General features: G+C 38.9%; 1 protein-coding gene across 13 annotated transcripts; it reads right to left on the reverse strand.

The window, feature by feature from the left end:
- Positions 1 to 3103: 3103 nt before the first annotated feature.
- On the reverse strand, positions 3104 to 47889 carry TENT2 (terminal nucleotidyltransferase 2). 13 transcript variants are annotated; one of them, XM_054809573.1, is made up of 16 exons: positions 47681 to 47885; positions 47363 to 47458; positions 44918 to 45109; positions 44178 to 44303; positions 41783 to 42032; positions 40546 to 40660; positions 40338 to 40429; positions 39494 to 39560; positions 34862 to 34931; positions 31044 to 31120; positions 27609 to 27737; positions 23544 to 23587; positions 16552 to 16688; positions 10306 to 10397; positions 6095 to 6174; positions 3104 to 4250 (listed from the first exon to the last, which is right to left on the reverse strand). In XM_054809573.1, the coding sequence occupies exons 3-16, from the start codon at positions 45070 to 45072 to the stop codon at positions 4176 to 4178; spliced, it is 1509 nt and encodes a 502-aa protein (XP_054665548.1). In that variant the 5' UTR covers positions 45073 to 45109; positions 47363 to 47458; positions 47681 to 47885; the 3' UTR covers positions 3104 to 4175. The 13 variants fall into 13 exon arrangements, with proteins under 13 accessions (XP_054665548.1, XP_054665546.1, XP_054665553.1 ...); XM_054809571.1 differs by having other exon boundaries at positions 47741 to 47883; XM_054809578.1 differs by having other exon boundaries at positions 45012 to 45109; positions 47681 to 47883.
- Between the last annotated feature and the right edge of the window lie 24200 nt (positions 47890 to 72089).

Genomic DNA, 72089 nt, shown 5'->3' on the forward strand with positions numbered 1-72089 from the left:
CTCCTCTCTCCACAGGCCACAGGTCCTGCCAGGAGCCTGCTCCAGCACAGGCTTCCTACAGGGTCACAGCCTCCTTTGAGTACCTCCACCTGCTCTGGCATGGGGTCCTCCATGGGCTACAGGTGGACATCTGCTCCACCTTGGTCCTCTCCATGGGCTGCAGGGGAATCTCTGCTCTGGTGCCTGGAGCACCTCCTGCCCCTCCTTCTTCACTGACCTTGGTGTCTGCAGAGTTGTTCCTCTCACATCTTCTCACTCTTCTCTCTGGGTACAACTGCTCTTGGTGGGTTTTTTTGTTGTTTGTATTGTTGTTTTTTTGTTTTCCTTTCTTAACTATGTTACCCCAGAGGCACTACCGCTGTGGCTGATGGGCTCAGCCTTGGCCAGCAGCAGGTCAGTCTTGGAGCCGGCTGGCATTGGCTGTCTTGGATGTCAGGGAAGCCTCTGGAAGCCACCCCTTTGGCCCCCCTCCAGCTACCAAAAGCTTGTCATGCAAAGCCAGTACAACTTCTCATAACTTAATTTGACCTGTAAGTTGACCAAAATAGCATATTCTTTCCTGCTCTTCCTACAAGCATCATACTCCGTAAAATCGAGGGGAAAATTTATATCAAAACACGTAAGGATTAGAGAAAACAAGACAAACATAACAAACACTACAAAAAACCATGAGATAACCTAGAGCAAGTAGAGCCCAGACATTCTCTGATGGACTTAAATTTAACACTAAATATACTGTGAATTGAGTCCAGTGACCCAAGTTCAAGTAAAGCATTGGTTTCAAATAAGCATTTGGGATGGTATTCACAAACACTAACTTCAGGTTATCTACAGAACATCTTACATCCTTTTATCATGGCATCTCCCAAATAACCATGTGACCCTGCAAGTCTTAAAATTGGTTTATATTGAATTTTTTGTAAGGAATTTCTTAAAAATAACCTCTCGTACTGTCAGAACACCTTAAAGTACATAGAGTACACTTACACAATCACATTTGAGGAGAATCGAAAGCAAGACAGCTGGAAGAGAAACTTCCAAGTTTTACAGTACACAGCCTATGCCAGTTCTGGCACTACTAACAGGAAGCTCTCGCTAACGTTTGGTCCTCCCCTACACCTCTGAGCCTGCTAGTTAAAAGCACTGAGAGAGGACTAGAGTTCCTAAAATCCTAGACAAGACACTAATAGTTTCTGACATATAAAGGTGAGAAGTGACAGACAAACCCAATGCCAAAATGAGTTGTCAAAACTAGTCCTAAAATAACGAACAGAGCTGAACTAAAGCATATTTATTTCAAGGCAGTGAGAAGCCTCAGAGAAGTTAGCCTCTTGCATGCACACTGACACCTTGGTCAGCCATGAAAAACAGCTTTTACCAATGGTCTCTCAGAAAAACTTCCTGCTAGAGTATATGCCAAGGGATAGGTATATGAAGGTTTTTATTCTGAAGTTGAGGAGAGGGGGAAGCTTCATGCTAACACAAAGATTTATGGTAGCCATTAGTGGATTTCTCGCTCTGGATACCTGCCCAGAGTAGATGAAAATCCAGGTCATTAAACCTCTGAAGAAGTTCAGACAATGCAGAACTGAATCCGAAGTTAGATAAAGTTCAGCTCCTAGTCACTCTCCTCAAACTATTTATTTCATGGTATTTTATCTGAAGTTTTCTGATGAACATTGCAGTCCACCATTTAACAAACATTATGTTCACTCACCGTTGTTACACTCGTCTGGCACTTCCACGGGAGGTGGTGCTGCTTGTTTGCCTTGACAAGAGAATAATATAATATGACATCTGGTGAAATGTGTTTTCCAAAACTCTCAGATTGTTTAATATGTGAGGGCACTGTGACTTTTCATGCTCTTGCCAGATTACCCACTAGCTTCTTTTGCTATAATCTAGACCAAGTTACACCACCTTGCACAGCTAACAGAGTGCATCACTGGGGAGTTTTCTGTTGTTAGAGAGGATGCAACAAACAGGCTTGTCCCCAAACAGTTAGGGAAAACTACCATCTAGGCTTTACATCTCTGATTTTAAGTGTAGCTTATCAGAAGTACATAAACCTGAGGAAAAAAAACAAACACACAAAGGGATTCTTTTCAAAGACACAGGCCATTCTGGTTACAGATCTCGACTTCTATTAAAAAGATTGCTGAGTTAGTGGGTGAATTTTTACAGAGTTGCATGGAGGTACTACAATTTAACTATTTTAAAACAGTTAGGAAGAAGCAGTTTCAAACATAAAGCAGTAATTTAAGGTGTGAGATATGTTGACACCTTAGGTGATGCAATGCAAACTTGTAAGAGATAGACATGCATAAAGTTTTGTGCCTCATATCCAGCTCATTTGAAATACTTTTTTGCCGGGTTTGAATACATATGTCGCTTCCTAGTTATCCTGTGTTGGCAAAGTTTTACATTTTCTAGACAGAGATAGCCAGCATCTTTTTAAAAAAAAAAAAAAAAAAAAAAGAGCAGCCCTCCTCCTTCCCCAAAATCCGGCTAGGGCTTGTAGAACATCCTTGAATCCAGACAGCATCCTGTACTAAAAGCTCGTGCTTCTATTCTCCATAAAGCAGGTCAAAATGAATGTTCCACTCAGACCAAGTCTACCATCTTATAAAGAGGAAGGGCAGTGAGGGCAAACATACACATGGAGTGAGAACATGTTAGTGGATTGCTAGAGTCAGATTAAAATGGAAAGACTGTTTAAATTGCAGAGGGAAGCTGTTTTACAAAGCAAACTAAGATCTTACGTAGACTGGATCATGCAGTGTGTAGTCAGTAACTTCCCAGCAGGCAAATAGTTTACAGTTTCTAGAACTTCTAATTTGTAAAACTTGAAATAAATTAGAACTTAAAAGTTTGCCCAAGAAGAGACAATGCTTGTATAAGGGTTTTCACAATGTCAGAGACAGCAATAGATGAAACTTTTACCTGTACACAGATGCAGCGCAGAAGAGCCATATAGAAGTTTAGGATTTGCAACAGGGGCCTTACCTTTACAAGACATTTCCTTTTCTACTATATATTTCCTAATTATAGGAAATACTTTAAATATGCAGCATAAAATAACAAACTGGAAAAATAAGCAGTATCTTCCATATATAAACTTTATTCCACTGGACGCCATACAAAATATTAAACTTAAAAAAAATGAAAATATGAATCTGACATCATGGTAAGTACAGTTTTAACAATTAATTGGTCTTCAATAACAAATATGTGAGAGGCACAAACTGTGCCACAGCAGGTCTAAAAGAGGGTTCACAACTCTTTTTTGGAAAAGCTAAAATTTCCAACATTACTTATTTAAATTCAATTTACAGTAGCTGACTAGTTTATAAATATTTACACAAAATCAAAGTAGAAGCCCAACTTATTGTAGCAGTGGTAGGGTTGTGGGGGTCTGGTTTTTTTGGTTTGTTTGGGGTTTTGTTATTCTTTCAAAGCAGACATCACTACTACTTCAAATACGTAATAGGAAGCACTATGAAGTACCATGCCTACTCTGTGTGAATATGAAGCAATTATGTATATTGATTTGTTCTTCTTTTTAGTAGAACTGTTGCTTGAAAATTCCAGTTTAGATTACAGTTCTTGCTATCCAGAACAGTACCAACCATAATCTAGCTTAATTCTTACAAATTGTTGCTTGTTGTTCCATGTAAAAGGGAAAGAAAACTGGAAAGTGCCAAGTTGAGCAAAAGTGCTTACTGTAATGAAGCAGATGTAAAGCAGGGGCTGTCTGTTCATCAAGAAGTGGGTACTGTGCGCAGTGCCTTAAGGATATAGTCAGACTTGCACATTGTTTAGCTCTGCATGTCTTTATTTCATGGTTAAATGTGTCTGAATTAATGATTACACAGATTATGGAAACAAGGCAGTATATTCCCATACATTCCATAAAATGGATTTATTCTTGTGGTTTCCGTTTGAGTTTCTTCTAGAAGTCAACAAAGCAAGCATTTTCAGAAAACATACCTCTGAATGAACATCTGTATTAACAAATGTCAATAATAAAATATGCAATCTTTCTTATAAACATTTCCTTAACAAGAGTTGACAGAGAAAAAGGTCATAAAAAAACATGGGGTAAACAGCCTCTTACTTTTGATACTGTTCTTTATTTCAGCAGGATTCAAAAAGAAGAAAGGGAAAGGAGTTGGTTATCTTTTCTGTATGGTTGTTCTTAAAGGTAATATGCGGTTCAGGTCTTTCTTTTCTTGTAATATCTGCCAAGACTGGGGAGAAAAGTACAAGGTTTTAAAATGCTAAATATCTTTGCCATTAATACTTAAATACCATTGTAAGCAGTAAGCCTCACAGATCCACAAAAATTCTTCCCCTTCTTGAAAAGAGAGGGGTTTTGGTGGTGGTTTGTGTCGTTATTTTGTGGGTTTTTTTAAGGGAAGAAAAAAAATCCAAAAAGGTGCATAAAATGCAATGAATTATTGAGGAAGCTACACTGTTTCAAGAAGAGAGTGGATTTGTGGAGACTAAGAAGTTAACATTATTTAAGCACTACATTGATATTCTGACTGCAAAATAGTTGTCTCAAATTCACACATGTCAAAGTTCCTGGTACAAGGTGTTACAATCTGACATTTCCAGAACTTAATTGTGTCTTTAAAATAGGTTATTTCAATTTTCTTCTGTATTCTAGTGTGAATACTGGGACACATCTGTCAGGCCATGAATCCGCAAACAACTGCAGTGACCCTCTTGTCTTTATGCAGAATTCATTTAAACCACAATGTGACATGAAAAGCACAGGAAGAATAATCTCTCAAAGGCAGTAAGACAAACAGATTCCTTAGACTTCTTAAAAAGAGTGCAAGATAGTAATAAGTACTTGAAGTTTTAAGCAACTGTCATTCCTTATAGTTCCTAGTAAAGAGGAGATTTTTTTCAGGGCCATAAGACTCTAGTATATCGGCTTCCAGACAGCTGGGATCAAACAACCACTTCTACATTTTTCAGAAAACTACACAGGTTTGAAACCAACTTTGTAATTGAAAACTCTGAAAAGAGAAGTTCACTCTGATTTCACAGAACAGTGAGAGAGCCCAAACTACTTTGTAAACCACTGCTTTAGCAGATTCACAAAATCAAATATTTTATGTAAACATGTGTGAACAGCTCAGTATTTTGTATGCCGTTATGCTATCGTAACAGAATTACAAAAGCAAAAAAGTTACTCTCTTCTGACTACGGCAACACCTTATAGCATTTGTTTTATTGCAAGTATCTGGCATTGATTTCCTTTTTGCTGGAGAAGCCCTCAAGATATTTAAGAACTTGATTAACTGCAGTAAACAGGAGCCTCCCATGACAGCGTAACAGGGGAGTCTAACTGGTTAAAGCTGGAAGCTAGTTCTGCACACTAATCCCTCGTCATAACTACATTACAAATAGTCAGAGATCTCAGAAAACCTAGAAATTGAGCTGCAATTTCAAATGCAATGCCTATAATAGGAGGCAAGGATAAAAGAGAGTTGGTAGCTAGGATTTTTTTTTAAAAAAGGATGTTTAACCAAGGCTTAAATCTTTGTTTGCTTCAAAGTGTCCTTGCCTCCTCCACTGACTGGAACAGTGAAAGCTTCAGTTTGAACTACTCATGTTTTAAAAGTATGAGTGTGGTCTCCCTAAGGAAAATTACCAATTAAATTCAGTTGTCAAAACCAAGCAGAAAACCATTGGTGGCAATAATTATAAAAAAGGGATATTAAGAAGTATAAAACATTGTTTATTACCAAAGTCATGTGGGAAGTAATAATGAAGATAAAGTTGTAATTCTAAAGGTATTAACTATGATTAGAATTTTACACACAAGAAAGCCTAATACAAAAGGTTTACTGTTTTAAGTGCCCTTTTCAGCTTGATGCTTAATGGCAAGACATTAATAAATACTCTTACCAAATAATTGTCCCTATTTTTTAAAAAATACATTATTATTTGTATAGTACACAGCATAAAATTATGAATAACACAACCATCAGAAACAGGCAGGTTCAATGATTAGCATTTGTGTAACTATCTTGAAAACCAAAGTGACCAAAAAAATTAAATAAGATGTACTTTTTACCTTCATAAATTCCCCTTTGATAGTATCAAACTTCTGTTTTTCATGTACAGCTCTAGCAGTGTTTGTCCCATCAAAAGGTTCTGCAAGATCAAACATTAAAAGTATTAAAAAACCCTAGAGCTAGGCTATCTTCACTGAGCAAGTAATCAGACAAAACCCAGAAGAGTCAACATATCATTACTTCCCAACAGTGTTTGGAGTAGCTGATTTTACAGAAATAAAGATTGAGAAGCGAAGTATAACATTCATCAAAAAAAAGAAAGCCCCAAACCCTGAATGGTCTAATAGTATGTAATCCATAATAAAGTCACATTATTATACCTATTGAAGCACAGTATGATTGTGCTGAACTTATGCATCAGTATTTATTTGTTACTGCTTAATAGTCTGTGATAACATATCAGAATATAATTTTGCATATTAAGATGTTTTGAAACTTACTACACACATACCTCTTGGAACTGTGCACTTTAGATTTATCTCATTCAACAGCTTCTCAGTGAAATATGAGTACAGTAAAATATTTACTATAACTTTTTATATAAGATGTATCAACTGCTGTAAAAATATATTTTATCAATTCATACCTATTCTAAAATATCTGTTCATAAGTTAACAATCTGGGGCTTCTACCTTCTAACAGACTACAAATTTATGTGATGTTTTCCTTTTTTTTTGCTAATGTAATTAATACTTTGGAACCTTTTTTTTTTAATTGAAGTACTCCTTGCTACTGACAGGATTGCCAACATTAAAACAATAGATACTAAAAAATTGTGGTGCAGAGACTATGCATTACAATGTGCTACAAAACAGATTTTTATAATCTTTTTTGCCTTATTAGAGAACTGCTTAAGTAACACGGTATATTTCACACTGGCAGACTGTATGAAAGTCCTTAAGAGCCACAGAACCACAGAAGTATTTGCTAGATCAGGCAGCTTTTTTGTTTAGTCAGTTATGAATTGCTTTTATTCAGATAGGGACATACAGTAAAATAAAGCATTAAATGGACATCAGAAGGGCTTATGCCATTATGGAGACTGAGAAAAAAAGTAATACAACAACACTGATGTTTGAGGGAAAGACTAAAGGGGATCATCTTTCCAAATGAAAATACAAGAAATCATAAAACTTCAGAACTGCTGCAAACCAAGCCCTGAGGAATTATTTAAAAGTACAAGCATGAATCAGGTGCAGCTTAGACAGCTTCTGATCCAGTTTCCCTAAATGACTATCAATTTAATTGTCTCACAAACTTGCCACGTATCTAGCTTTTCTAAACGGCATCTTTTTCAACAGGCGAGTGTATGATATTATTTGATATAGACAAGATTTAAACTGAAACCAGAATAGTCACTAGCAACTTACAGCTTCTACAAGGAACGTTCACAAACAAAAGCTAAAACCAGTGTTCTCTGTATCCCCATAACGGCAATAGCCTGCCAGATTTTAAACTGTCAGAAAAGAGCATCTCTACTATATTTGTGTTTCTGCTGTTAGAGAAACAAGTGAGAATCAGTCTTAAGGCCAATAAAAATTAAAACAGAACAAATTTTTTTCTTTGAGTGAGCCTAAATGCAGTGTTACATGCAGAATTATGGCAACTTGCAGGCATAGACATGTATAACCTATCAAATATATTTAAAATATTAAAAAATATACAAGATACCAGTTACTGAAATTTTAGTCTGCTAACTGGAAAATCTGACAGAGACTTGGAAACCAGAATATGTTGAAATGCTTAGCTAGCTTTTAAAAGCTTCTTCTCAAAGTACGGAGAAGTTTATCTACATGCTTTGTTAAACTAGTTCAGCTTACAGCTGTTATAAGCCTACTTTGTGTTGAAATAGGAAATTTAATTTTTCCCTTCCAATTTAGAAGTAAAAACTTGGTATGTGAGGCTAAAACCCACTCTTAATAAAGTCTTGAAGCACACTGCAACAAGAAGGAATCAGATGTGCCACCTATAGATAATTTTGCTTTTTTTTTACTAGTGCAAATGCAAGATGTATTCTTAAGGAAAAAGTTGTATGTAATCAAGCCCATTTAATGCAAATTCTAAAAAGCCTATTTTGTATGCTGACATTCTGTTTTCAAACCTGATAGAAAAAACACCTAATTATTCAACCACTTTTTAATGTCATTAAAAAAAAAAAAAGAGAGCTTGAAACACACAGCCCCTCGTAATCCAACAGATCAGCACCATGTGACAGCAGCAGACACAGCTGCCCAGCATTCCCACCTCCCACATTCAGACCAGAGCCTTGGCAATGCTTGCACTGTGCTATCCCAAATCATTTCAGCTGTGCAGATACTCTAATTGTCACATTTCTCAACTCAGACTGCAGTCAAACATGCAATCATCTTTCAGTGTGGTTTTTTTCCCCTATGACTGGTAGTTGATTTTTTCCCTGAAAAAGTCAAATAAAGAACGGGAAACCCATCATGTAGCTCCACACTGCCGTCCATATGATTACAGCCAAGTTGGTGAGCTCTGGGCCACAGAATAACTAACTTCACCAATGGGTAATGATTCTCTGCACAGGGCAGCACAAATGCAGGAAATTATGTGCACGAACACATGGGCGCACTCCCATGTCAAGCAATCTTGAGAAATGTCTGTCCAGCCACAGGGCTTCTGCCTTACCTCCCTCTTCCCCCAGCAAAATCTTCCCACACCATTTGGCTCCTGTCCAAGTTCCATTTCTCACTTATCCTAAAACTTCAACCCTTGATACCCTGATCCTAATAGTCTCCATTTATTTACAGCTGGGGCCCAAGCCACCTCTCCCCTTTCAAACATTCCCTCTTCACTCCAGTGCCCTAAACCACCTACTTCTAATTCTGCCTCCCATTCTGCCTTGGTTCCTTATCCATGGTCCCTTGTCCAACCAATTCCCTTTCACCTGCTGCATTCTGACTCTCCCTCCCCTTTCTTATCTCTTTGTGTTAACTGTTTCCAGTTACACAGCACCTCTCAGTCCTGTCCCTGCTTCTCTTTTCATTCTCCTAACATCTCAATCCTTCTCTTGATCTATTATCTTCTCTTTCCCTCGTTCAAGCTTCATCTCCTACACATGCTAACTGTTCATCTTCTGCATGTAGATTCCCCACAGCAGTTGAATGGCATCAAGAGCACAGGAAGCAGGTCCCTATATAGTGCTACTGCCCAGTTCAGCCAAAGGCTGAGACCTGCAACTCCAAAAGGTAGCCTAGGTTTACCCTCCAGTTCCGGATGGATGGATGGATGAGAGGGCTGGAGCATCTCTCCTATGAGGACAGCCTGAGAGAGTTGGGAGAAGAGAAGGCTCTGGGGAGACCTTCACAGCAGCCTCCCCGTGCGTGAAGGGGGCCTACAAGAAAGCTGGGGAGGGACTGTTTACAAGGGCATGGAGTGATATGATGAGGGGTAATGGCCTTAAGCTGAAAGAAGGTAGATTAGAATTTAGATTAGATGTTAGGAAGAAATTCCTTACTGTGAGGGTGGTGAGGCACTGGAACAGGTTGCCCACAGAAGCTGTGGATGCCCCCTCCCTGGAAGCGTTCAAGGCCAGGTTGGATGGGGCTTTGGGCAACCTGGTCTAGTGGAGGGTGTTCCTGCCCATGGCAGGGGGATTGGAACGAGATAGTCTTTAACATCCCTTCCAACCCAAACCATTCGATGATTCTGTGATCATACAGTCTCTGCAGAAACTGTACATTCACAAGCCAGTCAAAAATAGTAGCCACAAGGGGATCAACATACACATAATCTAGTTAGTCACTGTTAGGACTCGGGATGTCAGAGCATTTCTGGAACAAAGAATATTCTTATAGAGGAATCTGAGTATGTGCTCATTGTGTTTTTTCAGAAGCTCAATCTTGGCAAAACTGACAACTATTTTTGCAGAGCAGGAAAACACACACTACTGTCATAAAGGCCATGCCTTGTCAAAGTCCTAATCCCTGTTCCAACAGTAACAGGGCAATGAGTGCTCTTGAGGAAAAGGTCAGGAGAACTATTTTTAAACACTATAGAACTTAAAGCTTCCTTCTCAAATGTTTTTGGTGGGACTGTTTCCAAAACTATTTACATTGGTTAAACTTCATTTTTCTAATCATATTACACATGTGCATTATTAATACACACCCAAGATAAAGTCCAATTAACAGATTTATGTATTTAGTGTCTTAACAGTTAAAAATTATAATGCAGGTTTACATTTTACCTTCTACACAAATAAATTTGTTTCTCCATTCAATACCATCAGGTCTTGGAATAGCTTTGGCCTCACGAACTGAAATCATTTGATGGCTCCAACTAGGGAAAAAGGAAAACAATTTGCAGAACTTTTAACTCCTGATTCTAGATTAATAATATCAGTTTACATTAAAAAAATTGCTATGTCATAAGCCTGGATACAACAATACTTTATAATAATAAGTAATTTAATTAACAGTCTAATCTTCATAATTCACTATGTAAGAATAAGGAATGATAGGTAGGAAACAAGAAAAATTATCCACAAACAAGTTTATCTGCAAAACAGAACATCACAGGTATCCATGAGTAACATATATTCACAACAGATTTTTCAAAAGAAACAATGTCAGCTTGAATATGGATGCCTGCATTTATTTCTAAGTTCAAAAGAAATTACAGCCTTTCAGAATTTTCTGTGGAGAGAAAAAGAACGTAAGGAGTTTAAGTGCAGATGAAGTCACATACTGCATTCCATTTAAAAAATATTCAACAGTATATAAAGATAGCTTGCTTGCACCCGGACTGCTGGCCTGTAAAGAACCTATTATTAGAAAGCACTAACACTTCATATATACTCAATTTTAGATCTCCTACAAGCATAACAACAGAGCAACAACTCAAATATGCATTTGAAGATATTCTACCACTTTCTGCATGCTATTTTACAACAGCAAAACCACAGGAAACGATCACACTGAAACAGGAACAGCAGGCAGTTTACAGGGCAATCTTTACAACGTGCCAAGCATCTTTATGATCTTTATGATACCTGGCACAACAATGTGCCAAATGTAATGGAAGCCAAAGCAACCACTTGCACTTTTATGTTCTTAACTACCCAGCCAGTTTTCAGCTGCTCTTAACTAAACACAGGAACTACCATATCAGCGGAATGCCTAGATCACCAACAATGCATCACCATACGCCCTGACTGAATGGGGCTTAGAAATAGCTGGGTACCATGCTGCTAGCTGTACTAGTGTTATGCACACCTGACGTGATCTCCTGAGTGAATCAATCTTTTGACATAATGAAAAGAGAGGAGCTTGGCTGGGTGTATCAACCACCTGCAGTAAATCTGTAAATATCAACTGTAAATCAAAATACAGTCTATAATTCATCAGTTAAATTTGGAAGAACTCTGTGCTCCCTAGGCCAGATATCAGCTGTCATAACTCCATTAAGTCAGTGGTGATAAGACAGTTTACACCAGCTAAAAATCCATGCCTGTAATTCTACAAATTATCTTGGATACAACTCATGAAAGTGAGCTGTTTGAATAACTGTACTTCCATAGAACATGTACTTTATTCTTCTATTTAAGAATATGAATAGGGCCTATTTCAAAAAGGTGCAGGACACAGCATATGAAGCACAGTTTAAGATACCTCAGATTACTTATTCACCCAGTGCTGTGTACATTTAGATTTCTCTTGATATATTCTTTAGAAAATTAGTACAGATTATGATAATTTCTAGCATTCAAATCAACTAAAGCTTTCATTCTAATCCATCCTTCTCCCTCTGTTATTGCCACAGTAGACTGCTTTTGCAAGAATTAGAGATATTGTGCAGCACCAAATACTCTCCTATCGTGTCTTTTTAATAAACTATCATCAACACAAGCTTAACAAGAAATTCAGATGATGAAAAAAAAACCAACCCACCACAAAAAAAAAAAAAAGACACAAGCAAAAAAGCATGTGACCAGAGCATCAAAGAAACTTGAACTGCAGCTCCAGAATATTGGTCATGAGCAGAAGCTGACAGCTTGACTCTTCTGCTTTTTCTAAAAGCTTATTTAAAAATCAGAGAGATCGAGGCCAGTGGGGAAAAAAAAAACAACCAACTTCAAACATGTAATTCTTCTCTTGAGTTCTTTTTCTCTAGGTTATACTTGACTTGATTACTCAGCAAAAAATAAATGCATTTATAATACACTGGTTTAGCAAAAAGCAATGAAAAATATGTAATTTCTAGCTATTTAAACAGCTTTTTATTTAAACTTGAAACCAACTATTTTATCTAATAGTCTCATTAAACCGTCACTAATCCAGCCTTGGTACCAAAATCAGCCTAAATTAAAAATGAATAACCAGTAGCAATTTGTGTATCAATTTTAACCATTTTGGCTTGCACACAATAACTTCATTATTGCCAACACAAAAGAAATATTCTCTGCATACACACTTTCAGTTCATAAGTTAACGCTAACCAGTTAAACAGCTATTTCAATTACCAGCTATTTCTGGTGTCACTGCCCACATTAGGTATGTGCTCCTTGTGGAGAAGGCAAGAATTTGAAAGAAAAAGACCAGGCATTTCCAGGAGTAAGTGTGCATGAATACAGTACAAATAGATCAAAAAGCTTATGTTTTCCAGAGCCTTTTTAGAAGCCAAAGCCACTTGCATAAACACACTAAGATAGGTACAAGTTGCAAGCATATTTAATTCAATATACTATTAAAAAGTGATCCCTTCGTTATATGACCAATTCTATCCTGAAGAGAACTGCGAGCAACTGTATTTTATATTTTACCATGATAATGTAACCAATCATTTATCACGTCCACCAAATACAACTTAATCAGTGAATGATCTTAAACAACTGCTACATAACTTGAAACAATAAATTTAAGAGAAGTACAATCCCAAAGGACAAGCTCTAGGTTCCCTACCAGTAACTTCAGGGGAGCAAGGCCTTGCTTCAAGGTCTTGCTCTGTAAAGAGACAGCCAAGTGAAAACCTGCTGCCTTCACTCACAGCTGCAGAAATGAAATCAGACACTCTCTCCAGGGGGCCTGATAAACATGGACCAGTTTCCAAATACTTTCTTTTGAGAACACCTCCATAGATTTTTTACTTTGTCACATTCACTGCATGATCAGCAGACCTTTGATCGTCTGAAATACTTAAAGTTAAAATGGAGTTATAAGCATACTTTTAGCCAGCTGTATCATACGAAACATTATGCAGACTTGAACTCTTATGGCAAGCTAATTATACAGCCATGTCAGCAAATCAGTCTTTGCCATATGTAGGGTGTAAGTCCAATACATGCAGCAATTTCCAAGTCACATTTCTGGAAACTTATCAAGGGGGATAAAAATTACTTCTTATGGACACACTGAAAATCCTGGAGTACAACTGTGGAATGTGCACTGTATAAATACATGGTAATCAGCAATTTTCTGAAAGAGCTTATAGTCTAAATAAAGCAGATTAAAAGCATAGGTGAAAAAAAAAAAAACAACCAAACCACAGCACAAAGAGATAAACTTATTCATGGCTGCAGAGCATGCAAGGTTCCTGTTTCTTCCTTTGTGCTGCTCCTGTTTCTTCCTTTGTGCCCTACTCTTTGGGGCCATCCTGTCCTTAAATATTATTTAACATTAAATAAAATAAAATGTATATTTTAACTGAAATACCTACTGGCCTTTGCTAGACTAAGGGCGAAGTTTAAACCAAAGTATCTCCATCTTCTTGACCAATACATGTAAAATAGTTGATCAGTTAAGCACTCCAGGCATGTGGCATCAATGACTTATTCTGTCCAAAATTATGATCTTCACACATCATCTGATCATTCTTGACTGCATGCTGTTCTTTCATCAAAACAGATCCTGTGTATCAAACCTGTTAGTGTTGTGTCCTACTCCATAGATAGGAATCTACAAAAGTCACTTTTATGAAAATCGTAGTACTCTCTTCAGTAATCTTTTCATTAAGCACAATCCAGTTCAACAGCGAAAGTACACTGGCACAGTACAGATCATTTAAATGTGACCTAACAGTCCCAGTATCTAAAATATAATCTCAAAATTTCTCTGTATAAAACCACTAGTAAATATTTACAGGGGAAGCAAACACTGAAAAAAATTGATTACAGCAATGAAAATATTCAACACATTCAGGAGTAAAATATTAGTTCTTCCATGAAAAGGAGCACTAAGAGCCCTGTGTTATTTAACTTTTATCCTCATTCCCACCTAGAACATTGTTTCCATCGGCAACCTCAAAGCAAAGATAACACGTAACTGTGGACAGCGTGACACTGTACTTGTTCTCATCGGGTGGCTCTCACACACACCCTAGTGTTTAAATACTATGTTCTGCCCACCTGTTCCCCAGCATGGACATTAATTGGGGTTTCTCTTCTCCGGCCAATTACCAGTGTTTATGAAACTATAGAGAATTTTAGTATCTTCAAGACACACACCCTGCTCCTTTCAAACAAGATTTGTAGTTGTCAGGGATACATAGATGGTCAAGTAAACAGTACACATGTAAGTCTCCTTTTCGTAGAAGAAAGTTAAAAATAATATAGGTTGCTGCATTAGGTGTATCATTTCCTCACTTCTCAGCTATGTAACATTTTCAATACAGGAATTCAAATGGCTATTTTTCACAGGCTGGTTTGTTGGGGGGCTTTTGGGGGTTTTTTTTGGTTGTGTTTGGGTTTTGTTTTTATTTTTTTTTAAACAGAATATCACCAGTCAAATATTTAAATACTTAATAGGTCCTTAACACTGGAAAAAATAAGCCAGATATTCTTTTTTTGTTTGGTTGGCTGTTTTTTAAAAATATTTTCTTCCCTTGTTAGCAACTATCCTATCTTCATTGTCGACTTTTTCAAGCTTTGTTTTAACCAGAAGCTCCCCTGTACTTCTGTGATTAAATTTAGGTCACATTTTCCCTCATTTATGATAATCACGAAAAATATTCAAGGATTACCATCAGTTCAAGTACTGATATTGCAGCATTGCTAGTCTTCATATTTCTTAGTATATCCTGCATGTCTAACAGCAGGGAAAAAAAAAGAGTCTTTCTGGACCCGCTACTGACTTATGCGGAAATCTGCTCTGGACTGTGTTCACAAGGACCCAAACCAGAAAAGTCAAAGTAGTTATTCTTCCTGCATTTGGACAAGATTTGCTCTGCTAGTTTGCACAGGCAAACCAGAAACTTCTTCCTTAGTGGAAAAGATATTTACGTTCATGTACGAGAAGATTAACAGCTCATTATACATACAAGTAGTGAAGGATGCATCTAGTGTCCCACACAAATTCAGAATGTGAGGATCTCTCCTCCAGCAGTGTCTTCTAATTTACCTCTTTAACAAAGAGCACCTTGCCAGCTGAAGAGACAATTACTTAGGAGAAACTTTTAGGACAAAAGACCATTCCTTTACCTGCAGAGATTGTTGAAGGAAAGTCCTTTATGTGAAAAATCAGACTTAAGCATGCACAAAGTGCAATTTGTTCATGAACTGCCACAAGCCATATGGATTTAGCTTACATATTCCACATGTGGTGCACATCCTAGTGATGTTTTCTTCTAAGGATTTCATGACTGTTCACTTCTTACATTGAAGTAAAACATGAACACTTCACAAATTATGATGAGTATCCAGCAGTTATACATTTTGTTCTCCTTCCAGGAAATGGATATGATGCACATACACAGGACAGCAACATGTATGAACCAACTGCCTCAGAAAAAAAGTTCTTTAGAAGATCTTTAAGCTTATTAAATTACAACCATTTGACATTTTATATGGACAAGCACTTTTTCTAAGAAATTATCAAGTGACAATTTGGCAAAATGTTTGTAATCTACAGCTTTCTCAGATGCTCTCACAACTTCAGCTTCTCTTTCTCTTCTACAAGAAAATCCAGATGCCAAAATTAAACTCAGATTCTAGCAAACCAACAAGGTTACTGAACCAACTATAAATTACAGAATTCTTCAGTAGGTGTGTCCTATATTGATGTATATTACAGTCAAAGTAAGGAGCCATTTGGTCAGTTACTTCCATTGACTCAGGGTGACAGAAGACAAGCACAGCTATTAATGGCCAAATAATTTATATCATAACCAATACCTTGAACTACAACTAAGAATAGATTATTCTCACACATGAATAGGCAGTTTTAGAACAGTGCAATATAACAAAACCCAGCTATTTTTAAAGGATAAAGCTCTCTAACTTCTTGCAGCTATTTTAAAGGAGAGGATGCTTGCCTAAGCAAAAGATGTCAGACACTATCAGCATTCCTGTTGTCCTTTGGTCTTTTCACCCATTTCCTGTCAGTTACCACTCCTGCCTGTTATTCTTTCTCTTCGAGCGTTGTAAAGTGTTGATGTATCGAATAGAAATCATCAAAAAGCTTTGCATATTCTAAAACACTAAGATGAGCTTATTACTTACTCAAATTCTGTGGCATAATATTTGAAGAAGCCTATTAGCAAATCTCCAAGGCTTGATCCATTTTTTGAGAGGTAACGAGGAATGGTACATGGTGCTTGATGAACAAGATGCAACTGCATAGTAGGATCAAAAGATTCCTGTCAAAATAAAATCAGAGAGTATGTATATACATACACACAGAGAGCTTAATCTAGGTGCATATATTTTTCACAACAGAAAAGCTGCCTATCATTTGCTTATTAGAAGTTCAAGGACAACTCAGAAGCAAAGGACTATTTCTCTTGTGCTTCTCCGTCGGACACTAGTTACTCCCCCTGATCTCAGGTAGAATCATCTTACACCGGCGCATCCAAGACCATCCCTCACCTTCTGCTTGCTAAAGTATTTTAACATGGGAGAATCTCAGAACTGGACTTGCACTTACGTGCTAGTAAAACCACATAAGCAGAAGCTGAGTAAGGTAGCCTGCACTGAGCTGGCTGCAGCTGAACTGAGATAGGGTTGGTGAAGCTAATGCACTTATCGCCAAATTCCCATAACTGTGGTACAAAAGCAATCCAAAAGGAAGGCCTGACTTATTTTTCCCCACAGCACAGAGTTAAAATTGCATATGAAACCCACTGGCTCTAATATGAACCTGCATCCTCCCACATAATGAGTTCAAAGACTGCAGCAGCACCTCCTCTAGCCAACCTATCTGAAAGAATAAAAAAAAAAGAAAAAAAGAAGTTATACAAAAACCTGAATACACAGAATGCAGCGTTTAAGCTGAAGTGTACTTTTCTTTGGGGGGGGGGGGGGGGAGGAGGGATGGGGGGGTAGAGCAGGGAAGAAGGGGGAATAAAACGTCAGGTTTGCTATAAACAAAAGTCACTACTGCCAGCTTAAAAAGGAATCTACATGAGACTAAATTAACATGGTTTTAGATCTGCTATACTGTTTGGGTGTCCATTGCAGCCTTTAGGTTCTTCTGAGAGACTGGGGTACATGGAGAACATATCTTCTCTTGCTAGAGAAACAATTTTCAAAACCTAGTAATACCAGGATACTACATTTTACAGCTATGTTGTGTGTTTTATGGAAAATGAACCCAAGATTCACATAAAGAAATACATCTGTGTAAATTTAGGAACCTATTCATTCATTACTGCATTGCCCCTCCCACTCTTTTGTTATTTTAAAGAGTAGTATCAGGCATGACTCAAACTTTATAGTACTAGAATATCACTGGAAGCACTATACACTGTAATACTATTTCCACATTCACAGCTGGCAGTGCTTCCTCTGAGAAAAGTATGGGTAATGATCAAACCAGTAGGACTAGAAAGTTTAGGGCTCTCGTCCTCTTTTGCCAATTCTAGCAAAACTTCCTGGAACCTTGTGCGACACCTTCTGGGAAAAAAGGCCATTCTTCCAGCTACAAAGAAAAAGTCATGTCTTGTTCTCACATGATACAACTTTACATATAAAAAATTATTATAGTTAGCAGAGCTCAGAATTTAACAGCTTACAATGCAACAGAACACAAACAAAAACTTGGAGACAGACAGACATAAAAAGCAGATATGCAGCACATGAAGATATAAAATGGAAACAGTTGTTCCTGTGTTATACAGTATGTACAGTTTTAACCCCAAAAGGTAATGAGACAGGTACTAGAGTGAAAGTCATTCCTTGCCCATTCCCACAGAAAGTTGTGGAACAGTCATGACAAATGAATTAAGTATTAGCAGTATAACAGCTCATGAGGAAATGGACATAGGGAGGAAAAAAGGAATGAGAACAAGGGCTGCTGACATCCAAACAATACAAAACAGAAGTGCAACGAAATTACCACATCAGATGTCTACTAAGACTAAATCAATAAATGTATGGAGGCAGCAGACATTTCTGAAAAGGAAAATGATTTTTTTTTTAATGTTTTGAATGTCGAAATGCCTGAGAACTTCTTAACTGCAAGAAAAATCTGCCATGACAGTGAGGTTAGCATACTGAGCAGCTAAAAAAATTAGAGACTTTGGGATATTATTTTTCACGATAATAAATAAGCTATTTTTGTTAACACTATTACAAGCTTAGAAAGAACGTTGTTTTTTCTTACCAATCTTGACCTTAAGTACATTTTATTTATGTTTTATATATTGATCACAATTAATTTTATTAGCATTTGTACATCATTTGAGTAAGAAAAAATAAATCAAGTTATACTAATAGCAAAAGACAATATATCAAATATAGCTGTAATAAAGCTTACAGCAAAAAAGAGAATACATATGTGGCTGCGTGTGCATGCTTACATCCAGAAAAAAAGCAAAAGAGCAAAAAAGATATCAAATATAACTTTATGCAAATATATTTTTATCAGTAAGATTTGTTTAGCAGTTAATGAAATAGGAAGTTACAAAACCTTGCAGAGGTTTAAAATCAGAAATCTGTATTTTGAGAGGAGTGATTAAGATAGAACCACAGTGCAGATGAAGGCATTTTTCAGGATATTTAGATTGTCTGTTTCTTTACTGAGTTTGCAATTGATCAAAAGTCATGTGAGCAGCAGCAATAAAAAACTCCTCATTTGAGGAGCAGAAGATTTATCACATTCCAAGACTCCTACCCATGGCACAAGAGATAAAATTCCTGGCCTGCATTAGAAAACAATTTTCTAAATCTTCATCTAGTGATTAAAACAATTTTAGATTGCAGAATTGAAGATGTTTAATTTATTTTTTTCCAAAAGCAAGTTCAATTTTGTGAAGCCTGCAGTTCCAAGTTTTACCATATATATGACAAAGGTCAGGCAAATCAAAGTCTTAGTCAGAAAGACATTTGCCTTCAAAAAAATAAAGGCATATTATTCTGTACAAGTGCTCTAGTAAAAATGCAAGTTACAGTCTATAGCAGCTAATAATTTAAAAACCCAACCACCTAGTTTAACAGACACATGTATAAGTAATTCCCATCTCCACCTGTTTTAGTGGTTATACCACTATGAAAATGGCTCTTAAAAAGACAACTAAGTATTACAAAATGAAAAGCATGACTGAAACTACTTTTCTGGAAGAAAATATTTTTTACACTAACTAAAGCAAACTGTTAATCACATATTTCTGATACTGTTAGTCAACTTATTTTTATAAACACTGAGTTGCTGATCACCACATGTAGAAGGAAAAAAGAAAGTGTTTCATCTTTCTGAAATACAGAAAATTTGTTGTGGAAGAAATTGCTATTACCTCATTAGAAAGTTTTACATGTAAAACCAAATTAATTATTACTTAAAATTGGGTATGAGGAAGATTTAATAAAATCTTCTGTCAAGATATATCACTATTCAATATATCAATAACCAACAATGTAGTTTGTTTAAGGTCATTTCTTAAAGCAATCACTCAGAGTCCAGTGAACAAGAGCTCTGACCAGCTACAGGATACCTAGGCTCATCTTTTTGCTTTGCCACAGACAAGCCATGAAAATCCATTAGCCTCAACCTGCCCCCATTCACCTATTGTAGAACAGGGATAACAGGACTCTTCTTCCTGCCAGAGAGAACTGGGGAATAACTAGATGAACAGAACAAGGTACAGTTTACAGATTCTGCACATAAGGGAGGTTGGTAGTAACAGAGAATTACAAAGCACCCTTCATACTAGCTTAGTTTCAAGTAGGCCCTCCCTGTAAACTTTCCATTCTTAACTTGCTCTAGAAGGCAAAGCATTCGTATTTAAAACTAGTCGCTAATTTGCTTGCTGCGTCTTTGCCTCGTGCCATCTTAAGAAATGAAAAGAAATTCAGGATCTGATTGAGCTATCCATTAATTCAAAATACCCCTGAAAAAGAGACCCCAAAGCCTTTTTTCCTTTCTTTGCCAGATCTCTAATCTTTACCTTGGTTGGCTGATTTCTCAAGGAAACACTAGCATTCAGCAACATGCTTCATGTTCAAGCTACATAATGCTTACACATATTCTCATTCCACCTTGCACACTGGAAAGGAAAACAAGCGTACATCAAAAATATCTTTACATTTGAGTATCTTGATGTATAATGAGTTTAACTCTGACTGTACAAGATTCTTCCTTCAAAAAAGTTTACTATGCTGATGTTACCACTGTATCTTGCCATTTTTGATAAGTATCTGTATTCACACACATAAAATAGCCTTCCCTAGTCTTAGAAATTAATGTTTAACTCGTGTTTATACTTTAAAAAAGTGTGACTCGAAGAGCAAAGCAAATTGTGTCTGTCCAAGGACTGACTCCCATGCATGAAGGAGCTACAGTGATCACCATCCCATCCCATCTTCTGACCCACCTTTTGCAAGATATGACTACTTGTGAAGCTGCGAAAGCAAAAACAAAAACGTGCTCATGACAGAGTCCATAAAGTTCACGATCCAGAGCACTAATAGAGACCCACCTCCATCTGGATTTCAGCTGACACACCAGGCTGCTCTGGAACACGTTGCCTTCTGACTCCCAGTTGCAGCAATGCTCACCTCTGGCAAACACACAGGCAAAACAACCAGAAGCCATAATGGCCTAAGCCACCACAGGTTCTCCAGAGCTCATCTGTAAAAGTCCTGACTTGGAGCCAAGTTCCATACAGACTTCAGAACTGACCAACACATTTTGTGGGCTACTCATCTACCCCACTTAGCTGCAATAAAGGAAGCCCCAGAATACAACCCTGCACCTGATATGGTCCAATACTCCCGCTAAACTAGCAAAACACATCGGCTCGGTGCCTGCTGGAGACTCCCCCAAGGCAACAGAATGCATAGGCAGGCAGATCTGATGGCTTTCCAGGACTTCTCACACTTCACATCTGCAGCAAGGATACACTAAGGCACAGAATCTGCCTTTTCTTCCTCGCTCAAGATAAGCATGTTTCTCTTGCATGGCACCTACAATTTAAAACCAGCAGTTTCCTTCAAAGTGCAGAAGTATTTTTAGGGTGCAGAGCGCGCTGCAGATTTGATTTTGAAAAAAAAAAAAAAACAGATTGTAGGTAGGGTGGTTTGTTTCAGAAGGGGAGAAGGAGTATCAATGCGTAGTATTAGGATGGAGACACAGCTTTGACCAGCCACAACCACAAGAAAATTGTATAGTTGTTTTGCATACTGACATTTGCCCGTGCTTTGTAATTATTACTGCAAGCTACAAGACCATAATTGTTTTGGTCTATTTCTCATTTTCATTTTAAATTTCTTTTCAATATCAGTATTCAGAAATTGTAACTTTCACAATTTTTAAACACTTAATTATATTTGTAATGAAGACGACAGACCAAAAATATATTTGCAGATTTCTAGTGTAATTTTTTTTAAATGTTAATCCATAGTTTTGATTTGGTTTTATGTAAGCATGTATAAAAATATATTTTATTTTATTAGCAATCCTAGAATATTTAGTGCATCCTCCAAAGGCAAGATAACTAACAACAACAAAAATCTATGTTGAAACGGGGTAAAGAAAATGTTATTCTTACAGCAGTGTTCTAGAAACATAGGAACCTGCAAGTGATTTACTGCTTTCACATGACCCAAGATAAAACCTTGCATTTAGTACAAATTCATTAGATTTTTCAGCTTATGGCATTGTATACTTTTACTTTAATCATTTAAGCCATTAATATTTGTACAGTGCTCTGAAGGCCTTTACATAGTTCAAACACTACAAATATAAATGTCTGCATTATCACTATAAAGGAGTAAAAAGTTACCAATTCTTATAGTTGTTTTCTTTAAATTACATGCTATGCAAAACTTAAAATACTACAGCATGTGAGCTTTAAGCAAATGTAATTAGCAAATTTAGCAATTCAAAAACCCCATCAGAAAAAGCTAAGTGTACAAGAAATGAAAAACAGCTTCAAACACTGTTGAGCACTAGCAATGAAGAAATTAGAAGGTATATAGTACAGTAAAAAAAAAATCAGAAGAAAAAATAAGGACCATAAAAATTTAGTACAGGTATGCCTAAGCAGGTTTACAAAATTGAAATAAAACTGCAGCATACTATAGCTCAAAGCTTTCTTCTGCATCTCGATTATCCTAATTATCCAAAATGGCTGATGCCACAGTATTTTCTCCCTGATGTACAGTGTCATCAAATATTCCCATTTCGGCATTACAGGAAATATATGCAAAAGAAAGAATGGTTTTCTGATACTACCTCAGCACAATTATTAGCAATATACCAAAAAGAACATACAGACAGGGGCACCAACTATGAATAAAGAAACATTTTAAAAGGGACATGTGAGAGGAAAGGTAAGGAGGAAGGAATTCAGGAATTTTTCTACATAAGTTATACAATAGAACTATTCAGCAATAGCTCTTTTGTCCCCAGACAAATATTTAGGAGGGTAGCTCTTTTTTCTAGGTAATCTTCCTTAGATTAAGTCTCACTAATTACAGTCCTAATTCTGCAGAGGATCAAAGCATACCAATTCACAGAGTTCTCTGGAAATCCATAGAGTATGATCTGGACATAACAACAAATTCCCCCAAAAAGTGTTTTCTTGTTGGACTGAAGCCCAATTTTGTGAGGTCTCAAAAGTCTCCTCAGTAAACATGTATCATTCACTCTCTGCACCCAGAAATATCAAGCAACTCAACAGCTGTGGGAAGGTATGGAATTCCAAAACACCACGGTTGGATGCAAAACCCACTACTTAACGTACTAAGAAATAAGAATCAGAAAGTTACAGACGACACAGGCATATTTTCAAGCCAGCATAAAGAGAATTAGGTCAGCAGCTCCATTAGCACTTGTTTCCAACTGTGTGTGAAATCTCATATATAACAATGTTTTCACTAAAGAAATGATCAAAAGCAGCAAATAACCTGTTTCCCTGCTTTTGTTTAGTGTATCAATGACCAGGCTTACAGACTGAGTTTAACTTAATCCATTAGAGATATTTAAGAATTCATATATTTCAGATAAGCAGCTTCATACATATATATGATGTAATAAATTCATAAAAAACACTTACTGGGTAAATTTTTTGGAGGGATGGAAGGATGGGATCAGGTAGGGCTATAAAAAAAAAAGTTTAAAGTTGCTGTGATTCATGTAATTCACAGGAAACAACATCATATCAACTACACCAAAGGGCTGGACTGAAATTCCATCTTAAAAACATCTATCAAGAAATTAACTTTAATTTTGTAAAATAAAAGTTATTCAACAAATCTTTCTATTACTATATTTGGTATGTAGTAGTAGTAGAAGTTAATTCAGCTAAGGGAAGATGTTACTAAGATACTACTATTTGTAGAAGTCATGAAAAATTCTACAGAAGCTGGGATTGACTTCACATTTAAAATTCATGTTAATTCATGGTTATAAGAAACCCATTCAGATTGCCTAAATGAAAAATCAGAGTTTCACTCATTTTTCTCCTACATCTAAAACAATATGATTCTATCACAGCAGAGGAAGTCTCCAGATACTGCAGAAGCACACGTTCTTCAGCTGCAAATATTACATATAGAGTCTCCAAAAGCAAGCTAAAGATAAAATGCCCAACACACTTAGTAGGCATTACTACAAAAATCCCCATAAAATACTTAAATACAGTCTAATTCAGTTAGCTGGTCTACTAAACAGCAAACAGGTTATAAAGATTATGCAGACATTTAATGATACTAACAAACACAAAGTGAACTAAACAATTGTTACTTTTGTAAAAGTCACAGATGGGGAGACCATCTATTGCACAATACAAATAACAGGGAAGAACCTTATCTCCCAGGTTAGGTGGTCCTACAGATAGAAGAAAAAAAAATCCCTGAGCATTCACATGCCACTCAAGCCTTAGAGCAGCTACAGTACTGTTACAGCACTCCTCATACTAAAGCTTCAACATCATGTTTCCAGCATTTTTAATTTTTTTTTTTAAACAATCGGTCTACATCGTTCACTAGGGAGAGTGATAATTAAGGTCAGCACACAGGACTTGGACTTGGGACTTAATTCACCCTTCAGACAAGGTCTTACAGGGGATTAGATGTTACAGAATCCGTTTTCCATAGGGACTAAGAATGAGAACAGCAGAATTCTAAGAACATGCTTGGCATATCTTCAAACACTCTACTATATTAACTAGCAGGACTGCTAAGAATATGATCACAGCTGCTTTAATAATATTTTTATTTTGTTTGTGGGTGTTTAGAAATATGCAAGAGCATCTTATTTCTGCAACATCTTGGAAAATTTCCAGTTCTCTGCCATGCTAAAATAAAAGGCAACAAAATCTGAGCAATACAAGCAATCAAGATATTTAATCTGGGTCTGTATGCTATACTAAGAGCATGGAGCTAGTGGAGTTAGCACTTACCACTAGCCACATGATTTTTCCTTTTCTTACTGTACAAGATAGTTGGACCTGTTACCTGGAGGAAAGTTCATGTACAAGACACTGATGTATCTATAAAATAAACTCAAGCCACATTAACCTTAGGTCTAAAAACATCCACACAAGTATAAGAATACAGAAATGGATTAAGTAGTAAAGCAAAGAAATTAGTATAGTGAAGACAGGGACACTATTTACTGCAAAGGGAAGCTTTTTTTATTTGTTTCCCTCCCCAGTAACATCAACAAAAGCCTGTTAGAAATTCTATGACTAGGACACAAGCTACTTTCAGTAGCATTCCATGCCTGTAACAGAAATGGCGGGGGGAGAGAAGGTTAAAATCTGCATAAATAAAACATCAGAACCTAGACGGTGCTACATACATTTCCAGAGCCATACTACACTTCAGCCTTTTTTTGGCAGAAAAGGCTGATGAAGCACAGGTAAAAGGCTCTTCTTCAGCCTGAGGACTCCTGATCCTTCCCAGGCAGCTAACTGATCACAGTTTTGCATGAAAAGGATTATTTGAACCTTTTTTCCCCTTCTCTAGATAGCTGTGGCAGGTGCCACAGATTACGACAGCAAATGCGCTCATGTTTGCAGGGTCAACCAACTTTTGGCAAACCTACACATTTATACTTCCTTGTAACTCCTACTCTCTTCCCTTTTGTGCATTACTTTCATGCACAGCTCAGTAATTGGCTATCCATGACTGCACGCAGCACCCAAAACAAGTCTCTAGAGTAACTGCGATACAATGAAAATAGATTTGGAGAATAAATTTCCAAGTGAAAAAGTCCTGTTTCCATTAAACATGTAACACTAACTATCAAATGCTTATCAAGTCACTGTTAAGATTGTCACTAATTGCTAGACAATGTAAAGATACTACTTCTCCTCTCTTGCTTGTACTTCACCTTTGCATAACAATCTTTATACATCCAGTAGTTCCCAACATTTTCAATATTGTATCTAATAATTGCTTTGGCATTTTTAAGTTCATTGTCATTTCATCTCCTCCAAATCAACATTTTTTGCTTGATTGATTTTTATTTTTTTTTCCTGGTGTGTATTAAGGATCTACATTGAAGTACTCATTCACCTACAGCATGGCAGAGAGCTGTGACAGACTTGGCCACGTTTTCTTTTCTTTCTACAGAAACAGAAGAAATCTATGGAATTCCACCATGCTAGGTGTAGAGAAAAAAAAACCCAAACATAGTCACTGCATAGATTAGTTTATGTCATACTGTCCTCATGATTGGTACAACAAGCACACAGTATGGGCATCAAACAATTCAGAATTAACCCAGCCAACTGGATCACAAATACACAAAACACTCTCCTAGGTCCTCTACTACAGATACTGTCCAGCTGAAAGAAAGCCACCAGCTTGAATCAAGTATCATAAAAAGCTTTCAACCCTAGTACAGACTGGGCATAGGGTGATCTTGAAACTAATAAACAGTTGGCTACCCATTCTACAGCAAGTATCTACGTTCCAGGCCAAACAAGCTGTCAGAGGAGCTAACAATGTTTCTACCTGATTTAAAAAAAAAATAAATTAAAACCTACACAAACTGACAAAGGGGAAAAGTCTAAAATGAGAGCCTATGCAATTTGTCCACAGATACGATCATAAAATGTTAAGAACCAGCTGTCATTAAAATAACATGAACAAGAATAATCAGCACATTACCAAAAAACAAACAATTAAAATTATAGAATGAATACAAGCAGCAAAATACACAGTCTATACATGAACTGATAGGAATTAAATACTTCCACAGGCATGTACATTTCAGGGGTTCCTTGCCTTCCTTTCTGAAGCCACTTATCTCCCAATATGAACCAAGAGACTCATACTGAGCTAAATGATTTCTTAAATGATAAGCCTTAAGTCTTAAGCAAGAATGCATACTACAAAAATCACAAACATAGACTTCTTTTAATGAGAGAAAGAAATAGGGGGAATAACCTCATTTCAATCTATTCCTTGAAAAGACTTCTGGACTGCATGGGTTTCTTGAATTCTCAACAGGGATCCTTAGTTTTTCAGGTAAAGCTCTCCAGCTCCACAGGGATGTTCAATGTTTCAATATATTGAAGTCACACAAAAAGACACTGCCACTGGCAGTCAGATATCCTAACTTCTAATGGTGTTCAACATCTGTCACCTTACAGGAGACAGTAATCAGTGGAAAAATCTAACCACATGGTAGTGCATTCTTGGATATACATGTCCCCCATGTTCAGTCCTTCACTCACTAGAAGACAGAAAAATGACCCCACAGCATTTTTTGTCCCTTTGAATATTCTTAGGAGTTTCCAAATAAATAATAATAAAAACCCAAACAAAAAACCCCCAATTTCAGTGGGTTTTGGTTTGGTATGTTTAGGTTTTTCCCTTTGTTAAGGGGCATATTTCTGTTAACTAGCACTTGAGTTTATTTTATAGTTACACAGTGTCCTGCAGGTACATTGACTTTTATTTTTTACCTTTTTAAAGCTGGTAACTGCCTCCAGAGAAGAGGTCCACTTGTTAAAGAAAAATGCAGCACTAATGAAATGGAGTAAACCCACTTTATTTTCAGATTTTTCTGTGTAGAAGACTCCTGCTAGGGTTTAATTTCATTAAAGAGTAAGACTACACAAATATGAACTTAGAAGAGACAGTTTCAGCAGACAAAAAATACTTACTCTGTAAATAGTGCAAAACCATCAATACAAGACTATAGCTGCTTAAAGTACCACGACTGGCATCATTTATGTCGTGAAAACTTGCCCATTTCTTAACAACAAGTACTAGTGGACGAACTCGATTCTCAACTGCAAGTAAAATAAATATATCTCAAAAAAAAAAGCACATTTAACTAGACAGTAATCAACCAACATTTGTTTGTATGTCAGCAACATGATACTTTTGTATTCTAAGGTTACCTTTTGCAACTATTTTATATAATTCACTTAGTTTTTCTACAACTACTATCCACCTTATAAAAAAATCAGAAAAAAATTTACATTTGAAAATAATCTTTTGAGTAGTAAGATCCACAGACACTTTACAAGGCATGTGCCAGGTAACTTGCAGATAAGACAAAACTGGATGCAGTCAGTCAGTATAGCAATGTCACATTCTACTTTTTAAGTTCTCTCCAGTTTTTGTACTAATTGTCCCTGAATTAGCTTGCTGCCAGGACAGACTACATCTAATTTATTTTATTTTTTTAATCTTTGCTTTGAGTATATAAACTTTGAGAGCAGGAAAAAGAATTCTCCTGGTTGGAGGACACAGACCTCATTCTTAAGTTTTCCTCAGGATCCATGAAAGCACAAACCCCTGCATACAAACATTACTTTTAAATTTGCCTTGTCCTAAATAGCTTTTTATGTAGGTGAGATGTTAGATACAATAACTCATTAAATCAAGACACATGCTTTTTGTAAGGAAAGACATAAATACAGTCATATTCCAGGTATGATCTTCTGAATTTCTGGGAATACAGATAGCCTTCTAATTAAGGTAGCAATGTGTTGTAGTGAGAGGTCACTCACCACCACCTCCCAGGGACTTTACAGTGTTATTTATTATTTGCAGATATGTGGAAGCAGATCATCAGCTCAGTCAAGTGCCTTATGATGGCCTTACAATGCCTTACATGTTCTGGAGTATCTTTTTCTAACCTGACAAGATTGTGCAAAGTTTTTATTCTGCATGTCCGGACAGGAATATAAAAGTAAGTAAATGCTTCATATGTGACAACAGCCAGCCTACAAGAGCACCAGTTGGGGTACTCTCTGTTATTCTGAAAATCCTATCAAGCATGTGATCTTCTCACAACCTGTTCACAGTGGTGCAGTGCACATGCCCCTGTAAGAGGTACTCTTTTTCCTCAACATGAATGTCCTAGATCTGAAGACCTCTCAGAAAGAACAAGACTCCTTACCACCAGTCACCTCATTCCTAACATTATTCACCAGTGGTTGAACTAAAAAAATATGGCTATTAACTGCAAGATGCAGAAAAATTACTGTACAGACATCATATGAACACGCATTAACTGAAATTGCATTTTTCTCTCACGGAAAAAACCTAATAGGCTCTAATTCCAAATGGGACTCTTTTGTGTGCGTCACAGTAGAAAAGGTCTCTTTCTAGTTGACCTTATTCTGAGATAAGGTTTTCTGTCTGCTAGGGCCTGTAATTAGTATAAAACAAACTTAGTGTGCAACATGGCCAGTTAACTTTTCTGATATTCTTTCATTAGTCAACAAGCTACCCCCTCAAGAAAACGCTCAGTAATGTCATTGGCTCAAAGGTCCAGCTTCCACTAATTGAAAAACACCTACCATCAATTGCTGATTTAATTACAGACATGCCTCCTTAGGCAAACAACTGATAACACAACAGCATAGACTTCAGTTTCTAGCTCTACTTAATCTACCTATATTTGTTGTGGACATTCTTGCCACATCGTCTTTGATGTTTTCTACAGCACCTATGCCAACACAGAAGGGCTGATTTCGAAAAAGACACAAGAGCAACCACAGAAATATTTATGAGTATTTTTTTATCATGCTCACTAAGATAACCAGTCTGTCATTTGCCTGAGCTTCTAATTTGTTCTAATGGAAGAAGAGACCCATACATCTTCCACACTGAGAGATAATTTGATCTTTTTTTCCTCTTATGCAAGTTGAAGCCCTTCAGCCCTCTAAGTGAGCAGGCTAATACTCTTAATGCTATACACTCCAGTCGATGTGACTTCCAAAAGTATGTACAGACATTGTCTGATAAAACTCTCCATTAACTTTTGTCTGCCTTATGTCACCTGAGACTTTTCTGGTCCAGAAAAGACAAGGCAGACTATGCTTGATAGTTTGCCTATTTAAGAAGGTCTAGCACGTTAAGGAAATAATCTTTTCAATCACAAGTCTCCCTTAGTTACTAACTCACTCCTTGACCTCAAGAAAACAGTATTTATTCATCAGGAGACAAAGTTAATTTTGCTAGCCTTATAAAAGTGGGCACCAAGGCACAATGGAAGAAAAGGTTGGACAGTAGGACCCCTTCCCACTGCTCTTTTCACATCTGCACTCTTGTCCGCCTGACACTGTCCACAGTGATTTGCTAACACAAGGGAAATCTGTAGCAGAAGTTAGGAACAACTATATCAACATCAGACTCGGTGAACTGACCCCTCACCTGAAGCTGTGAATGACAAAGATTATTTCCCCAGCCTTTTCAAGCTTGGAAGGAAAGCCTTCTGCAGGTGTACACCTTCCTGGATGTTTGAAGAAATTACAGTTAATCAGCTGATCCAGGACAAGTTGTGGACTCTCCTAGTAACGTGAATATGGAACACTGAAACTGCTCTGACTGAAATATTAGTAAAAATTAACTAGTAAAGGTAACTTCTACTGATAACTTCCTACCCTAAAAAGGAATTCCTATATGCAAAAACTGAAGAAGGTGGTAAAGGAAGAACTGCAAATAGCCTAGAAGCATTAGCCTGAGGTCCACTCCTGGTGTATTTATTTGCCAAATGACATTGTGATGCTAAGTGAGAAAACTTTAGTTTAGTACTAAAGAGTGCTGTTCTTATTACTTCTCCTTCAGAAGTCTGTTTTGCAACATCTCCCTAAAATGCAAACTACTGAAGAGACATAAACAAGTTTTGTTTTGGGGTTAGTATAAAAACTGAAACAGTATTTTGAATTTTCCAAGAAAAAACTCTGTACCAGCATACAGACACAGCTAGCTATCAGCGGCTGTAAGGAAATATAGAAACTGGAGATTATACCACTAGATAATCATTAGTATAAAGATTTTGTTATCTGCAGAATACTGAAGCAGCCCTTGTAGCAGGTATGTGGACCTTAATATGAAGAATCTTTATTATTTTCTGAATATTATATATTAAATTAAAAACATATCTAACTGATACATCAGTTTTCTCCACATATCTACAGCAAGCAACAATGAGTTATCTTAAAGCTATCTAATGCAGCTCACTGGGTAATTATATATAGTAACTTAATATATTCAACTGAATTTTAATAGTCTATCAATACCAAAATACAAATTTAAAATGTCAAAGTTTATAGAAATAAGAAAATACATCGAAAACTTACTGTATGCATAGGTTCTCAGAAGGAATGTATTTCTTATTCCTACAACATTGTTTACATTCAAGTCAAACTCCACACAGCTATTGGGGAGAAGAAAAGAAAAAGAATCAAGCATCATGGTATTCATTTTCAGAATATTTATTACCTACTTAGTGACAAGAGGTAGAGAAATGTAACTTTAAGATAATACTCTAGAAACTTTCTTGAAACAAGAGTTTTGATGCTGTGATTTCTACTCTAGTTTTGTTTACAGTACTTGAATTGCTTATAGACTTCAATTCCATTGTTATAAAAATGTAATTGTTGTTTTACTTAAAGAATACACGTAGATCCAAATTTAGACCATAGGACAACTTAATGTATTAAATATGTTTTGGATTTTTAATAAATCTTTCTCCAAACTAGACTTGCACTACATGATTTTTTATGGACAACTTTTGATGCCAGGAAGGATCCTCTGAGGTATCAGTTTAGGAAATCATGCCAATGAACTGAGAAGGAGAATTGGAAGAGGTCAAAAGGTAAGAATCTCTCTTCTGCAATGATGGTCACAGATAATCAGCAAGCACTCTGAAATGTAAACTGTTTAATAGTAAACACTGAATGTTTTGTGATAAAACAGTTTTAATAACTGTTTCATGCTGTTAACAGCAAATAGGAACAAGGCTAACGTGCACTACCTTATTTATTTATATTGCACCTTGCACCAAAGTTTGAATTTCATATTGCATATAAAGCTTAACTATGTACAGTAGTCAAGAAACAATATTAATTCATAGTTAAGAAGCAATAGCAAGACTGTAACTCAAAATAAGAGCTTATTATTGACAAAGAAGTAGCCATCTGCAATGTACAGGTATTTCCATTTTATATATCCAAGTCTCATTCACATAGCATTTGTCTGCCTGAATATTCCTTTGTATTTTCTTGATTTATTGTAAGGGTAACATGGGCCTGGAATTACTGAACTGGATAACACACATTAATTTGATGCTTACAAAAGGTTTTTGACATCATTAACTACATTAAAACATTCTTTGCATAAAAATACTAGATAATTTTAAACCTAAATTAATATCAAGCATGACTTTTTAGATGTTTTAAAAGCATGGTACATAATAGGACAGAAAATAAACAAGCTTGAGCTACTGCTTGACAGTTTTAAAAATAAGCATAAACACCAGTAAGAGTATTAATTGTACGTGCAAGTGTAATAAAGAAATATGTCAGGCTGCATGTGTAATTCAAATTAACCCCAATTGACAAGATCACTGTTTACCAGAAACTATTTAAGCAAGTTCTGTTGCAGTTATTTTGTATTTTTATACGCACATTTAATAGATGTTGCAATTATGACAAGTGAAAAAGGTTTTGTACTGTTTGGACTCGAGTTCTACCAAAAGCACTAAAGAAGAAGAAAAGAGTAAACTGCACATCAAATGTAGCTGAAGAGGAAGCTTTTGCATCCTCTGTAGTACAGAAGTCTTGTTAATTAATCAAAGGCTTGTCTGGTAGCAGACTCAGCATTGGAAGTATTTCCTGGGAAAGACTAAAAAAAAGTAAACAAATAGATAATCTTTAAGTGCCATGGATCTTCCCTTATAGTTATAGAGCTAAAAAACCCTTTAAGATTAAAAAGAAGAAACACAAACTGAAAACTTTCTCATTCATCAAATCAAAGTAAGTGGAAAATGTCAGTTTTCAGCTACATATGGACCACTGGCAACACATTAGAATTCAGATGCAGAGATACCACCCACTGAATTCTACCATCTTCTCCCAGCAGCTGGGCATCAAGAAAACTAGCTTTCACGGGAATCTTGTCACATTTAGTTTCTGGTTTTGGCTGAAACAAGCTTAGAGCCCTGGCTACAGAATATCCAATCCATTTTTCAAGACCTCTGAAGAAATGAATGAGTGTGCATGAATTTATACATATGAGCAGCCTCTGTCTTTCATAGGATAAGATATTGAAAAGAGACAGATAGTTAAATAAAAAGACAAAACATGAGTGGAGGTGACAGGTTACGTAAGAGAAAAAAATAACTGGAAAGAGAAAAAAAATTTAAGAATACCCTGAAACCCCAAAGTGCTCCCCTCTTCCAAAAAGAAAAAAAAAAACAAACCAACCACAATACAGGAAACCAGATGGTGAACAATACTGTTTCTTCCTCTGAAAAAAAAATGTAATGAGCAGCTTCTAGTCTAAGAAGATTGTACTTTGATTTAGTAGGAAATAAAGAATCTTTAAATCCTGTCTGTAAGGTATATGAATATCATGACTGCTACTTTTTTTTTTTTGCAAGTGACCATAGTATGGACTACAAAAGCCTACGAAAAGACTTCTATACTTAGCATTTCTTTTTGAAGTTTATTAGAAAATAATGATTTTAAATTGGAAAAAATATTCTTGCTATAACTCCATGTTGTATTCAATATTTGTTCCAGGAATTTACCATTTAGTGTATTTATGAAAAGACTAGTTTTGTTATAGGTAAGCAAGCCATTTAACCCAAATTTTAGCCTGACAAGTGTAATACTTTCAGAAAGCATGGGAGAACCTTTTGTACTGTTAGAGGAGAAAGTTACTGGATAAAAATTACTCAAATTTTTAAAAGGTAGGCAAGTATACAGAAGTAAATATGGGGTTAGGTGTAAATGAAAAAAGTATTAACCTAAAACCCTAACAGGTGTTATATAATAGCAGATGCAAGAAAAATCTTAAATTGATGATATTTTAGTTCAAATTGTAAACATGATGGACCCAGTTCTATCACAGCAGGGTTTCTGCCCTGATAAAGGCATATTGTGATAAAAGCACACTGTGATACACTTCTTTAAAGAGAGGCCAGAGAAGTGGGCTGGTTTGTTTTAAAAGACAGACAGGGTTGCAAAATTTTAGAAGCTTATAGGCAGGATAAGATAGTTACATACAACAGAGTTGTTCAAAATCCTATTTACAAAGAATAGTCAAGCTATGTTATTACATGAAGGTGATACAAGTTCTTACAAAATCGAAGCCCATAAATATAGGAAGATTTGAACATTACTTCAAGTCCCAACCAATTTGAGTGCTTTGAACAGTTTCTTCCTCCGCCAGAAACTTTTATCATGCACAATAAGAAATACACTGCTTTCTGTCCTAGTACATCCCTCTTGATTATTTGTTTTCATGTCTTCATAATGAAGATACAATTACTACAATAATATGCAACACATCCACTTCTCTCCAATTACTTCCTCCTTCTAAAAAAAGGTCATAAAATTAGTACCTAACACTGTGAATAGAACATGTAATACTACTTTGTTAAACACAGAATACCTCCCTAGAAGGCAGCAGAATATACTCTTCTAAAATGAACAAAATTATTTTAAATCAAGAAAACGTCATCGCAAGAAACTGAAGTTTGTTTTAGTGTTGGTTGTATAGTGTAAACACTGTGAATTAGTCCTTAAGTAGCTCAATACTTGTTTGCACAGCAAGCAAATTATTTTTCACAACAGTTTTCTTCCCACTGTTGTTTCTCTGTCTTGAACCATTTATCAACTGGAGTCCACTATGTACAGATAACCCACAGATACACACAACGTATTGCTACTAATTCACATCACAGAAACTAAACAGCATCTGAAACAGAAGAAGTGTTTCAGACCACCAAGGAACTAAGCTGACTGCATGCTAGCTGTACAAATTTGCAATACAGCTGTAGGACAATCCAAATAAACAAAGCATGACTTCAGTGGGACTACTCATATGGACACTACATACAATTATTTTCCCATGTTAGAGTCTAAAAAATTATGTTGAACAGAATACTTGCCTGACTTTATCCCTGAACTTCACTATTGGCACTTTAGCTCGAATCAGCTGAGGTCGCTCAATGTAGGTTGCTGAAAGTGTGAAAAATATGCAATTAGGTTTCATGTAAGATGCTGATCTTACAATAAGATCCTAAAGTGGAATCATATTGACTGATTTATAGCAAATAGTAGCTTATTAAATTTAGCAAGAATATTATCAGAAGAGTTGTGCTAAAGTAAGTAACCTTTAGCAACCACAGCAAAAATACAATGCAGGAAAACACGTGGAAAAAAATGCACTAAACATTAGAGAAAAACATTAGTGGAAGACTTTTCTGTAGGAAGTATATTCAAGAAATTTGAACAGAAGGAATGCAGTTCTACAATGCTTTCACTGAGCAGTACTTATAATAGAAATCCTCAGTAGTTATAATTAAGGTTCAAAAAGAAGGGAGCAAGAACATACCCATATAGGATAGCCAGACACTTAAGCCCAACACCACATTGCAGTAATGGGCACATGTTCAGCTGCATACTATTTACTCATGTTTAGTTTGCTTACAGTTGAAATTATGCATTTTACTGATCAAAAAATATTAACTTAACTATTTTCCCACTGATCATGCTTAAAGCTTCCTTTTTGACTGATAAAGTACATACCAAGAAATACATTTCCTATCAAATTGTTACTGAAAACAGGACACCACTTTCCATCAAAGACTGGATAAGCTTTATTTGCCTTCTACTTTAATGGTGACAGGACATGCAACAAATACACAGTTACAGGACTGAACCTCAGATGATTATCCACACAGTGCAGACACACAGGCTCAATGCCAGACCATCCAAACCCAAACATGCTAAGCTCTGCCAGACTCCTACAGTACCACCAAATGCACCTTTGCTCTCAGCTACCCAGAACTGTTGCGTCAGTCCTATCGTCTGTGATTTCCCTATTACTGACAATATCTCAGGCTACTTTCAGTAGTTGTCCGTAATCCCGAATAAGAAATGCACCCAAGAAAGTAATGGAAAAGACAAAGAAAAGCAGAACCTGTAGGTTACATGATATGAATTTGGGCAAAAAGCATGATTTTAGTAATTTCTTCTGTTGCAAAATCTAGGACTACTTGAATTTGCTCATAGGTAACATTATACATTTTCCCATTGCTTCTATAAATTAACCTCAAATTAGCATAAATAAGTATGACAAATCTAGAAGTAATACAGACTAAAAATAACCTTAAGGAAAGGCTTATCTCCACTTTTTGGGGGAGAAAAAGAAGAGGTATTTCTATCAGTTTGGATAGCAACCTTGATTAAACAGTGTCATCTCCATTGCATTTGGATGACAGGTTTGGTAAAACCCTAGTGTGCAATATTCAACTGGGTGACACAGAAGTTTGAATCCAGAGTCATGAAGAATCAAAGAGGGTACAACGCAGCACAGGATGAATTAATTGTTGATGTCTGGAATTCACTCACCCACCTGCATAGTCCTTCAAGATCATTAGAGTTCAAGTTCCCTTGCTTGTCCTAGCTGCTGCATGTTCCCCACTAGACAATCGTTAGGTGGATTCCACTCTGATATCCTAGTCTCAACACTACCGCACCTCTTATAACTAAGAGAAAACGAGCTCTTCGTTACTTATTCTGCTAGTAAACGCCAGTCAACCCACTACTGCTAAACTGTTTTTCAAATGAATCCTGCCTAGAAAAACCTGAAGAGAGTAATTGGTTGATGTTTATTCTCAGTAGTTCGGATTATAACTCTCTGCCATATGTTGTAACAGTTATCACCCCAAATTCATGTTTCACATTTCTAAAAGACATTGGCTTGAGCATACGGTTCTGGGAAAGTTAGCCACTATTATGAAAAATAGGTATGCGCAGGTATCTGAACAAGTGAGTTGAAAAGTTAGACATACTCTGCTAGTCTTTGAAATGGAAGATATATTACCACTATCCTTACATCCCTCCTCTAGGAGAAACACAATACATGCTTTTAAGACTAAGAAGTGCCACAAAAACAGTGAATAAATATCAGAAGCTTCTTCCTACTTTGTGACTAGACTATTCAAAAAAAGAACACATCTTCATTTCAGTCAGTATTCTAAATGCAGAATCACAACATTTAGACTGCATCTAAATCTGATGGGTTCAAATTACTTGCTCACACTTGTTACCTTTTGCAAGCCTGAAACTGAAACAAGCTGAAGCGTAGATAAATTTTGAATCCACTTCCCAAATCTCCTAGAATGAAATGCTAATATGATAATCACAGTTAACTGTATACGAAGGATAAAAGATGGCACTTAAAGTTCTGAAGATTATTTACCTAAAAGGAAGACAAACTGTAAAAGAGACTGATCTAATCTGCACTTGGAATGCTTCCTAATTTATCAATCAATCATGGAATTAAAGTGAAATAAGCAGAGAATCACACTCTTCTTATAGCTCTTATTTTGGAATGTAGAGGAACACCACAGAGTGCAAAAATAAAGAGGAAGATGTTAGTAGAGGCACAGCTAGGAAAAAAACTTCACCCAAGTTTCTCAACTGAAATTATCTGGGAAAAGGTTAAAAAAAGCTCTAGAACATTACCTATACCACAAATCTGTTCCTTATTTCTTTTTGGCCTTTTAACGCTTTCACAAAACCAGCCCAAGAACTTTGATCTAAATAACATCTTGTCTTTTCTCCCCCTTCTTGTTTCTCTTACATCTCGGGACATGCTTTGTTAGCTTTCACGTTTGGCCCAAACTATGTTTATTGCCATTCTCTTCTGTGAAGCAAGGAATAAGTTTAATGACAGCTCACATGCTTGTTGAGAACAGGTTGCAGTCTTTTTTGACAGAATAAAGAAGGAAGGAAATACTTAGCTAGGATTGTCAAAGGGGATTGCCTTACAGGATAGCATCACAAGTATTAACTGGACAGCACAAAACTTAAAAATAGTGATCAGAAGGTGGTTCATACCTTTTAGGTTGTTAAAAAGCACGTGCAACAGAATACAGAATACTGTTGGAATGAAATTGCAATTCTTAAAGAAGCTTGGTACAGACGAATCTTAAGCTTGCTTGTACACAGCAGCAGCATATATGCACTGCTAACCCTTCAAAAGCTGCAAATTTAGAATTCTGGTTCAAGTTGAAGTAATGACTAGAAAGAATTAAAATTTCTGGAGGCTTTTTCTTTAAATGTATATATTTGTAGATCCCATTCTTGAAGATTAAACAGCAGCTGACTTCTGAAGACAGGTACGAAATCAAACTTGTAGTAGAAGTGATCATCTAAGAGGTCTACATACCACAACTAGGAGAGTCTGACAGGAGTGGTAATATCAGCAGTGTTTTGTCCTGCCTCATCTTCCAAAGAAGATTTTGATTGAATGAAGCTGACCAAAGGCACTTACAAGATAACAGATAATTAGGAAAGCATCAAAAATGAGCAATGGCACAAACAAAAACCTTCAGGGTTTGCTCCCATGTGACTATCACGTCTTTCTGATATTCATATTCCCTGGCAAACACACTTATTTTATTCTAAAGCTCTGTCACAGAACACAACCTCTTGGGAAAAAAAAAAAAGAAAAAAGAAGACGAGGGTGATAGTTTATTTAGATGCTCCCTTTCTGATCCCTGTAAACACAACTATTTTATCACTGTGCTCCTCAGAAAGCACTGGAACAACTTCCATCCTAGGCAAACCCAGACTAAGCTCTGGACTCCTTATGCAAACATCAATATACAATAGTAATAAGCCATTAAATATCAGATGCCTATTCTGTGATGGAACTATCAAGTCTCTCCAAGTGAGCTACTGAAGTCTGGGTATGCACCCTTGCCAACGAAGAAATTTTGAAGTCTGCATTTAAATACATTTAAATCCTTTTACTATTGCAGGATTGTTCAGAACAGCAAGAAGTGGCATCAAAGATTATATCACAAGTCTGAGAAACAGGCCAAGACAGTCATTGATATCAATAAATGACAGGGTCTTTTACAATTCACAGGATGGTACAAAAGCCTCTTTGAAGTAGGAGGCTTTCACATTTAAGTCAAGAACTGCCCATGTGAATTCTTCATCTGAAGGGAGTCTAAACAACTTGTAAGAACTGTGAATTCACCTGTTTCTCCTATATGTGCTGGAACTGTCAACATTTAATATTGTCTTCACTAGGTGCTTAAGTTAATTATTTCACTGGTAACAAGCTCCCCTCTCCCCCCCAAAAAAAATTTAAAAAAAAAATCAATTCTACAGAGTCTACTGTGAGTGACATCTTATTTTACAAATTCTCAAATTCTTAGACTATTGTCTCTGAAATGCACTGCAAACTAGAAGAGTAGTAAGAGTTCACTAACAGAGGCTTCCCAGAGAGAAATCAACTTCTCCCCTGCCAATTCACAAAGTCATTTTAGATGCTACTTGTTCTTGAAGCCCACAAGTTTGCAAGGCAAACATTATGTTTTTCTAACTACTATCCATCAGCACCAAGATAAGTAACATTACTAAGTACTTATAGCTTTTCTCCAAACAATACTGTGATAAGCTAGACAAGATGCAATTACATAAATTAGTTACAACTGTGCATCAATACTTCTTCCAGAATTGCCAATAATCTTACCACCTCACTGTAGTTGGGAACTTACAAAGTTTAGTACTGAAGAGTTTATGGACTAAGCTGAGTATATGCCTTGCTTCAGTCTTCTGATTTACCTGAAATATGATATTACAGAAAAAAGTTGATATCTCTCATTTAGATGTTCCAAGCAGGCATGCTTTACTTTTCAAATAAAATTAATGCTCAGAATAAGACATGAACATGTATACCAACACATTCCACAGCCTACATTTAGTGCAGCAAAAGCCAGGCAGAACAATTCATATTCAATAGGGAAAGTAACTATAAGACATTCACAAATCACAGAACCGGATGAAAACCTAGCACCACGTTAACATAAATGTCCTTTCCTTCTTTTTCAATGACACTTCAATGCTTTCAAAATTATGCTCTTTGTTACATCTTTTCTCTCAACCTAAATTCATAAACATTTTCTCTCACCAAAAGTACCTGAGATATTCTGCATATCAAATTCCTTCTTATGTCCCTCACTAAAATTAGTGGCTATGAATCTAAATAATGAAATAAAAAAGTTGTACTTATTAAAAGTTTCCTGCATCTAAGATGAATTAGACTTCTCTAAACAATTTTCTTCATGATTCTAGGCAGTTTACTTTTCTGTTTTGCTGTGCTTTTTTCACTTATGGGATGAGGGTAATGCTTATTTTTGAATATTTTGTGGGTTAAATGGTTTATAAGGTTAAATTTGAAACTTTATTGGGACCACAGTTCATAGCTATTATAAGTGCAAAAATATGTTATTAAATGAAAAAGATTTGACCACTTGTTTCTCATTTTAGAATACAGCCTTATAAAACCACATAAATTTTAAAACCAGACTTTGTTTTAATTTCATGTTTTAAATGACTTACTGGTTCTTCTTTAACTACCAGGCACAAGTCACCATCACTGCTACGAGTGCCAAACCCATTCAGTGAGGACCCAACCAAAAAGAGTCTGCTCTCTGTAATACAAGAATCACAGAATAAAAACTGATATGACATATCTAGTATAAGAAGGACAGAACACGAACCTGAAGAACATTCAAACTGACATTAAGTAATCAAAATGAAAACATACGTGGAAAAATTCGCTGAATTTCTCTCTGGAGTTCTGTTCTGCAGAGCTCTTTTCTGTTCAAATCACAAGTCTGTTGCTGACATGCTTGAAACAATGCCAAAACCTGCTGACTTAACTTGACACGCACAGTCAAAAAGTAAAGATATAAAGAAGTGAACATTCTTTCCTGCCAGAGATGTAAATTACATGAAACACAAGACTGCATTAAAAAAAATTAGAATATCCAGCATCATTTCATACAACCTATTCCATTGTCTAGAGTTTTACCGGACTTGAATTCATGTTGAACAACTCCTCAGAAAAATATTCTGCAAAGTTTTTAAAATTAAATTTGTTCAATATGTTATAAAATGTCTGTACACAGACAATAATTTTTGCCTCATCAGTATCTGCAGCCTTTCAGGAAATTTCACTCAGCAGTGAAAGATCAGAGATATCTTCTGCTGACTTTAATGTCAACAGTTTGTCTATCAGTAAAAGGAGGAAAAATAAATATTAGAACTGATTTAAGTTAGCTTTCTTTTTTTATTCCATGCAAACTATTAAAGTAGTTGTAAGATCTTTGGGGAAGACATTATTAACTGTTTCTCTTTCACAACACTGTTACATGCTACAATCAACAGACATATTTATACTAAAAAAATCTTCCATCATGTTGGTGCAGATAAAGTATGAAGACTGATTAGCCACATGTTTGGGGGTTTTTAAATAAGAAGGAAAAACACAGTTCCAACTCCACTGTCCACCTAAAGAAGACATTCTCTTCAATATTCCAGAACAGCTAGGACAGTAACTTTATCTCCTGCTGAAGAGAGGCATAGGACATCTTTACAGGACCAATACTGTATTTATTCAGAATGGGCTTCTCTCACATTACTAGGTTTTATTTTTCATCAGTATTCTCCCCACCTCCAATCACATGACAGATGGACCATCCCTCCAATTTCTACTTCCTGCAGCAGACACGTAGGTTTCCTGACATTAATATGGAAACCAAACAACACAAGCAAGTATCTCCCCTACCCCCCAAAAATGCTCCAAACCCAAACACACCCAAGGAGGCTATATAGGACCATAGCAGCAGCTACATTTATTGATATTCCTTCTAATGACAGCTCAGCTATAGAGACCCCATGACACTGTCAAAGAACCTTGCAGAAATGTTTGTGGTCTTCCACAGCACCATTGGGCCCTGCCTACTCAAGAAGGCACATGCACAGGCATAGGAAGATAATACCTTATCTTTGGCCACAGGGAGAGTAGTTTCTATAGGACGTGGAAACAAACTATCTTGCAATGGAGGAACACATGAAGTTAAATCTGGTACGTAATGTGCACGGAACAGTGGAGAACGAATTGATCCTGGGAAGGAATATCTACGTTCTTCTGGTAAAGGCACTACTTGGTTAACTACAGTTGTTTCGCAACGATGTGAATGAAATCGCTGTCGTTTGACATCCTCTGGTATACTTTGTTCCCTTAGTCTCCTAAAATAAAAAAAAGAGACAGTAATTCCTCTACTTTGGAAGCTCCAACCTATGATTAAAAGTGCTACAAAGTACAAATACCAATGATTAATTATGTGACTATTACACTAAAAGCAAGTATTCTACAGAATAAAGGGTATGCCCATCCTGGATATTAGGTGAAATAAACTTGGAATGGGAAAAGAGAACACACAACTGCAGAACTGCAGCTATACTTGAAGTGAATTGATGCAACTGCTGTACAAGAGCATCCGTATTAAGCAATTGAAACTTAAATGGCCAGTTCAGCAGGACAGCTCAGAAAGCTGGTCATACTATTTTGGTGATGACATACTTTTTTTTAAAAAAAAAAAAAGGATACATACAGACTATATAAGGGTACTTTTCTTTTAAATCAACGTTAAATGCAGCAAGAAGTTTTGTGAGTTCCAAATACCCAGTGATGTATAAGTTTTTCTCCCCTCCCCACTACTGAATTTATCACACCAGCCATTCAAAGTGTAACATTTGTCTGTCTTAGACGGTAAACTGTGTAATCTAGGCAAAAAAGAAACACTATTCATTTGACAAGTCAAACTAACGATTGTATTAAGCTACACAGATCATAAACCTAATGTCTCATTTTCAAACACTAGTCTATATGTCCTCAGTAAGTCATTTGCCACAGGAATTCAAATATATTTGAAGAGATATAGCAATCTTACAGACAGCCCCTTGGCATCCAAATTCTTCATTAAGAAAATGTAGTGAAAGCTGAACAGTGGTTGAATACTGTGGTTCATCCACAGTAAAGAGTAAGAGAGGACATTCATGTTTTCTTTATACATCAAGTATTGCATAAAGTTAACCAGTGTGGGGGTACTCATACATTTTTTAATTAAAAAGCGTGAAATCAAATGTTCATATGAATTAAATATTAATAAAACTACAGTCATTTCTTGTAGACAGAAAAGCTGGCATGAAAACAGTTTGGGGACCTGGACAGATAGTAGTATCAATAATAAAAATCTAACTGAAGACACCTGAAGTCATCATTTCAGTTTTCAAGTCTGAAAGAAGTTCTGATAACATTACCTACCTGCAATCTTACAGATATTCAATGTAATGTTAAATCAAAACATAACACTGTTTCAGCCTATTTTGACTGACAAGAACTTGCATGAACTCATGTTCAGCAAAAGCACCTTGTGAAGACTTGACTCAAGATCTAAGGATTAGCTAGTTGACTGCAAATCTCCTAACATAGCACAGCTTTCCATAAACCAGGCTGGGCAAGATGAAAACATGCATGCAGCATGAAACGAGGAACTTTTAAATTTATGTGACAGTTATATACTCAACTATAACTTAATACCATATATATTTCATTGTACTTATCTTCTCATCTGATAAACCCGGAGAAGAAATACAGGAAATAGTTTGAAGATAGATTACATAAACTCTGATTCAAAGAATTATTACAAACGCGTTATCAACTACTATTTCTGAACTGATAAGTGATTTTTTCTAGAATGTTAAAAGAAAATAAAACCATGTGTTCATCTGAAATTCCTCTTTCTGTTGCAACTAAAGTAACAAAGGAAGTTAAGTAAATTCAAGTAAGTTGTTTTTTGAAAAGTAGAAAAACTATGTTTCCATAAAATTCCTCTTAAAAAAAGAACTTACATATGCTTGAATTTAGCACTTTGTACTTGAAAAATAAAGCATCACATAATTAGTAAAGTCATCCATCAGAAAAACATCACAATTCCCACAAAACATTGAGGGTGCACTCTTCCTGTTAATTTGTCAAGTTAAGAGCAAGAGAACACTCAATTTATTGACACAAACACTCTTGTAGTCAAGTACACACAGACTACAACCTATTATAGTATTAAAATAAAACACTTAAGTCACAGTTCTGTAAGGCTACAGCTGTTGGAAGAGAAAAACTACACATACTAAGTCACTCATGACTACTAAAAAACTCAAAAGCAGGTTCATGAACACTTTAAAGAGCCATGGCATGGCCTGTTTCATCAAAAAGCATTTTATTCAATATTGTTGCAATTTCTAACAAAATTCAAGTTGCATAAGAAATTGATATTAGACAAGCTTCACCATGGGTATATTGCAACCAGAATTAATCACACACAAATAACTTACTTTCTTCCTCGGAATGACGCAGGGGCATCAGACAAATGTACTGGACTGCCATTTCCATAAGTCAGTGACTGCGGTCTGCCAGCTGGAATAGTTGCAAGGTTCCCACTCAAGAGAGCCCTGGAAAGACTACAATCCATAACTGTTATTCATATGATAATTAAGATGCTTTTTATGGGTTGAATATGAAACTCAGCAAGTCCTGTAATTTTTTTCTTAGAAGCAATACATCTGTCCTTTCTATCTAAAATTAAGAGCTATTTCAGTACATAATATATTTTTCATCAAAAAAATTGAAGATGGTCATTCTTCACAGCACACACAAAGAAGAGATTTGCAAACAAATTAACTTAAGGTACTGTTAAATTTAAGAATCTAAAAGAATACTATTGCGTCTTGAAATTTAACCCCAAGAATAAATGTTTCTTCCCCTTCTCATCTCCCTCCTGTTTTCCTCAGTAAACATATATAACTGAAGATCTTCAAAGCTGAATTGGGGATTATTAATTCTAATCAGTGCAATGGATCTCATGAATTATGCACAATGGAGGAGAACATTAAAACTTGCAGGTCACCAATAGAATTGATACAGCTCTGTTTTGAAAAATAAGAAGGTGTCATGTGTAAAGTTTAATGCAGTTTAATGTTAAAAACAGTGAAAAACATCCTCCATAAACAGAAATACTTCTTTCGAAAGACTCTTTTTCAACCCAATCCCCATTATCAAATCTAACTATACTTACACTGCATTCTGAAAATTAAACTGAGCATCAATAATTTGCTGGTGAGAAAGAAAAGTAGGTGGTATACTTAGAGGAAGTTTATTAAAGAAATTACTCTGTTGTTGATGTTTTCGCGGGAAGGGTGGACGACCCAAGTTGGAGGAATTTGGGAACATGCTCCTTTCTATTTGAAGTGAACATGTATCCTTTTACCTACATTTAAAAAAAAAAAAACTGAAATGAGGCAACAAGAAATACTGTTTACCTTTTACACTCTTGGTTTAAAAATTCAGATAATCTAGAATACATTTCAAGAAATTCCATAAAAGAGTTGTGATTGTGGGCTAGTTTTACCTCCTTTCAGGAGAAGATACTAAATAAAAATACTATATACTCATAAGTTTTACAATTACTACTTACTTTATGTATGTTTAAAAGTGAATTTTTATTTGCTCCCTTCCATTTTAAGATTAATTTTAGAAAAATTCCATGACACAAGAGTTTTCAACTTAAGGAAAAGTAACATATTACAGTGGAATATGTTTCTTATTTCAAACATTCCACAATGAGGTACACAATATATGAGAAGAAACACTTGACTACATCATGAGAACATGAAGATGCGGCTGATCATGAAGTAAAATTAATTTTTTTTTCATTAAATGATATACAAAGAAGCAGCCAAATTATGACAGCAATTGGAAAGTAATCTACTCATGCTTTAAGAATATCACATATATATATAATGTTATGTTTGTGCTTGCTGAATAGATTCTGTGATAGCAAAATATAGGTTTAGTATCTTTTAAATTTAAAATTAATTCTGGCATATCTGACTGCTGTTTGATCTTGTATCATTATATGCATTACACATTAACAAAAAGGTTGGATGAAAAAGAAAATATTGGTCTCTACAACAGGTTAAACTGTGTATTGCATTCATTTTGCAAATCATCAGTGTTCTACCTTAAGCTCAACTTAAATGTTGAAAACAATAAAAGATCAGACTTTACACTGGGAAAAAAGTATCAGAAGATTTTAAAAACCAGTTATCTGTACTATGCATATCTCTTAGTGCAGTGAAAACCTGACATTATTTTCAAGTTTCTTAATTAGTTTTTTACTTTAGTCTTAAGTAAGAACCCTGCAAACAAAGAAGATGTGTCACTGATACACACAGTTGGGCATGACTGATCTCAATATTCAATTCCCTGCAACAGAGGGATTCAAATACGAGAGGAAGAAGTTTTTAACAACTTATAACTGGAACACTTAGAAATCATAAAAGCAATAGCAGTATTTCCCTAATTATTACATAAAAACCTTTTTATCAACCCAATGTTTCAATAATACAATTGAAAAGAGTGCTGACAGAGCCATGCCCCGGCACGGAAACGCTATCACCACACAGTAGTCTAAGTCTGGAATAAAATTAAAGAATCACTTTTAGGTTCTCTCAATTACCAATCAAATAAATAAATAAATGCATGCATTAAGATACATTAATAGGTATTCTCTCATAAGCTTAAATAAAATCAGTTACCCCTAACTTTACTGCAGTAAGGTCTCACATAGCCTTGAAGTCTTTCACCTACCACTACGGACTGTTGTCATGTCACCTGCTTGGCCAGCTACAGCTGTGACCACAGGTAGCATTAGCGTGGAATAGAGACAAATAAACAGAGTCTATTTGCTCAGGTTTGACTTTGTTCCTTACTTCCTGTGATGACAACCCATGCTATTGAAAACTTGGTACTACCTACACAGATGTTGCTGTGCTAGCTCCAAGAAAAAGCTGTCAAGATTAATGCTCTCACAGTTTTTTCTCCTCTTTTTTTTTTTGGGGGGGGGGGGGAGGAGGTGGTGGAGCACAGCAGCACAGGGGACAGGGAAGTATTATGTATTAGTAAGTTATTTTGGGGATGTTTACTTTCAGTTCTGCTAAAGAAACAACATAGAATTGCATGGTAAGAAAGCCACTGACATTTAAATTTAATCTGACTTACATTTACATGCAGTCTAAACTTTTCTATTTCTAGTACAAGCAGGCGATATAACAACTGTTAGCACACCTCATTCATCTCTAAGCAGCCCAGGCACTCTTAGCATCACACACGGTATACATAAGCAGTTTGTGGATATAATTTATCAGTAACAGAACCATGCATCAAAGTAAGCAATTTATGGATATAATTTATCAGTAACAGAACCATGCATCAAAGTAAGCAATTTATGGATATAATTTATCAGTAACAGAACCATGCATCAAAGTTCAAGATTGAGTTGCAAAGGTAACACGCTCTCTTTAGTCTCTGGAGTTGTAAATACCAGAAAGAAATGCTGTAAATACCAGAAAGAAAAACAACGAAGGAGCTACCTTCCCAAAACCAAAACAAAACAACGTAGTAACACTGCCGTCCCACAGTGGCTACAACTGCATTTACCGCCGCTTTCAGTACAAATTACCTTGGCGGAATAGCCAGGCTCTCCAAAAAGAGTTTCATAAGCGCTACAACTCAGGTAGACTTGTCCCAGTGGGCACTTTCTCCAAAAAAGCGTGTACTTTTGGGGGAAGCACACAAGTAAATGCCGGTACACTTCCCGTACAGGCAAGCCCAAGCGCACAAAGCCGCTCCCGCAGCGACCGGAGCCCCGCCAGCCCCCCACCTCAGCGCCCAGCGGCCCAGCGGGAGGCGGCCGGGGCCACCCTCCACCCAGCACCCCCACCCCCGGCGCCTCTCCCCACGGCAAGAGGGGACTCCCGCACCCCGCCGGGAGACTCACGCCGAGCCTGAGCGGAGGCAGGCGATGCGGGCCCGCAAGCGGCACCAAGGAACCCCCTACCCGCGGTCTCCTCCCGGTGGGACGGAACGAGAAGGAAGCGGACAACAGCTCCTCCAGCTGAGCGCTGCCCTCTCACCCGGATGCAGGGACGCCAACAGGAAGCAGCCACCCCACCCAACTCTCACACCACTTCTTCCCCACTACGCACCGGCTCGCCCTCCCCTTAGGAGGGAAGCGACGCGCATGCGCAGGGGCGGACCTATGGCGGCGGGGGCGCGGCGCTGTGTGGTCGTGAGGCTGTGAGGCCGTGTGGCTGAGGCAGCTGCTCGCCGAGGTGCTGGGGGTGCGGAGGGGCACGGGCGGCGCCGGGCGGGGCGGGAATACGGGCCTGCGGCCGCCCCGTTCCTGCGCCCGCCCCGTTCCTGCGCCGCTTTGTCAGGCGGCGGCGGTGGTGTCAGTTCGGCACTTGGGCTGGGGCTGCTGCACCATCATGTCTCGGTACAGGCAGAAACCGAAAGTCCGGCCTCACGGGCTGGTGTTTTCTCTGTTCCCAGGTGTCATAAATCGCAAGTAGCTTCTCTAACAAACATCTGACAGCCCGTCGGTGCTGAGGAAGGAATAAACGGCAGAGGTTACAGCTTACAGTGCTCCACTGACAACCACTTCTCACTAAGGCCAAAAGATAGAAACACCAGTGTGGGTATCTTGCTTTCTAAAGTTACTGACCCATAGCAATTTAACTACTGTTCAGAAACGTGTCCAAAAGATAGTATTTGAATAAATAACTTAGGATTTGGCCACCAGAGATTGTAGATGTACTAGGATAAATGTGAAGTCAAGAACGGGCTAAAATACTTGTACCCTGACAGATCAAGTGTTCAGAAGATAGCAGCCAAATCAAGATTTGATTCCTTCCTCTGGAGAAGGCCGGTTGCCATAAGTGAACGCTTGGCATTGAGGGGATACCAAAACAATGAGTTTGCGCACACACAGACACTGCTGAAGCTTCCATCTTTGAGAGGGAAGGGGTAAGCTGAGGACTTGCTCAGCTGACAGCTGCTTGCTTGAGGGCTTGCTCAGCTGAGAGCAGGCCACAGCAGGAGCTGTCAAGGCCCAAGGCTCTGGCCACTCAGAGACAGACTTAATGGATAAGAAAGAGACAAAGTGCTGGGGCCCAGGTGAAGTGGGGCTGCAAATGGACTGGCAAGGGAAGGTTTGGGCTGCAAGAAGTGGGTTCTGGGCAATTTTAGGGTTAGAAGAGACAGTTCCTAGGGGTCTAGTTGTGGATCTGTGGAGGGGCTGCCTAGGGACAGTCTGGTCTGCAGAATTACCCTCAAGGACTTTCACCAGGGCCATGTTTGGATTTTCCTGGGGTTAAGGTCCTGGGCACATTTAGGGTGAGGAGAGAGAGAGTTCATAGAGGTCTAGCTGGAGTGGGCCTGCTGAAGGAAGGTCTGGGCTGCAGAAGGAATTCTCTGGGGACACTTTTATCTGGGCCATGTTTGGGACTGTCTGGTGTTAAAGCTCTATGCAGCTCTAGCATTGAGGTTCAAAAAGAGACAAAGCCTAGGGATCTAGATGAAGCAGGGCTGTAGACAGTCTGCCAAGGGAAGGTGTGGGCTGCCAAACCAGTTCTCTCCTGAGAACTTTTTCATCTGTGACAGGGTTCAGGTTTTCTGGGCTTAAGGGCTACCTGGCCACTTTCAGGGTTAGGATTAGAAGAGAGACAAAGCTGAAGGGTCCTGTTGTGGTGGGGCTGCAAAAGGGCTACCAAGGGCAGGTTTGTGCATCACAAGGAATTCTCCCCTAAGAACTTTTCCATCTTGGTCGTCGTTTGGGGTCTTTGGCTAAGGTCAGCCCACAGTTAAGATTAGGGCGACGGTAAGGGATATGGTTTATAAATGTTACAAAAAGTCCCAGTGCGAGTTGTTTGGGGGGCGGGTGTTGATAAGGATTTGAAATGGGAAATACCGGGATGAAGAAAGAGTTCTCCTCTGTGAGGAATTCAGTCCTGAGAGATCTTAAACAGAGGATGAGCAGTATAATAGATCTTTCGTTTCAGTACCTAGTTATGTGGGACTAATTTTCATCTGGAACTTGGCACTCTTTGTATGCTGTTTGTTTTAAATAAAAACTTGAACTTTTCCAGTTTCTGCTTAAGGCAGAAACTTCATGTCTTACTGTTAAAGTTGGTGATATGACTTCTGACAGCTGGAGCTCCCTGTTTGGCCCATTCAGATGGTGTTCTCTAGACCATTTGACCACTCTTTTCACCATAATCTATTCATTCACCAGTAACATGTCATTCTTCAAGGTTTCTCACATTTGCTATGGGGCCTACAATAAATACAACCTGATACAATCAATATGCCTGGTAACAGGCAGTGTTTACAGCAGTGTAGTAAGCATCAACATTTCTTCTTTAGCAAACAGAAAAAAAAAATTAGAAATGCATTTACCCAATTAAAACAACTTGCGTTGCGATGTTTTTCCTTGTCTCCTTTTCCTCCACTCCTTGGCACAAGGCACCCTGATACTTTGTGTTTGCCTTGATCTAGATACTAAATCTAACCAATTTTTTTGGCACAGACTGTTCACTTTTAAGGATTTTTCCCCATGTCTTACCTGCATCCACTTGTCAAAATAGCTACACATTTCAGTGAGGCACTGAAATAACCTGACGTTTTACAAATTGCCAGCAGCCTTTTGAGACAAATTTCTGTGCTTTGACGTGCTGAGAGCTGTTCTATTTTTTTCAGTATTTGCCTTCTTCCTGACCCTGACTGTGATCTCCAAAAGTTAACAGGTTAGGTTCTCATCTGTCAGAAAAGACCTACAAACCCTTATTTCTAGTTTTAGTCATTCAAGCAAAGTATCAGACCGCTGGTCAAGAGATACTCAGCTGAACAACTGTAAAACAAGGAATTTGAGAACTAGCACTAGATATTCCACCAGATCCCCTCAAACAGAATAGGATTACGACCAGTCTCGTGTTTCTGCCTCCAAAGAGAAACATTGCTTTAGAATAAAAATGGTATATTTATTGTAGCAGAACAGTTTGTAAAACTAGTTTATTGGAAAAACAAAGCAACTGGGTGCATTAAGAAGAGTGTGGCCAGTAGGTTGAGGGAGGTTATCCTCCACCTCTACTCTGCCCTGGCGAGGCCTTATCTGCAATATTGTGTCCAGTTCTGGGCTCCCCAGTTCAAGACAGACAGGGAACTACTGGAGAGAGTCCAGCGGAGGGCTACAAAGCCCATACGAGCATCTCTCGTATGAGGAAAGGCTGAAGGAGCTGAGTGTGTTTAGCCTGGAGAAAAGAAGACTGAGAGGGGATCTCGTCAATGCTTATAAATATCTAAACGGTGGATGTCTAGAGGAAGGGGCCAGACTCTTCTCAGTGGTGCCCAGTGACAGGCCAAGGGGCAGCGAGCACAAACTGGAACTCAGGAAGTTCCATCTGAACATGAGGAAAAACTTCTTTACTCTGAGGGTGACCGAGCACTGGGACAGGCTGCCCAGAGAGGTTGTGGAGTCTCCTTCTCTGGAGATATTCAAAACCCACCTGGACGTGATCCTGTGCAACCTGCTCTAGGTGATCCTGCTTTAGCAGGGGGGTTGGACTAGATGATCTCCAGAGGTCCTTTCCAACCCCCACCATTCTGTGAATCTCTGATTCTCTGAATTACTAATGAAAAAAATTTATCATCTATAATAGCAGAGGTTGAATTCATCCTCTAAAAACTATAAACAATATTTAGTTCTGATGGACAGAAGAGAGAGTGGTTTCCAGAAGTCATTAGCAAAGTGGTCTCTGACAAACCACTGTACTCTCTCCATATAATGGAAACAATTATGCACCATTAAAGTTCCTGTTTGGTGCTATTTGCCATTTTCTGAAATTTTTAGAGCTGAAGTGCTCCAGGTCTAGTTGTTCTCTGAACATAAACAGTGCTGGAAAGTTTGGTCAAAGCAGCTCAATTTTCTATAGTTCGAGGAGAAAAAATGAAGGAGAAAAACCTATTCCTTTATGGAAACCTTTGTCTAATCTCAAAAATTCTATAGGCTCTTCTCTCTCTCTTGTCACCAGAGAAGACATACAGGAACTGAGACAGGTGTATATATAGAATGTGCCCTACTATAGCAAGCAGCCTTACGAAAGAGCATTTGATACTACTGCTTTTAAAAATGTTACCTGATTAAGGGTGATTAAAACCACGTACTCATGTACTCATCCCTTCCCCACTGGGAAATTACTCAACTTAGTTGAAACACTTTTCAGTTTCAAAACCACATGTAATATATGATCATTTATGATGCTATTAGTCTCCAGGACCATGTCTGAAATAATGAAACTTGTATCAGTAAAGTGGTTCATTTTAAGTATGCCATTTTCATATTTTGTACTGAGATCAAACATGGCAAGTATATGAAAACAAGAAATATAACTCCAATGAAATAAATGGAGCTGTAACAGGGATTAATATGGTGCAGGATCCACAGTGAAGACTGCAGCTTTTTAATCATGATACCCATATGATAGGCTTTGCAGTTTGTTTAGAAATCAGGATATTCTGGGACTGAAGCCAAACCGGAGACATAGGTCTAAAATAAATTTTATGTACCCGGCAAAAAGCAGCTTTCCTCACAAAAACAATACAAGATTTTAATAATAATACAAAGAACTTAAATTAGATGTACATTAAGAAACAATATTAAAAAGGCACAAATCAATTGCTGAGGGTTGGCAGGTGTCCATGTAAATACCCACCACATTAAAAGCAAGAATCAAAAATTTAGCAAATAAATACTGAAGGAAAATTTAATAATTTTCTTAATTAAACAAATACAGTATTGTTTTTCCCACTGTGCAGCATCCTAGTTCTGATGTTCAATGTTCAGCTACGTTAAGTGATTTTCATGTATGCCTTTATTTGCTTTCTGTAGTGCTTTTTAAGTGAGAGATCAGTTGATACATTTATTAAGTATTATGAAATGTAATTAGTGGATCATAGGCATTGATATGAAAAAGTAACTATGCAAACATGGATGTTGTATCTATAAATTCCAACTTAAAATTATACAGATTTTATATATCCACTGTGCTGATTTATAGCAAAATATGTATTTACAGTTGCCTTTATTTGGGATGATCTAAAGCCATGTCTACATACAATTCCTGTATCTTTTTCAAATAAGTAGTTTGTACTATGCCATTTTAGATTACCGTTGAAAATACAGTCTTTGTTTTTTATAACAATTAAGGCTGTTGTGATAAACCATTAATGCTGTGCACTGGTTAGATTAATGAGTATATTTGCTAGTAATTTCATCACTTCAGTGCTTTGGTTTTCTAAATTTTGTAGTTAAACTCCTTTAAATACAACTTTTTTAAAGGAGGGTCTAAGTTCTGCATTTTCCTAAATTATAATATTTTCTCTTCTGTGTGAATAAAGACAAGTTTTAAAATAAATAGGGTCATGAATTTTCATTGAGAACAGTGGATAATGCCAATTAATTCTGCACAACTCTACAAAACCATTTTTTTCCACTAAGTTTTGTTTTAATCCTTTTTGCTTTTGGGAGGATATTCATGTTCCCCAAGTCCTAAACTAGTCAGTAAACTTTTTGAAGGGTTTGCCTGGTAAGTCAGTTCCCCACTGTTAGGTATTTAAGAAGGAATTTGGTTATTGTTACAAAGGTCTAGCGAATATTACACTGTAGCACAGCTTTTATCAGTGACTAAAAAAAATTGATTTAGGGTTAATGGATCTGGAGGCGATACCTAGTCATTAACTTAACTCTGTGTATATATTAACATCCCCAAACTGGGCGACAGAAGGATGCAAACTTTTTTTGCTCTTGAACTAAGCATTTTATAGACACAGTAAGTATTGCCTCTATTTTTGGCACTTAGAAGTTATGACATCTCGATGAGCATACTGAGATTTGAACAAGCTGAGAAGGTCCTACTGTGAGTTAATAAATGAAGTATAACTTGCTGCCTGCTGTCTTTTTTCCTAACATTTCCTATGTGCACTGCCAAAAGTTGAGTAGGGTGCAAGAGCTAGCTGTTGGTGGTCAACTTAAACTGTTGTATTACATTTCTTCACTGTCTTCCTCAAGTTTTTATGTCTGGTTTTGATTGTGTACTTGTTTGTGGGAAATGTCTCTGAGCACCCAGTTTATTCGATTCAGGAGTTTTTGTATGTTTAAGAACTAAATCTTGTCAATTGGATGTAAATGATGACAGTATTTTATTGAGAAAAAAAAACAAAACACTTTATGTAGGGGCTTTGCTGGCAAAGATGTGTGCCTATCAACTAAGAAATTCCTTAATCTTATCCCCTCAGAGCAGATTATTAAAGATATTACTATTCTGGGTATTACAAGTCTTCTGACACAAAAGCTATGGCAAAGTTTGCCAAATTCCAAATACATTTGGCAGAATGAGGAACATTTTCATGTACAATAAAAACTATGAAAACAAATGTACTAATGTTTAAGAGTTTTTACTCAAGAAATCAGAACATTTTTGTTAACAGGTTTAAAGATTACCGTAAACTTTACAATACGTGTAAATGTCTTCAGGGCTTTTCTATGAAGCTTTACAATAGCAATAACCAAAAACATAGTTTTAACTTAGCATTTAAGTAAAGCAGACTATAAAGAGTTGGACCTACATACTTTGACTCTGAAAACCCAGGTCCCTCTCTCTGAAGTTGCTAGCATTTATGTTACTAGTAAGCTATAAAGTGACTTTCATTTTAAGATGCAGGCAGCTAAGAAATGAACACACATCTGTGTGCCCACACACCCTCTTGCTGAAGTCAGTTACAGAAGTCTAATCAAAAGTTACAGGTTCAAAATTGGAACAATTCTGTCTAATGCAGCAATGATCCACAGTGTTGCTTTTATTCACAACCAGCATTTTTCCAGGTGCTCGTTATATGTTCTTTAATGACTTGAAATTTAAATAATTTTTTGCCCATTTTACATTTGCAGACATGTTCCTTCTTGCCTTCAGTTTTAATCTGGCATTTTCCAGGCAGATAGATTTTCAGCCACTGTCACAGAGGAAATGAAATGGGGCTCAAAAGGGAAGCTGCCAGCACCTTATCTATGAAGAGGCTACCACATATCCATAATACATTTCACCAGCTTGAGGCAAGTTCTGGTTTTGTTGTGAGCTATGTATTAGTACAGTTTCTTCTGAATAATTTATTATGTTGCTGTGCAAACTGGGTTAGTATTAGGAGCCCTAGAAATGTCAGGTTTCAAAATAATCCTTCTATTGGTAAAAGTATTCAGTGTGAAATACTATATTAAAGCAACACAGAAGCTGAGCTTTTGAAATCACAAAAGACAGGAAATGCAGAGTTAAGGTTGCCATGGAAACCTTAACTCTACACCTTTAGGTGAGTAGTACACTATGGTTTTAATTACTTCCTTTATATAACTCTATATAGGTGTTCTTTTATTATGTGAATTATAATTATATTGAATGCTTTTTATAATACATATTAATTGCACTGGATACTCAGCAAACATTAGAAATCGGGCATTAGCTGTGGCTGACTATCTTGCACTCCAATATTAATGTGACTGCATGATGAGTATCTAGAGAAGAATATTATGGCTAACTTACTGGCCCAGGTATTATAAAGTGCTTTTTCTGAATCAAAATTGCACAATATGGCCATCACATTACGGATTATCATCACAAGGAGAACAAAATCTTTGAAAACACAGGCAATTTACAGGAAGTAAACTGAAAATGGTACTTCGTGGAAGTTTAACCAGGATGATGGTACACTTCTTCAGCAAAGTGTGAAAATACAGCATTAGCACTTTACACATGTGCATTGTTCCCTCTGGTACTTCAGCTTGTATTTCACAGGACATAACTCTTGCTCCTCCTCCTCCAGTTTCCTTCCCAACAGCTTGGTGAGCAGTATGAAGCCTCTGCAAAGTTTGCCTTAGGCTACAAACCTGAAAATTCTCTGTCCCAATTCAGAACTCCTGTATCTGCCTGCTAAAGGGGCTGATTTATATGTAGTTCTGTCTTCTTTTAATTAGCCATTGGCTCAATTGATATGCAAGGAATGCCCAGATGTTGAGCATTAGAAACTTCAAGTTGAGAGAACTGGCAGCAAGCTAACATCTTTAACAAGGTATCTTGGAAGGTGTGGCAAACTGTATGGTACATTGCTCAGAAAAAGCCCTCTGTCCAGGACAGCAATTTGTATGATGTCTGGAAGAATCTGTTTCAGGAGAGGGCATGTTTCTAAGTAAAATTTCCAGTATGTTCATTAAGGTTTGGCAGATCGTAACCAAAATAGTGCTGTCCCAAAACTGGGGGTTTGTTTACCCAATGTGCAATACACCAATATACACACAGAGCAGAGGTATTTTATTGCATATTTGCACAGATATGGGTGTCTGTGCCAAGAAAGCACACCAAAGCTCCAAATCAGTGGTTATTTATACATACAACATTAACATATTAATTTTTTAATACATATGCATTGTTATTCTATTAAATGATTGGTTTAGATTTCTTTGTCTAGCATGCTCAGTTCTTTCCTCCACGTTTTTGAGTAGCTGGTATAATTAGGGCCGGTGGTCCATAGGTCGGTGGTCATGATCTCCCCCTGTTAGAATTATATTTTCCCTAATTTCCTTCTTTGACAATCCACAACGATTCTTCAAGGCTTGTTGGTCAAACTAACAATTTATTAGTTACGCTTCTACTTCTTGACAATCATGTCTTCATTGGTACATTGTTTGGATAAACATTAACTAACACAGGGGTAGGACTCTACAATGGTCATCCTTAGCAGCAACAGTCTTGGTTACATTTGATTTTGCTGTAACAATAGTATAAATCAAAGGATGCACTGTGAGAAAGATGTTAAAATGAGCATCATTGATTTTTCTTTCTTAAACTGCTGTTAGCACATTTGGCAGCACTGTATGTGTAATAGTAAATGTATATCTATAGCGTATAAATATTACAACAGGTGAGCATGATGTTCAGGTAAAGTAAAACCCTTACACCTACAGTTTTCATTGGCAGCTACTTCCTAGAAATGAAAAAAACAGGCTTTAAATGTGAAAGAGATCACCTGGCTGCCTCCTGATGGCCGGGGTGGCTGCTCCTCCAGCGCTCTCCCGGGCTCAGCAGGAGGAATTACAGCTAAATGCAAAACTGGTGTTCTTCTGCCACATTGCAGTGCTGGAGTTATTTTTTGGTCCTCCTGCTGAGTACTGAAGGATGTATCAGACGTTCTTTTTGTGTCCTTCCCTGCTTCCTATCAGCCAATGCTAGGATGCTTACAACTTTCTTTGTAATTAATCCATGAGCTACTTTTTTCCGTTCCCACACACTGAAGAATCAGCCAAGAAGATAGGTATCTCGTTTCTTTCTTTCATTCTTTTCTTCTCTCTCTTTTGACAGTGGACAGTGGAGGTTGCTCTTTTCTTTTCTATATGGAACTGGCAGCCTGTCCTTGTTTCCTGTCATAAGCAGGAAAAAAGATGCCTCTAACCCTTTGCCAAATTCGAACCCTTTTCTTTCTCCAAAGACAAATCCTTTGAAAAGGACCACCTTACTTACATACAGGATCTAATGCAGTAGTACTCCAACTTTAAAGGCCTCCTTTTCTGTAAGAATGTTCTTCCATCCCTCTGGCATTTATGCATACGCTCTTGTCTTCTGCCCTGGCCCAGGGTTTTTTCTCTTGCCATGTTGGCGGCTATCTCTATTCTCTGCTTTCTACCATGTCAGCATGCACTTCAATGTTCTTAATTCTCTTAATGTAACTCTATCATATTTTGTCTCCCCAACATCTGCAAAGCAACAACCCACTCATATACAGAACTTTCATTAAGGTCTGTCCTGACTCTGTTCAGTTCAACACCTGCGCTACCCACTTCAGTTTCCAGCAGATGATCAGCTTCTTGTACTCCTAGTAACAAACGCTTTCCTTGTCTCCACTAAAATCCTATCCCAGCTGGCTCTTGGGCCTCCTCCATTCTATTCTCAACTTCCTCCTCTGCTCACACCACCAAGTTACTCCAAATTAATTAGTGCTTCATCTCTTTTCTTTTGTATCACAATGAACTTTTCAGATGTCTCTCTGTCATCATACTTAAAAATTATGGCTTCACTAATTTATTATTTCTTTTCCATTGAGGCTACCTTTGGTTACCTAGGCGTGGCTGGAATAAACATTCTGCTATCAGCAAATGCTAGTTCCACAAGATAAGGAGGAGAGAAAAGGCTAAGAAACTACAAATCATGTGGCTGCAGAGTCAACATGAGGACTGAGAAGACCATCACCTCAGAGTTTCTGCCATGCTCAGGCATGAGTTGCAGGCCAGTAACTAACAGTGTACCCTGGGGTCAATACTGGGTCCAATATTTTTCAATATCTCCATTAATTAATTGGATGATGAGGCAGACTGTACCCTCAGCAGGTTTGCTGATGACACCGAACTGGGAGGAGTGGCTGATACACCAGGGTCGTGCTGCCATCCAGAGGGACCCCGATGGGGTAGAGATACGTGGTGAAAGCAACATCATCAAGTTCAACTAGTGGAACTGAAAAGTCCTGCTCCCAGGGAGGAACAAGCCCATGCATGGGGGGCTGACTAACTGGAAAGCAGCTTCGTTGAAAAGGATCTAAGGGTCCTGGTGGACACCAAATGGAAGATGAGCCAGCAATGTGTCTTGGTGCCTTGGCCAAGAAGGCCAAGTGTCTCCTGGGCTGCGTTAGGAGTGCTGCCACACGGTTGAGGGAGGTGGGGCTGCTCAGCCTGGAGAAGAGAAGGCTCAGGGGGCATCCCATCAAGGTGTACAAATGTCTGGAGAGAGAGCGAAAAGAAGATGGACCTGGGCTCTTGCAACTGGAGCCCAGTGACAAGAGTCAATGGGCACAAACAGAAACACAGGAAGTTCCCCTTGAATATCAGGAAACACTTTGTTACTGTGAGTGTGACAGAGAAATGGTACATGTTGCCCAGAGAACTGGTGGAGTCTCCATCCTTAGATATCTTCAAAAGTCACCTGGACATGGTCCTGGGCAGCTGGCTGTAGGTGGCCCTACTTGAGCAGGGCGATTGGACAAGATCGCCTCCAGAGGTCCCTTCCAAGCTCTGGGGCTTTCCCATGGCAGACAAGAGGCAACTCCTTCTCCCTGACAGCCCTTGGAGGAGCCCAGTGGGCACGTCCTTGGCACCGAGGAGGTCACCAGGGTTCCCCGCCTGCATTACTGGGTGGCCCATTCCCAGGTTGGGGGGCAGCCCCAGCAACCCTTGTGATGTCACTGGAAGGCATCTGTGATGGCCCAAACCTCACTGCTCTTCAGCAGCCACAGTGTCTGTCACGGTGTCTTTGGTCCAGGGCTCCTATGAGTGCACACACACGGCGTGCAAGCTCCATCAGGACTGTGGACCTCCACCTGGAGTGCTGCCTTTGCACCAAGCCTTGGCTGGCAGGGGTGCTGCGGGTCCCGCACGGCAGCTGTGCCGTGGCTGTGGGCACCAGTGAAGATTCCCGGCCAGTTCCTCCGTCCTCCCTGACCACCTCCTTCAGGTACCCTGCGCTAGCTCGAGTGGTGCCGGTTGTCTGGGGAGAGCGGAGGGGTGGGGGGGTCTCGGACTGTGGGCAGTGTCCCTGGGGGGAGGCGAGGGGAGCAGGCAGGCGGGAAGGGCAGCCCTTGGAGCTGGCTGTCCCACGGGGCTGCTTCTGCTGCCACTTTTCAGCCTGCAAGGAGACCCTCTGGGAGGCCCTTGCCTCCCCTCTCCCACCGCTTTCTGGTGCTTTCTTTGCTTTTCTGTTCCTAGCACCTGGAAAGCTCTGAACATCTCTCTTGGCAGGACATGGCATCGGGAGCTGAGGAGGCTCTGGAGCAGAGCGGCTCTGCTGCGGCGGCCGCCACCAGCCAGCTGCGGCGGGCAGGGCAGTGGGGAGCAGCAGCAGACAACCCGTGCTCCATCTGCCTGGGCGAGATCAGTAATGCAGCACGCACTGATGGATGCTTCCACACCTTCTGCTTCGACTGCATCCAGCAGTGGGCTGCCACAAAAGCTGTGTGCCCGCTCTGCAGGCAGCCTTTCAACCACGTCCTGCACACGGTGAGGGCAGACGATGACAACCGGGAGCAAGTGGTTGGCTCGTCTGCCCGCCGGCAGAGGACCATGGCCAGGGAGCGGGTACGCAGCAGATCCCCACAGCGGCGTTACCACCTGCGCCCAAGGCCCACCGCTGACGAGCGTGCAGTTGGGAGAGGGGGTCCTGTGAGGAGGAACCGTGGGGCGCGAGGTGACACAGCTCCAGGGCGCTCTGATGCTGCTGCCCGGCAGGCTGCAGGGGAGAACCCGGCGGACAGACCCGTCCTCCGCTACGACCTGCCGGCACTGAGAGCACGGCTGATTAGTTTCATGGAACTTCAATAAAAATTAGGTTTATCTTTAGAAGCTTTTCAGGGTGTGTTTGTTTCAAAACCAAAGCACAAGCCATTGCAGGGAATGCTTTCCAGCTTCCCCACCTCCCCCTTCCAACCACAGGGGTAAAGCTGTCTTAAGTCCTCTGAGCTTCTGCTGGGCCACCTGTTCCGAAGGTCTGCAAAGCTGAGGTCATGCTGACGGCCCTGTCCCTGCTGGGTCCTCCTGCTGGTGCCTCCGTAGCCAAATGGCCCTGTCATCCCCTAGTCACAGCCCTCTGAGCCTTTCTCTGACACTTCTCCTCAACAGCAGCCCAACTCCTCCAGCCCCAAACACTGGCTGTGGCTGGGAAGCAGGAGGGGGTTGCTCTTCTGGGGACACGCTGCCTGCTTCCCAAAAGGCATTGCAGGGAAATGAGGCTCATCTGTTGATCTGCAAGCCTTGGCATGGTCTTGGTCTGGAAAGCAAAGCTGCAAACCCTGAGCATCCCAGGATTTTGGCAGCAATCCAGACGCAGACTGCCATTTGAGCAAAGTACACTTGTGCCATGGGCTGAAACATGGGGCTTCCTCTGCACTTGGTGGGACCCATCCCAGTCGCCCACCTTTGAACCTTCCCCCAGAAACCCTGGCATGAGCCTTGTGCATTTCCACAAGCCCAAGAACTTCGTCCCAACTTTTGGGCACCCCTAAGAATATCTCCTGTAAGAGGAAAGGCTGAGAGAGCTGGGACTTCTTCCTGAGCCCCTTTATCTGGATCACAGAATCACACAATCACAGTAGGTCTGAGGTTGGACAGGATCTCTGGCGGTCATCTTGTCCAATCCTCATGGTCAGGATCCTATCAATGTGTATAAATAGCTGATGGGAGGAATTAAAGAAGACAGAAACAGCCTTTTCTCAGGGGTATTCAATGACTAGACTAGAGGCAATGGGCACAAATTGAAATACAGGAAATTCTATTTAAAGATAGGAAAAAACATTTTCATGGTGAGGGTGGTCGCGCTATTCTGTGATTTCTGAAAATACCTGGCAGCTGCTTATGCCTTATCTGTATTCCAAGTTCGTTCACAAGAGACGAAGTTCAAATTTGTGGAAAATAATTTAATCTTTGGTCATAATTATTCAATTTTCAATCATGTTGAAGATGCTGCTCTACCTTTTAAGCTGAAATAGAAGGAAAAAGAGGGGGCATTAGTGTGCATTAGGTGTCTTTTTGCCCTCTCTGCCTGCTGACTGATCCTGCATCCCACTTCCATTTCTACCATGCTATGTAGATCATCAGGAGAAAGGAAGGATCATGCTTAAAAGGTAATCTACAGAGCAAAGCATAGGAAGAAATGAAAAAGGACACTGTTATTTTAGCTTCTGCTTACTTTCTCAATCAAACCTTAAAAGTGTCAGGAACAGATTAACAATGTCCTGGATGGAAGAAATGGTCTAGCCATGTCTTCCAACCTTTTGCTGTAGAGGGAGGATAATTACCCTTATCATTTTTTGTCTCTGCCCCGGTACTGTGGGCCAATACTTTTTCTGTGGAATAAACCTGCAGGTGCTTTTTCCTCAACTGCTTTCTTTCATTGAACTTGGAATGTATGAATCTATTTGCTAACGTGCCCCTGAAAAAAAATATATTGAAGAAAGATTTAGGCAACGCCTATTGCATGACCATATAAGCTGCTGCCACATATCCTTCTCATGCACCAGATTTCTTTAGTGTCCCCAACAATGCAGGTTCTGAGAAGCTGCATTTTGTGTACTGGGAGCACTGAGCCTCAGTGCCGGTCACAAGGAGGACGTGTAAAACACAGCTCCTTTGGTGATTTGACTGCTACCGTGGGAGAAAAGCTGCAGCGCCGCATAGCGATGGGGCAATGTGTGCAGCACTGCATAGCAATGGGGCAATGTGTGCAGCACAGCAGGGTCTTACATTTCCCCGACCGCAGTTGTGTCCTTCCCCCTGTGATATGGCTGACAGGAGGACTGCATGCAACACATCAGGGAAAGGTTGATGTTTGTAACTTAATTACTGAAATGCTGTAGATTAAGTAGAGTTTTCTCCACTAGCCTGGGTAAAGCTAATAGGTAAGGTAGTGTAGGGAATGTATCATGAGTATCACTGATGGTACGAATCATAATACAAAATCCACAGTTCTAAGCAAACAAAATGCCTTTCAGAAAGTATAGGGTGATAGGGACAAAATAGATAACTTGTTTTCATGCAATTCTGTTGAGGATCCTTCCACAACTACTTGAGGTCACTGTTTTTTTCCCTCTCACTGGGCAAAGTTTACCTTATTTCCCTCGCCATCCCCTTGCTTACTGCCCATGAAGATCTCAGGTCTTCCACAATACAGGACAGGACGATGAAAGAGGGCTGCAGAGCTTGGTGCTCTGCTATTCCTGATACCACAAGCTTAAGAGGGCTTGGGGTGTAGTGGTTTGATGAAAGCTATTGAACTAGCCAGAACATTTCAGCTCAAATTTACTAAACAATCAATCCTGTTTCCTCTATGGGAGTTTCCAGAGGTCAAAGCTAATGCCAGCGTTTTTCCCTTACTAATGCTCTGACGTATCTGTGAATACCGCTTTTATGATAAATTGCTCTTACGTTTGGGGGCGTGAGGGAAGCTGGTGTGTTTTGCTTACACAAAGGGAAGTCAAAACTACAGTAAGAGGTTTTGAACAGCAAAAAGTAATGAAAATATGCTTCTGAAAGATTAGGTAATGTCACATAAGCGGTAATTATATGCTTTCCACACAATTTCCAAATGTCATCCATGTTCAGAAAGGTGAAGAGATGTAGGAAGTAATATCCTAACACGTTATTTGTTAGAGGCCAGTAAAGGAGTGCTGGTGAGGTCAGTATTTTTTCTGTGCACGTTTATATGCTGTTAAATCTTTGGATAAACTGTTAACTTTTGATGGCAAAAGCATCTGCCAATGATATACTTGCTCTTAAGACTGAGGAAATAAAAGAGCTAACCGCTCACCCTCAGAAATAACAGACATGAATACTACAAACAGGTAAATACATACCTTCCTATCATCTATACTGGACAATTCATGTCCACTATTTGCTGTCTGAGGGCGTTAGAGCGCAAGTAAATGTGCTGACTTCTCTATTTCTCATCACTTACTACGGAAATGTTTTTTTGATTTTTTAAGAACCATCCTGGTAAAAAGGTATTAAACTAGTTTTTCTTGAGAGGACACATCATGCTTTTCCTTCCTCATATGAACACTGTTTTATACTTGTAACTAATTGCACTCTGAAGATCTAACATTACCCTAAATACATGTAGCTGGAACGTAGCTACCGCAACCTTCAGGATATGCTTCTTATCCTACTGAATAGGGGTAAATTCTTAAAGATCTTAACTGCTGCCATGACACCATCTGATACAGAGGCTGAGCAAATAAATAAAGAATAAAGAATAAATTTAGGTTTAGGCTACAAGAAATGGAAAAGTGAGCTAGCTATAAAATGAGATCACACCGAAGAAACTAATGCCCAAACAATAGCAAAATATTATTTGATTCCTTTTTGAACAACTAAGACAACATGCATTAAGATTCTCAGCTTTATCACTTGCAGAGGATTCAATCAGTTTGGATTTATTAAAAAATATAGCATATTTCCTACTCAAATGACAGAATTTTTTGGTTATAGAAAAAGTCTTCTGAAAGTGTCCAGATAAAACCCTTAAATTGTAAGAGACAAGGAAATTTTAAAAAGCTCTTCAGGAAATAGTAATTTTTTTTTTTTAAAAAAAACCACATGCCTCTCTTGTGCAGCGGGCTGCAGCTGAGGAGAGGTGCATTGCTCCTCCTTGTAAGAGGACATGAGTCCGTATTGAACTCTTGCAAAACCACTGCCTTTCCCAGTGCTTACAAAGCAGTTGCTGCTCTGACTGCGAGTATAGGGCTGGACAGAGATCACCCGGCTGCCTCCTGACGGCCGGGGTGGCTGCGCCTCCAGCGCTCCGCCGGGCTCAGCAGGAGGGCCTGGCAGCCATGTTGAAGCAGGCTGTGAGTTTGGCCTTGGCATCATCGTCACACTGCTCACGTGCTGACAGCAGCGACTCGGCGCTTAGCCCTGCTCCCACCCCTCTTTTAAAACCCCGCATTTTCCCGCTTGGTCCATCACAACCATTTGCAACGGGGAGGGCACCGGGGCCGGGAAGCACTGGCTGCCCCTGCGAGGCGAGGCGGGAGCTGCTCCGCGCCGGACGCGGCCGGCTGCAGCCCGTTCCGAGGGCCCCACCCCCGGCGCCAGCGGAGCCAATCAGAGAAGCCGGTGGCGCGGGTGTGAGGGGGCGCGCGGGTGTGAGGGGGCGCTTGGGAACGGGCGGGGGCTGCCCAGGCGCGGAGAGGGGGTGCGGGCAGCCGGCCGCCCGGTGAGGGACGGGTCTGGGGCTGTGGGACTGCGGGGACGGGAGTGGCTTAACCTGGAGGTCACTGCGCAGCCTCGTGTCAGGGTACGTCCTGTCAAAGTTTTTGCTTCCCTTCTGTGACGAGAAAAAGGGATATATGCTGTGTGGTTCAGTAGTACGGGGGTTCTGAAGATTGGATTTGGCCTTCCAGCTCAGCGTTTTTCCTTTTAATTTCTCAAAGTGCGAGTTGTGCTCTTCATGGTGCTCCCCGTAAGGCAAAGATGTGGATTCACGCAAGAAAGCTTCCTAAGGCTTCTTGTCGTGGTTCCTGTGAAGTCCGTGCATCTGCTGTGGACGTTGAAGGGCTGACTGCAGTGGGAAGCAGGGTGGGAACAGGAGGGGTTCTTCCCGGCGGCATCTCGCTGGGTCCTGCGGCCCGTTTCCGCTTTCGGACTACGCGTGCCCGTCAGTTGATGTGTAATGGAGCTAAACTTAACACTGAGCAGCACTCGGTGAGATGTAAGGCTGAAAGGTGAGTACTTGGTAAACGTGGTTCAAACTGCTCTGTGCTGGCAGCTTGCGCTGAATCCGAGCACTTCTGCCTGAGACAGAGCGCCAATGGGCCTATGTGTCTGGCTGCACGCAGGCCCAGGAAAGGCAGGCAGCTGCAGGGCGCTGTGCAGTCTGAGCAGCAGTGCTCAGTGTTCAGGGTTAGGACACGAGAGGAGTGAGGTTGCTCGTGTAATTTTAATTCAGCTGTTTTGTATGTACGCGTTTTGCTCCCTTCGTATATCCTTCAGTCTGCTGAAAAAGAAATCATATTAACAACCCTAACGGCTAGTCTTCCCAAAATCTCGAGTCTCCCAGAAGATGGAGAGCACTCATGCCAACTTCAAAGTCATCCCTCAGCTAGAATTGCACATCTGTTTTTGCAGGGAGGAGTTAGGTTACCCTGAACAGAATTCAACAACTACAAAAGCATCCTCTCTTTCATTTCATTTCTCTTCCTCTTCCACTGGAAACCTACTTCTAGGGCTTTTCCTAATTATAAAAACCTTTGTAGTACAAGCCTCTTGTTCCGGGCGGGTAGAGACTAAGTTTCAACTAGCAAACGCATACGTTCCAAGTAACGCAATGCACAGGGCTTCTTAGAGGGAGGTTTTGCTTTGCTGCAGATCATCTTCCAATCCGATCCGTCCTATTCATTGAATGAGGTAGGAATTCTGTGCAAAAAATATCTAAGGTCACGTAGTTACTTCATCGCAATGTATGTATATACACATAAGGAGATGACAGAGTTTGCCTGTGCATCTTCAGCTGTGGAATTTATAACCCGTGCGAGTCCAATGGGTAGAACCTTTCAGTGCAATCTCTGCACGTCCTTAAAAAATCGGAACCATAAAAGACAAATCCCACCCAGTGGCATCATATGGTCCCACACGGGCCACCAGCAGGATGGAGTCATGTCGTTACTCGACAATTCAGAGTAACTTGTACAACTTGCAGTTCCCCACCGTTACACAGACAGCACTGGATGGGGGTGAAATGCAGACGGAGCCTGTGGGTTTCACTGCTGTGCTCTGACAGCAGAGGGATGACATGCTGGGTCCTTTACCTGCATCTGGAGGAAATGCCTGCCCTGCTGAGCACACTGCCCATCCAATTTCACAAATGCAGCCATAAATAAGGTTTTAAATGTGTTGATAAACTAACACATTCTGAGGAGGAGAAACATGAACAATTACAGCCCTCACTAAAACCATTTATAACTAAAGAGTTAAAAATTAGACTTTAATGAGCAGTACTTTGGAGAAAAACTCAGGTCTTAAAACCCATACATATTAACCAATCTAGTATAGAACTCCATTAAATAATACTGACTGTTCTGTGTCAATACAAACAAACTTCCTGCAAAATCATAGCCTTCAAATAATTACTAATGTATTAGTTATTGATTTTAGGAAAGGTTGGAACATGACTACTGTACATAAAAAGGAAAATTCAAATTATTTTCTTGGTTTTGGCTTCTCTATCTTACAGGAAGACTTCCTATTTCTTTAATATGACTATTGCAGATGCTAGAGAATTACAAGGTGAAAGGACAACTCTAAGTGGTCAGGCTTGTATGCTGTCACTTCATAGCTTCTCCTTCCATTATTGAGACAGAATAAGGGATAAGTGGACTGCTGGTCTGTTCTAATATGGTACTGTTATGCTCTTAATCTGTACTATTCAGTGGCTTTTTCAGCACAGGTGAATTGCACCAGGACTTCTGCTTATACTAGTCGATGATTTCATTAATTCCAATTTCACTTATACAATTTCTGTTTCAACTGTTGATGCCGTGGCAAGCCGGACTGTATCTAAAGCCCAGACTTCAGATGCAGGAATTTAATCTAAATCTTTTCTTAATAACTCAGAAAATGGGGCAGACAGATTTTAATGGCCAGACAACTTAGCCTTGTGTAAATCTTTTGAAGTCACCTGTAAAGAAAATTAATGAATAATGAACAATTAAAAAATGGCTGAAAAGGCAGACCCAGCTATTAGTACTTTGCTTCCAGCTATTAAGTTACAGGCTCAGAGAAAGCCTCATCTCTTAAAATTTTTTTTTATATATGATAAAATTACAAATTTGAGACCAGATCTGAGTAACCTTTATGGATCAGCACAGCAGTGCACAGATGCAAGCTGACACAAGGACCATCCAAGAAGTCGCTAAAACTGGCACCTGCTTCAGGAGCCCTTCAGGTTGGCAAGGCACCTGACAGCCACCATAAGAGCAGAACAGGGGAGTAGACTGCTATTATCTGTAGCCACAAGAGCCCAAGTACAAGGGATCCTCCATGTGATACGTCAGTGAAGACAGTCCTTCTCTAGGTTCATTTATTAGAAAGGGAAGGACACCGAGTTGATATCTGACCTCAGGCTACAAAATTCACATTAAATCTGGTTTGCATTTCAAGTATCATAGTGATTAACATGGAATCGTGAGGGGGGAAAAAAATCACAACCAGAATCTGCTATAGTTAAAAATACTGTTGAGAGAAAGCACCTGGGCAATCTGTAAAATGGGGATTTTAGAGCATGAGTTGAGCACTAACAATATTGGAATCCCAGTATTCCTAGGCTGAGTAGATTACTTGTAGTAGAATCTTAGGGCAGCATGAAGAAAATACCAGCCAGAAACAAATACCTGCTAGATTTCACTATTCCTTGCTGAGAGCTTGCTATATATCAGTGGAGAGAAGATTTTATTAAAAGAAGACTCTTCTTTTCACTTTTCGTGCTAGCAAACTTTAGGTTAGTAGTTGACATCTCCCCACAGAAATACCGCTGCTTTAGAATGTCTACACAGTCTCCCTTTCTGAGCACTACAGCTGTATTCCTTCTGGGGACCAAATGCACTCTTCTGTGCCCAGTCTTGTCCCAGTAGACATCTTGTTGGAATACACCATTGCTCCCTCCCTCCCTCCCTGCACACCCAGGTTTCCTAAAGAAAACCAGAGTGACTGGAGGAAAGAGGGAAATGTTGCTTCCCAACAGGTTGCTGGGCTGTGGCCAGGGAGCACTTCTACGTCCTAGTGAGATCTAGGAAGTTCTCTCAAATCCCACAGTTTAGATATATCCAATGGCAATGTGATATGTGAATGGCATCTCCATGGACCCTCTGAAAGAAAACTATTTCGGAAAGACTAGCTTCCCCATACTGCCTCTGCAGTGAATGTATGTTTCTGTAGAGCAGAAGCCTAACTTAGTGTCATGGTTTAGCCCCAGCCGGCAGCTCACCGCCACGCAGCCACTTGCTCATGCCTCCCGCCTGCAGTGGGATGGCGAGGAGAATCAGAAGAAAAAGGCAAAACTCATGGGTTGGGATAAGGACACTTTACTGGGACAGCAAAGGAAGAGGAAAATAACAACAGTACTTAGAATATACAAAGTGGGTGATACACAAAACAATTTGCTCACTACCTGGAACCCCATGCCCAGCCCCAAGCAGCAACCCCTCCTCCCCAGCCAGTCCCCTTTATGTACTGAGCATGACATCATATGGTGTAGAATAACCCTTTGGATAATTTGGGTCAGCTGTCCTGGTTGTATGTGAAAACTAACTCTATCCCAGCCAAAAACCAGGTCATTTAGCTCCACGTTGTGAACTTCATCCATGGCAGGGTTCCCTTTTGTGCATCAGCATGAGCAAGAAATCTGGAGAAATAAACTGCCCTGAATTTATGTAAAATTACATAGACATTCAAAAAACAACAGTGAACCAACCTATACTCGTATTACCTTGCCAGACTTTATAAAGTATCCAAAAACTTTTATTGCATATGCCAGAGAAACTACAATAACCTTTGCCTATTTTGCTCTTATATTTAATCAGATGTCCCAGAGACGATATCTTAATGGTCTATTCAACATGACTAAACAAGATGAAGACAATGAATGCACATTGTGTAATGTACAGTATTTTGTGCAGATAATGCACCACTCGACTGGTGGTTATGTGCATACTTCTCTTTCTGAGTCTATATCCACAATTTTTCACAATCAGCACAAAGGATGAACTAAAATAAAACATTTGTTCTGTGTACTTTTTGACATTAATTTCCTTGTACCTTAATAGATCTCTTTGTGGTGAGATTAAATGGATCTAAACTTGGACACAATCCAGATGGTTTACTGTACTAATAAAATGAAAGAAAAACATCATAGAAATAGTACCAGCAATGCACACATCACCCAGGAAACACATTTAAGGAGAAGTAGCGTGGCTGACTTGACAGGCCATTAGTTTGGCCCTCAGAACACAAGGGCCATATTAGTAGACCTGCTGGTTTCTGATGACCTTGGACAAGGTTATTTCATTCTGTCATTTTTTTATCCTCATGGAATAGAGATACTTAGTCTAAACATCTGAAATTGCTTAACCTCTGAGCGAAGAGCCACATTTAAGTAATATTATTAGGAAATGTAACTGAATTACGGCATCATGTGTGTGGAAGCAAAAATGCTACTTCTGCTTTCTTCTTGGTTTTCATGGGACATTAGTAAGTATTAGAGGAAACATCAAGTTTTATCTTTTATTTCTTTTTTTTACCAAATCCACTATATGCTGGCTGACGTCTTGAAGCTGAGAAGTTTTTTGGTTTTTTCTCTTCTCCTGCCTAATCAATATTAGAAAAAAACCCCATGTATTTTTTTTTCTTCCCAAAGAAGACACTGTTGCACCTTTGTGCTTCCATAGTAACTCACTTATTGAACCCTAGACCACTTAAGTCAGTAGCAAAATTTAGTCAGTTAACCCTAGCCTAGTTAAGTCAGTTTAGCAGGCTGGTATTATTCTTAAGTCTGTATTGCTCTGGAGGGAGCAGAAAGTTAAAAATTTGTCAAAGCCTTTGAGTTCTCGGAAAGCTATGGAATATGTTTAAATATAAAATGGATTGAATCAGCTCTTCTTATTATACCAATTTTTCTGTGAAAAAAAATAAATCCAAGGTGGTTGATAAATGGCTTAATTACTTTAAAATTTGTTTGAAGAAGTTTGTTACCTCAGCACGGTTTTTCTTTTGTAGGACACTGTCCTCCATACTGTCACTCCAGGCCATAAGAAATAGCCACTGTGGAAGAAAGTATAAATATGGTTCAGTTCACCATGACAAAAAAACATGCTTATAATCTTCATCATCTCCTGCTGAAAGGCTTGAGGGTGGTGGAAGAGGAGAAAAATATTTTAAGTGATACTTCAAGGTGAGGAGCAATTACAGCTAAATGCAAAACTGGTGTTCTTCTGCCACATTGCAGTGCTGGAGTTATTTTTTGGTCCTCCTGCTGAGTACTGAAGGATGTATCAGACGTTCTTTTTGTGTCCTTCCCTGCTTCCTATCAGCCAATGCTAGGATGCTTACAACTTTCTTTGTAATTAATCCATGAGCTACTTTTTTCCATTCCCACACACTGAAGAATCAGCCAAGAAGATAGGTATCTTGTTTCTTTCTTTCATTCTTTTCTTCTCTCTCTTTTGACAGTGGACAGTGGAGGTTGCTCTTTTCTTTTCTATATGGAACTGGCAGCCTGTCCTTGTTTCCTGTCATAAGCAGGAAAAAAAGATGCCTCTAACCCTTTGCCAAATTCGAACCCTTTTCTTTCTCCAAAGACAAATCCTTTGAAAAGGACCACCTTACTTACATACAGGATCTAATGCAGTAGTACTCCAACTTTAAAGGCCTCCTTTTCTGTAAGAATGTTCTTCCATCCCTCTGGCATTTATGCATACGCTCTTGTCTTCTGCCCTGGCCCAGGGTTTTTTCTCTTGCCATGTTGGCGGCTATCTCTATTCTCTGCTTTCTACCATGTCAGCATGCACTTCAATGTTCTTAATTCTCTTAATGTAACTCTATCATATTTTGTCTCCCCAACATCTGCAAAGCAACAACCCACTCATATACAGAACTTTCATTAAGGTCTGTCCTGACTCTGTTCAGTTCAACACCTGCGCTACCCACTTCAGTTTCCAGCAGATGATCAGCTTCTTGTACTCCTAGTAACAAACGCTTTCCTTGTCTCCACTAAAATCCTATCCCAGCTGGCTCTTGGGCCTCCTCCATTCTATTCTCAACTTCCTCCTCTGCTCACACCACCAAGTTACTCCAAATTAATTAGTGCTTCATCTCTTTTCTTTTGTATCACAATGAACTTTTCAGATGTCTCTCTGTCATCATACTTAAAAATTATGGCTTCACTAATTTATTATTTCTTTTCCATTGAGGCTACCTTTGGTTACCTAGGCGTGGCTGGAATAAACATTCTGCTATCAGCAAATGCTAGTTCCACAAGATAAGGAGGAGAGAAAAGGCTAAGAAACTACAAATCATGTGGCTGCAGAGTCAACATGAGGACTGAGAAGACCATCACCTCAGAGTTTCTGCCATGCTCAGGCATGAGTTGCAGGCCAGTAACTAACAGTGTACCCTGGGGTCAATACTGGGTCCAATATTTTTCAATATCTCCATTAATTAATTGGATGATGAGGCAGACTGTACCCTCAGCAGGTTTGCTGATGACACCGAACTGGGAGGAGTGGCTGATACACCAGGGTCGTGCTGCCATCCAGAGGGACCCCGATGGGGTAGAGATACGTGGTGAAAGCAACATCATCAAGTTCAACTAGTGGAACTGAAAAGTCCTGCTCCCAGGGAGGAACAAGCCCATGCATGGGGGGCTGACTAACTGGAAAGCAGCTTCGTTGAAAAGGATCTAAGGGTCCTGGTGGACACCAAATGGAAGATGAGCCAGCAATGTGTCTTGGTGCCTTGGCCAAGAAGGCCAAGTGTCTCCTGGGCTGCGTTAGGAGTGCTGCCACACGGTTGAGGGAGGTGGGGCTGCTCAGCCTGGAGAAGAGAAGGCTCAGGGGGCATCCCATCAAGGTGTACAAATGTCTGGAGGGAGAGCGAAAAGAAGATGGACCTGGGCTCTTGCAACTGGAGCCCAGTGACAAGAGTCAATGGGCACAAACAGAAACACAGGAAGTTCCCCTTGAATATCAGGAAACACTTTGTTACTGTGAGTGTGACAGAGAAATGG

This window comes from Grus americana, chromosome Z (assembly GCF_028858705.1).
Source record: "Grus americana isolate bGruAme1 chromosome Z, bGruAme1.mat, whole genome shotgun sequence".
Classification (NCBI taxonomy): Eukaryota; Metazoa; Chordata; class Aves; order Gruiformes; family Gruidae; genus Grus; species Grus americana.

Coding starts and splice junctions, on each gene's coding strand:
- TENT2 (XM_054809572.1), bottom strand. CDS start 45,072: ATGTTCCCAAATTCCTCCAACTTGGGTCGTCCACCCTTCCCGCGAAAA. Junction 27,738..31,043: donor TCTGAGAACCTATGCATACA/GTAAGTTTTCGA, acceptor TTTTACTTGCAG/TTGAGAATCGAGTTCGTCCA. Junction 23,588..27,608: donor GGTTTTGCACTATTTACAGA/GTAAGTATTTTT, acceptor TTTTTTTTATAG/CCCTACCTGATCCCATCCTT.